At 41.3% G+C, this 72,089-nt stretch overlaps 1 pseudogene; it reads right to left on the bottom strand.

The window, feature by feature from the left end:
* Nucleotides 1-30,234: 30,234 nt before the first annotated feature.
* On the bottom strand, nt 30,235-57,528 carry LOC147433988 (uncharacterized; annotated as a pseudogene).
* Nucleotides 57,529-72,089: the final 14,561 nt, after the last annotated feature.

The raw sequence follows: 72,089 nt of genomic DNA, 5'->3' as shown, positions 1-72,089 counted from the left end.
ACTTTGATTGTTTAAATCAAAATAAATTCAGTAAAAGAATTTGATTGAATAATTACAGCACATAAAGAGAACAATTTAAACAAGAGTCAAAACTTAAGACACCATATTGGGCACCAACAATCCCCCTCAATCAAGATGATTGAGTATTTGCTTTTTGCCTCTTTATTCATCTCATGGAGCAAGAGTTACAATAGTATAAATATATGCAAGATATGAGAGAAAGAGCTACGCAATCGAGAGAGTGTATGCCATGATTAAGAGAGAAAATTAGCATAAAATAGGGCAAAAGTGTATCTCTTATAACTTTGCTCTAACGGGGATTTTGATGGCTCCTTTGGCTTTGAAAGGGGGCAAAACCCAATCACCTCCTCAGAATGCTCTCGGAGGGCTTGTCTTCTTTGTGAAGAGTCAAGAAGCTCCCTGCTGGAAAAAGTGTGGTGTGTGCAAAAACGTGATTTTGGGATTCTCTTTCTCTCTTCATACATGCACCCAAAAATAGAAGTGGTTGCTTTTCACTTAAACTCTAAGAATAGTAGGTAAAGGAGAGTTCTATTTACATTGATTCTTTTGAATGTCTTTTGAGAATAAAACATAAGAAAAATTGATAAATGTCAAAAAGTAGTAATAGTGATAACACTCCTCTCCGATAGGGAAGGAACTGCCATCAGATATGGAGAATAGAAAAAACTAGGGATCCACAAAATTATGTGGAGACGAGACAGATCTCCACACGATATATGTTTAATCAAGTAAAGTACTTAGAGGGACTTCCCACTGCTCATCATAATATCCTAAAAAGAGGAAACCAAAGAGGTAAGTGCAATCCACATATCCAAATATCTACGAAACTAAAAGAGATCGTTGTTTTGTTTTGTTTTGACTTGAGCATCCAAAGTATGCTTAATCACTTTGATAAGTTGTTTGCCTTTGTTTTCATCTTATGATTGCGCTTGTAGGACTCTACTTTTGTAACTTCTCAAGCTTTTGTTGAAGGAGAGTACATGCAACATGTTCCTTTTCAAACTCTTCAAAAACAACATCAATCTTTTTTATCCATAACAAGAGAATCTTGGGTGGTCATAATTGATTACATCAAGCAAAAGAAAAGTTAAAATATAGATGTAAATCCAAAATATATGCAAGATTTAAATATCAAAAATAAAAAAGAGCATAAGAAAATGAATAAGATGATATCTATGTATGTTGCCAAGCCAAAAAATTTCCAAAAAGACTTCCAATGAATATGCAAAGCCTTTGAACAATCCAAAACAGTGGATAGAAGTAGTTGAGAGAGTGTCTTCTTGTTTTCTTGATGATTGTAAGCACTTTGATTGACTTTAAAGTTGATTTTTCAACACTTTGTGATTGTTCCTCAAGAGTGTAAGCGAAGCATGGATTGTCTTTGTTGATTTTCTTCAATTGCTTGCATCATTTTTCTTGGTTGCTCAAAGAATAAAGCATAGGAAAAATTGATAAATTTCCAAAATTAGTAATAGTGATAACAAGAATCTTGCTCCCAAGAAACGCTTCACACCATGATCTCACACCTTTCTTCAAGAAATAAGTACATCACATACTAAATTGATGAGTGTGATGAGCCAGGTCACCCAAGTAATGACTCCACAATAAAAGTGGAATTGGAGACACTATTGGATGGCTCTTTACATGACTTTGGAATGTCCTTCCTTGGTGATTGAATGATAAACTGGCAACCCCATAGGCATGTCTACCTTTTATGTGTTGGGGTGAAGGCGACATACCTTATCTCAGGCCGAAAGTCTGATGTCCAAGATCCCACTAACTCTCTAACCACTCACCCCTTATTCTTTATATACAATAGAATAAGGAGATAGAGCTTGTTGATCTATTCTCCACCCACATTAGTGCTCCAGCTTCTCCTCCTTCCCTGCATGCACACATGCATTGTGCACTCACAATTGGTATCACAATCGACGACTTTCCCGCTCCATTTTGCGTGCTCATGGGCTTCATGGAAAAACTAAGGTTTGAAAGGATAAAGGTCTATCTAGAGCATATTGATAGTCGATAATAGAGCTTGGAGTATGGTAGCTTTTTGTAGAGAGTTTTTTAGCACAAATAGAGAGAAACCTCAGAACATGTGTGTGTGTGTGTGTGTGTGTGTGTGTGTGAGCTTCAAAGCATGTTGCTCGACTTTTTGCCCGCTTCACCTTTGCCTGATGGTGATCGCATGTTTGATTGGGCCCTTCGGGAAACGCCTTTTCGAGATATTTCTGTAGGTCAAATTTATGCTCTTCTTCTACCGCAACCATGGCTTGATGGTCCTTGTAATGCCCTTTGGCACATGCACAAATCTGATCTCTGGTGGAGGAGGCTTATCTCTGCCTTGTGGAAAAGCCATTTTCCTTTGAAGGATCGCCTATTTCTTTGGTGCTGTTTACTTGGAGTGCTTCCCGTCGGCACTTTTCTTCGGGTGCATCATATTTTTCCTTCTTCTTGCGTTCGTTGCTTGCCTACAAAAGAGGATATTTGTCACTTGTTGTGGGATTTTTGCGTTACTAGAGAATTCCTTTGTCGTGTATCGGCCTGTATGCGGCTCCGCTTTCCTAGGGTTGTCTTTCACAAAAGGTTCTGGGCATTTGGCATTTTCTCACCGACATTACAACGTTTTGTGGTCTTCTTCATGTGGGTTAGATACTGGGCTTTCTGGACCGTGTGGAGTCAGTGTAATGCTTACATGTTCCATCATACTCATGAGGATCCATTCCCTCTCTTCAGGATTTCTCTTAGGCAATCATTATGGTTTTCTTTGGAAGTTGGTGATATCACCTTAGAAATGCATCAGCTTTCATATGAATGTTTTTAGCTACTCTCTACAGCTGAGTAGCTCTGAGCTCTTCCCCTTGTATATGATCCTTTTAGTGGGTTTTCCTCGCTTTGAGGTTTCCCACTAGTAAATTAATCAATTGATTTACAAAAAAAATGTGTGTGTGTGTGTGTGTGTGTGTGTGTGAGAGAGAGAGAGAGAGAGAGAGAGAGAGAGAGAGGGAGAGAGAGGGGTTATACAAAGTGACGAGCGAGTATTTTCGAGCAACAAAATAATCGAGCAAGTCCCTATGGATTTCTCTCTCAAGCACATATATCCAAGCAAAGAGCAACCATCATGGGATTGCTATATGGCAGAGCCGTCGGTGAAAGAGAGAGAGCACCCACAAACTGTGCAACTCCCTAGCATAGAAAGAGAGCAGCTTGTAGGCAAGTTGGAGAGAGAGAGAGAGAGAGAGAGAGAGAGAGAGAGAGAGAGAGAGAGAGAGAGAGAGAGAGAGAGAGAGAGAGAGAGAGAGACTCTACTACGTCAATAAGTCAACGCACAAAGGCTCCATTTTCATTACAGCCATTCTTCGCGCGTCTCCCGACACATTCTTAATCTGGAGGGGGTAGAGTCTCACGGTGGACATATAGCTCACCAACAATGACGTTGTCCACTCCATCGGAATGGAGAAGGGCAGTCTAGGCTCTAGCACTCTATCTCAACAGCCAGCTCGGCTCGCAAGTACGTACCTATTGGGTCTTGCCTCCTTCGATCAAATGTTGACCCCATCATCACTTCACAGCCTATTGTCTCATACAATGAACCCTGTATGAACAGTAGATATTCAATTGATGGGACACTAATATAACCTTCCATATGGACCCAGCGTCACCCAGGTTTTGCGCAAAGGATGGAACGAAGAAACATGGGCATTCTCCACAATCCCACCACACGATGTTGATATCCATCACTCCAACAACATACTGATCAAAGTTATCGCCATTCAATATGAAAGCAGCCATCCAGCTTTGAACAACTTTCCCTTTTGAAGGCTCGAGCATTCTAGACTCGTCGGATAGGCCCCTTGGGACTGTTCCTACAACATTAAATGATGCAATAAAATTTTAAACGGGAGTGTACATCACTCAAAATACTGAAACACTTTCAATCCTTTCTTGATACATCCGGTCTTCATCGAAGAAGAGGAAGGAAACAAAGTCAGTGAAGCAACAATGGAGATTGTCGTGAATCAACAAGACCCCATGTTCTGTAAGCGGTGAAATCAACAATCTGAGCATTGTAAAATGGGAAATAAAGCACCACGTAGTTGGATACGACAATGGAGATTGGGGGAGATACTTTCTCAATATAAAGGCTCTGCAGTGTGGACGACATGATCGGATGGGCGGACTGGTTAGCAAAAATCGGTAGACGTCTTCGTGCAGGAGAGAGATACGATTGGGCCTACCAGCTAGAGCCCAACACTACCAGCCCACGATACCATGTTCCTAGATCTCTCTCCTCTCTCCTGATGATAGTACCCGTGCACAGTGAGTGGGCACAACTCCTCCAAGGGCACGTTAGAGTGGTTGTACCAACATGGGGCTGAGAGAGGCTCTTCTTGCATCGATCAGCTCCTGTCGTTCTGGAAGAAGAGGCAGCGACACCCCTCAGGCCCCCTGTCATAGCCGATGAGCAGTGCTCCATCATCTGGCCGGGAGAGTAGCGCAACAACGCTTTTTGAAAATATTGGCACCCCACATTTTTTTACATAAAAAATTAGCCCTCCTTGGTCTGTTGTTGCAACCAGTCCGCAGAAGAAGAGGCAGCGACACCCCTAAGGCCCCCTGTCATCACCGACGAGCAGTGCTCCATCATCTGGTCAGGAGAGTCACACAACAACGCTTTTTGAAAATATTGGCCGGCGCGGACTGGTTGCAGCAGCCTACCAGGGAGGGGTAGGTTCATGCAATAGTGTCACTAATTTTATAAAAAAAAACCTCAAGCAAACCAGGGAGTTGTTGTAGCAGGCGGCACCACAGGAAAATAAAGTTGCGCAAGGGTTGGTTAGCGGAAAAAGATCATTCAATTGAGTGCCTCTTAGGCAAACAATGGCAAGGCAGCATGAAGTTGCGATGTTGAGGGTGGGCGACAGTACATCGACTGCAATTAACGACTAATGAGATGGATTTTTTTCCATGATTAAAAGGACTGGGGCATTGGATTGCAACCAGAGACGTTGGCGTGTAGAAGAAACAACTTTGCTTCTACGATGGTTGCTCTTGTTTACGTGTTGCTACAAAGGATTTAGCAGGCTTTTGAAGCTTAAATTTCCATTATGTGTGTTAGGAATAAAATATTCTTTCAATCTTGGCCGGCTATCCTAGGACCTTGGGTGTTAATACTCACATCATAGGAGCTTTTAAGAAATTGATTCTTCATGACTTTACCTCTCCATCCAATAGGCAAATGCACTTGATACTTGGGCCTCCCCTATGCAAAAGAACTTGCATTTGGCTCTAGGTTGGATCGCGTCTATTTAATGATCACGATAGACTCATTAGGCAAAACAATCTCCTCACGAAAAGTGGTTTCAAAAGAAAAATTACCAAATCAAGCTGCCTTTTGGAGGTCCCTACAATGCACCTCTTCAAGCTTTATTTTATCCTTGAATGTGCAATTAGCAAGTCTTAGAGAATTAAGAGGTAGCTTAGAAGCCAATGCTACATAAGCTGCCAGGGAACTTAAGCAAGATGAGAACTTTTGGTAGTTAGTAAACTGGAGCTTGCCACAACCCTTTTACTACCTCTTCTCAAAATATCTAGAAGACAACAATTAGTTCCCACAAGGGTAGTCAGATCTATGATATATAGATATGTTAACCTCTCAATCAACTAACTTGCTTGTATAAGCATCTCCTAAATTCTCATAATGGTTCTAAAATCTCATTTTTGTCAATTAAGTGTCAGATTTGTGTTAGTGAAAGTCATGTGCATGGCATCAATTTTTTATTTCACCATTGTTGCTCTTGTATCAATTTGCTCGGATTTGATTTTGCTCGGTTTTTTTTGCTCGGGGATTAGAAACCCCCACAGAGAGAGAGAGAGAGAGAGAGAGAGAGAGAGAGAGAGAGATGAAATTTGAATTCATGTGTGCACAATTACAAATTTAGGTTTTGGTTGCTGTAGCTTCTTCATCATGTCAAGAGTATTTCCAGAAAGTGTTTTGAGGTTTTACCTCCCTATTGAAGCCATTTATGCTATCACCATCTCCATTGAGCAACACCACATAAGGTGGTGTTCAATCAACGTTATTAGCATCAGATTTTTGGCTTCTTGGTGCTTCTTCCCGGCTTTGACATAGCAGGAGATGGATCAAGAGAGAACGACATTATCTCTCCTCTAGTGCACATCTAGAGAGGCTTAGTTTTGACATAGTCTCCTCGACGACCTCGGGGGGTTCACCTCTCAGACATGTAAGTTACCACATGAGTTCAAATGAATGGGTTTTTTAATTGCCAAAATTTTAAAATTTTAACAGAATTATATTATCAGAAGGAATTTTTAAATTGATTTTAAAGTAAAACCCGTAAGTTTGGAAGAAAAGGGGTAGTTTTATTACCTTAAGCATGTATGTAAAGGTGTTTTTTTAATACCCTTTGAACTCACGTTATATGAATAGTTTCTTAAAGGTACACCCTCAAGTATGCGACCCTTTTGACATCATTTTATTCTCCAACGACACAAATCAATGACACATACGGCTTTGACATATTTTCTAGAGAGATCTTCCCAATGAGCAGCTTATTTATGACCACAAGTACATCTTGGACATCAAAGAAATTTGTGCACCATATTTTACTTTCCTCGGACACAAAGCTTGAAGGATACATATGCCTTTTGTGGCTAAATGTGGTTGGTTGCTCTATGTATTTGGTGAGGTAGTGTGCCAAGTTCCAAGTATTTTTCTTATAGGTTGTGTTTTTCCAGCATGGATAATGTGGCATAGTCATTGTACTCATGTATGAAAATGTAGGTTATTTCAAAGAGCTTTTCAGTAAGTTTTTGTGCAATTTTTGCTATGTATGCATATACGGATGCCAAGTGAGCTAGTTATACCTCACAACAAATTCACAAGTTTATAGCAATTTTGGACAGGTGCAATTGTCCATATAGCCGCTTGTTTAGGAGTCAGCTAGATTGCCAGACTTTTGGCAGTTATACCATATGTGGATTTGCTACTAAGACACTAAGTGTCTTTTTATGGTCTTTTTTTGTGAGATTTCTTGAGAATTTTTCTCCAAAGAAAACTCTATTTGATTTTTCCCAAGTTCTTGCCATAGTATCTACGTATTTGTAGTGTATTCTTTGATGCTTTAGTGGTTGAGTGTGACTCCTACTTTGATAGTGATTAAGTATGACTCTCACTTTTGTTCTTGTATCCACTCTCACAAGATTGAGACTTATGTATACTCGTAGTGGCTACATGTTACATGTTATGCACTGTTTTTGCTCAATGGATTAACAAGTTGCATATGTGTTGATCATAGTTATGATTTTTTAGTGGTCGAGGTGATTTTCCACCCTGGAATCTTTAATGTGGTTGATGGTGGATATTTTTCTTGAGATTTTGCTCAATTTACAAGGGAGACTCTAGTGGATTTCTCCCAAGATTTCTTGCCATACACCCTTTGATGAATATATGAATTTTGGTTTCTTGACATCCATTTTGCATATATGGGTGATGTTGTAGAGTCTGTAGAGATGACTCGTAAGAGATGGAGGTTTCATTCATGGTGATACTTGCATTTTTGGCATTGTCACACAAGGCATATTAGGCATCATTGATTTCAATGTATGAGGCAACAAGATCGATGTATGCAAGATACTAAGATGGTTTTGACACATGCTAGAGAGGTGGCTGAATATGATAGTGACGATGACGTCATGTTTACCTTTGGTGTTCCTCATGATTACATGTCTAGCACATGTGAAATTTCTTCCCATTGGTTTCAAGATGAGGATGCAGTCTTTCACATCACACCATGTTGTGAGTGGTTGTAGTACCTTCTCTAGCAGGAGGGTTGGCCATGTGCACTTGGCAAATGATTTGGTGTTTAGCATTGTAGGAGCAGGAGATGTAAGCTTGTTGTTACTTAGTGGTTCATCTTATCCTATGGCATGTGAATTATGTTCCTAAGATTGCATAGAGTTTGATCTCGACGAAATAGTTAGGAGATTGAGGTTGTCATGTACTTCTTCAAGAGAAGTCTTTCCAGATGCGTTGTGGATTGCTTGTGATTATGAGAGGAGCTAGATATGGCTTCTCTACTCCATTATATGCATCTAAGATTCAAGATGGTTTTGTCTTGATTGCATCATTGACTTGTGATATGCAAGATACAAGACATGTCTCATTCGTGAGTGAGCTCTAGTATGCTTAAGAAATAGAGCATGCATCTATGTAGGACATGTCAGTGGATTTCACAAAGGTATAGGTATAGCAAGACTGCTCTCGTGAGACAAAGCGGGTGCTGTCAAAGTCTATGCAAATAGAAAGAGATACATGCAGAGGTGAAAAGCATGAGGTTATTTGATATGATCATGATATAGGTTGATGAGGTAATTCAAGGACACATGGCTCCACCTATAGATGAGAGGGACATAGCCATCCCAATAGTGTCAGCAATGACACTTCCATATGTGATGACTAGTCTTGATGATGCAATGTATGAAAATAGCACTAAAGAGGCTAGTACAATCATGAATGCATAGATTTTGTGAGTCTTCAGGCATTTCATGTATGGCCTAGGAGTTGCAGTAGGAGCATTTGCAATAGGGATTACCGGTTGTACAATGACTGAAACTATTTTGATGCATTGTGGAGCCATGCAGATCACATAGAGATGTTTGTATGCAAGCTCTAGCATGGATTTGCACGCTCATTTATCACTAGAGCTGATACACTGAATGAAAATTGAGTGAATGAGCTAGTGGGTGTAGACTAAGAGTGTCTCTCACCTCAATTTCTTTTATATATACTAGTAGGTAGCTAGTAGGCCCCACTTATTAGCACATTTGCCTTTAAGTGGGAGCTTGTTGGGGTATATGCGACGTGCCTTATCCCAGGCTGGACGTCCAATGTCTGAACACACACTGACTCACTAACCACTCACCCCTTATTATTTATATTCAATACAATGAAGAGTTAGATCTTGTTGTAATAATCTCCATCCACACAGAGTGTTCTTGTTTCTCCCCCTTACCCGCATGCACGCATGCATTGTGCACTCGCATTATGTTCTACATGTTCTCAACTAGCTCATTTGAAGTGTCCCCTTGGGTGGCTTATTCAATCATTGTTACTTGCCCCTCCATGATTGTATGTCGGCTAGGTAGATCGAGTATGTCACTCTTCTCCCCATCACTAGAGCCCATTCAAGTCTCCTTCATGTACTTGATAGTCATGAAGCAATGGTGAAAACAAATGAAAGCCCAAAATGACATGTGAAAAATGTTTCAAAATGTCAAGCAAAATAATATGACCAATTATTTTCTCTTAACTCTATCTCCTACTTTGGAATGATGCTTACAAGATAACCTAGACATTAAGACACGTCTTTGCCTCCCACCCTTCCACTCACTAATCTCTCAAAGATGGAGAATACATGGTATTCTTGCCACACTCATCAACCATTCCCTTGTGACATCAGGATCTACATCAAGCTTTGATTGTTCTGTACATTGAAATAACCACCTACGAGTAAGATCAATAGAAACCACCAATTCATTGAAAGAGAAACATGGTTCACTACTCGTTTAAATGCACACAAACACATCTATCAAAAATTCAACGCACTCTCCTTTGCACTACTGATGTTAGGGGTGTGCATGAAACCCTAACTTTATGATTCTTTACTTATCTTCTTCAATCAAATACTTACCTTTTCTCTATGCATAAAAAACACACCCACTATAACATTTAATGCACTAGTAACTTGTGTGTAGCGGAAATTGATAACATAGTGAGCATTTCATTAAGAACAAGTTCCTAATGAGAATAGAGAGAGAGAGTACTTAATTGAGAAAGCAACATAGCAATTTACACCTAGCTAATTTGGCATTGAAAATACTTGAAAAGAGAGAGAAATAGAACAATTGACAACAGTTGAGGACCGTATTTACATGGATCCGGTCCCCCTCCATAAAGGTTATAGCTTCATCCATCAAAGGAGACTTTTGTACAATACAATCTTTGTGTTCCTTTATAAAACTAGTTGGTGTAATGAACATGGAAGCTTCATACACCAAATTATGCTTTAAAAACACACCTAGTGTCCCTAGCCTCAGTCCCAAGACCTCACACACCTTCAAAAATGGTGAGAGCTAGCAGGGAATGAGGATAGATTGAGAGGAAGAAGAGGTATCTTACAAGAAATAAGTATTCTCCTCACATAATCACTCTAATAGCATAGCTTAGATTAGTAATTAGCACGGTAGAGGAGATGAGCATGCCATTGAAGCTTGGCTCTTGGTTGGATTTGCATTCCAAAGCCAAGAGTTGTTGGTGTAGGCCTCTACTTCTCAATTCTTGGAGAAGGAGATGGAGTTCTTCTTGCACACATGAGTTGTGTGTGTGTGTGTGTGTGTGTGTGTGTGTGTGTGTGTGTGTGTGTGTGTGTGTGTGTGTGTGTGTGTGTGTAGCATTGTGTATGAGTAATATGCAGCCCCTTCTCTCATCTTGGTCGAGACCCCTCTTGCTAAATGCTCATTATGGCCTTCCATTGGCTCATGTAAGCTTAGCCAATCACAAATTAGAAGCATAGTTGATAGCCTTTTGACAATTGTCCCCCTTTCCCCTTTTGTGAGAGCTTTAGGCATTTAAATAATTCATCTAAACTCCATTGGACCTTTTTGTCTTCTGGTCAATAGGAAACACGCAAGCCATTGGGCTGCTGGATGCTCATTGAACCCCTTGGTAGACTGTCCAATAGTCTTCTAGGGAGCTTAATTTCTATTCGTTCTTTTATCAAGCATTTTTAAACTGATTAGACTAAATTTACTCTAGCCTAATTCTCATTGGTCCACCTCTATGGCCAAGGGGAGGTTGGGGGCATTTGGCCTAGGAGCTTGACATGTGTCCAGTATTCCCTTTGTGTATAGGAGAAGCCTTGGAGTGTGTGTGTGTGTGTGTGTGTGTGTGTGTGTGTGTGTGTTTATCTCTCATCCCCTACAAAATGGGCTCGCCCCCTTCTTCCTAGGGATGTGGGAAGACATTTTAGTCTTCCCATGACCATCCAATTCCCCTATGCTTTGGCCATTGGATAAAAGATTTAATTTTTTGGAACCTTAGCCTATGGAAGTCTTATAATGGAGCTGAAGCTTAGGTCTTTTAAGCCCCATTGAAGCACATTGCTCTTTTACAGGCTATCCTTCTTTGGATCCCTATTTTCCCTCCTTTGGATCCCTGACAGATATCGCTTTGCAGCCTTACCAATATTCTAGCTTTTACTCTCCTGGTACTTCCCCATATTAGATGATCAATTTAACATGAGAAAATCATTTGGGAGTATTAGATATTAGTTTTAATGACATTACCTCTCTCTTGAAATCATAGTCGTCCTTGATTATGAGGTAGAGAAGATAAAGCCTAGTCATTAGTCCATTTGCTAGCGGGTAGATGACTCCTATTTGACATTACAACATCATCCCAGAATGGATGACTAGTCCATTTGGTGCTTGAGAGCGCTAGCTGCCACAAGCATGTCTGCACATTAGTCCGTATCAATCTTCCATAGTAGAGTGACAAGCTCTACTTGGTGTTCAGGAGACGTTGACTCCACTAACATGATCCTAAGCATGCATAATTATTAAAAATTTTGCACAATAAAGAAAAAGAGAGTCTTATAAGACAAAAAATTTGTTCATTTATACATATTTACATTTGCTTACTCTAGGGAATCATTGTAAGCATTGACAAGGTTTAGTTATCCTTTAATTGTATGCCTTGCATTCATCTAGCATCTTCAAAAGGATAATTTTTAAACTTGATAAGATATCGTTGGATAGTCTTACCGCCTTATAATACCTTGTCTTCTTGTCGGAGAATGGACTCGGACTGCAGCACCTCTTCTTGGTCCTTGATCTCCGTTGGGTCTTCAATAATTGCTTCTTGAGGTGGCTCTCCTTTGTAAGGCTTTAGTAGGCTCACATGGAAATCATTCTGTATGAGCCAATGGCACGGCAACTTGAGTTGATAGGCCATCTCATTGATTGGTCTAAGAATTTGGAAGGGAACATAGTACCTTTTTGCTAACTAAGCATAGTACTTTTGGTGTCCCGTAGGATTCTTGCTCGTTGTGTGCCTTAATCAAGCCTTGGGAAACTTCAGCAAGACCCAATCATTTTGTTTAAAGGCTAGGGCTCTTCTGTGCTTATCAATAATAGCCTTTTGCCTTTATTGAGAGATGGATATAGAATCCTTAAATCTTTTGGAAAGATTCTTGCAGGTCTCGGCTATATTCATCTGCAGCGAAGATCTTCCCATGTACCTTGAGTAGCAAGGGACTTTTTGATCTTCCCTCTATCACCTCAAAAGGTGCTTTTTCCGTGGATTCTCCCATTGGTAATTCTGGCCTACTTCTATGACATAAACTTTTAGTAGATCAAGAATGGTTAGGTTAGCTATTTCACTTTGGCAATCCGTTTGGGGATGATAGGTCGAAGAGAAGTTTAGCCTTGTACCTAAATTCTCAAAGAGACCCTTCTAGAAATTACTGGTCATTCTAGGATCTCTATTTGACACTATGGACATTGGCAAGCCATGGTACTTGAAGATTTGTGATATAAAGAGGGTTGCCATTTGATGAGCTTTGATAGTCTTTTTGACAGGTATGAAATGTGCTTGTTTACTAAATCTGTCTACTATCTATTCCTGTATTCCCATGGATAGACTTGGGCAATCTAAAGATAAAATCCATGGATATGCTCTCCCACGGTGAATTAGGGATTGGCAAAGGTTGGAGCAATCCAGGTTTCTTCCCTCTATCAAACTTTGTATTTTGGCATACCACACATTTGGAAACATACTCTTGTATGTTTGCTTTCATGGTCCTTTAGCATAGACTGAATCCCTCTATGCCCCGCATAAGGAGGAGCATCAGATTCATACATTAATTTCTCACTAGTGAGTTAGTAATGCATAGTCTATTGCCATAGAGAAGATAACCATCTTGTAGGGTAAATGGTTCTTCTTTCTTCCCTAGTGCAAGAGCTCAAATCACATCTCTAAAATCGGGATCAATAGCATACTTATCTATCATAGAATGTAGATCATTGTGAGTTGATATGGAAACCACATTCACTCTTGGTCGTCTTGAGAGTACATCGGCTACTTGATTATGCTTGCTAGCAATGTGAGAAATATGAAATGAGATTGCAAAAGGAAATCTGCACACCTCATTTGTTTGTCGGAGAGCTTGGTCTACGTCATAAAGTACTTAAGGCTTTGGTGATCCGTCCGTAGAATAAGAGGAGTCCCCAATAAATAGTGCTTCCACGAGTCTAGAGCATGTAGAACTGCTAAGAGCTAAGATACTTTCTCATATATGCCTAGAGCTTGTTCAACAGGGTCAAGCCTTTGACTTTCATAGGCTATGGCATGCCCTTCTTGGAGCAAAACATATCCAAGGCAATCACCACAGGCGTCACATTGGACCTCAAATGGCTTTGATATATCCGAGTGTAAGCACAATTGAGAGATAAGCTTTTCAAAAGCATTTTTCTCCTCGGTGGACCATATATACCTAATGTTTTCCTTTGTTAGGTCATGTAATGGTCTCGCAATTTGTGAGAACTTTTCTATGAAGCGTCTATAGTATGCACACATACCTATAAAGCTTCTTAGTTCATGTAGATTCCTTGGATTAGGCCATCCTTTTATTACCTCTAGCTTTGATGGATCCATTTGGATGCCATCTTGAGAGATAATGTGACCTAAAATATCAATTCTCTTGTAAGAAAAACTCACTTTTTTTCGATTAATAAAAAGTTTATTCTCTTGTAAAACTTGAAATATTACCTGGAGGTGTTGCTTGTGTTCGTCTAGTGAATTAGAGTTGACGCTTATATTGTCAAAGAACACTCCAGTAAAGGTTCGGTGAGGCCTGAATAGCTTCTCCATCAAGTGGTTAAATGTGGCCGGTGCATTGGTGAAGCCAAAAGGCATGACAATGTACTCGTAAAGACCAAACATAGTGCGAAATGCAGTCTTTACAATGTCTTGATCAACTATCCTTATTTGATGGTAGCCACTTTTTAGGTCAATCCTATTGAAGTAGGCTGACCCTTGTAGCACTGAGGCTTCTTGCCCCTTGAAATCATCATTGGCAGGTAGGACATCTCCCATCTCACAGGCTTGAATGCCTAGCTTGGTGGCCAACTCCATGGATATGAAATTATGAGTAGAACCAAGGTCAAAGAGAATAAAAGCATCATGTTCTCTTACCTTTCCCCAAGCATGGCATAGAGGAGATTCTTTGTGATGAGCATCCTCTTTTTGAATTTTGACCAAGGTAGCTCTAGGAGACTCATTATGTGTATTCTTGTGGGGGCAAGCACGATAGGCATGCCCTTGCTCCCCACACTTAAAAAAATGGTTATCTTTCCGATAACGCTCTAGCTCTTCAGGAGAGAGTTTATTTTTGCCTTTAGAAACTCCCTTCTCTTTGTATTTGTTGTTGTTGGCGTTGCCTTTGGGAGACTTTTGGACATTGTCCTTCCCCTTAGGCTCGTTACAGACCTTGTTTTTTGTGGGCGTAATATTTTTTTTAGCCCCTTGTTGAAAATTGATTTGTGAAGCCACCATGGTATGGTGTATGACCGCAAATAAGGTGCGTGTCCTTTGGGAGTTAGCATACACTGCCATATCCTCAGTTAAACCCGCACAAAATTGTTGTTTTTGCTCTCCAAAATCCATCTTTTTGAAGACAATGGCTTTGAGATGTAAATCCCAAAACTTGTCTACAGATTTGTGAATAGATTCGTAGGGAGAGAGCTTCAAGCTTTGCCATTCGGTGAGTACTTTGTCTTTGGCATCGGTAGCCAAAAATTGCTTCATGATGGAAGCTCTTAAAGATTTCCACGTTCATGGAGCTTCACCATTTGCTCGTAGGCTAGACCACCATTGCCTGGCGGACTTTTGAAAACTCCATGAAGCCCTCATCTCCAAACGCCGCATAAAATTGTTGGATGAAGGCCAAGACTTTGTCCGTAGCACCAAAGGTGCCATCGTAGGTAAGGAAAGAGATGCTCTTTCGTCCCTCTTGAACTTTTTGAGCTTGGACGAACTCTTCCATGCGGCATATGATTTGCTATGGCCACTTCTTTTAGGTGGTTCAAGAGCTGCATCATCACTTTCTTCAGAAGAGGAAGAGTATGAGGAGGAGTGAGAGGAGGGTGACCTCTTTCTCACATTTTTCTTCCCTTGTTTCTCCTTGTTTGCACCATCACTTTCTTTAGAAGAGGAAGAGGATGAAGAAGATGGAGAAGAGGGTGACCTCTTTCTTGCCTTTTTCTTCTCTTGTTTTCTCTCGTCCCTCTTTGAGTTATGGTGTAGAGAAGTGTGCGATGGTCTTCTCCATTTAGGGGGTGTTGGAGAGCTTTTTTCCCTCCATCTTCATGGAACCATCTTCCCCGAGGTGGCATGAGACTCACTTCTTTCTCGTTCTTTTGGTGGGGTCTCTACCGTTGAAACTTGAGTTCTCTTTTGGAAAGGAGAAGCATCATCGAGTAGTAGATTTTTGAGTCCTTCGTATGGATCCTCTTCTTCTTGCCTTATCGGAGAGAGTCCTCTTTTGGAAGTCTCACTAGGAGGATTCCTAGGTACTCTCTCTTCTTGGTTGGGAGTTTGGAGAATACCATGGGTGCGCAATTGTTGTATCACTTCACCTTGGAGGGATGGTTTGCCCAGGGCTTGTTGTAGCCTAGAACCAAGATATTTTACAAGCATAGGGGCATCATTAGTTGCTCTTTCATTAGAAAAATCAAAGCTATCAACATTCATTTCAATCTCGTTTCCTTTGTCAGCCATACTAGCAAATTTTAGGTGTAAACTTTTACTTGTACTTTGGCACTTCAAGCCCTAGTTGCTACTCCTCTTTACCTTCAAAGATAAGCACTCAAGCATTTATACCCGTGGCTCGAATATTTATTGCAAGGAATAGAAGAGAGGGTTCAATAGAGCCAAGAGAGCACCGGTTCCTGTCAAGTTTTTAATAGCTCAATAATGGTTAAGCCATAAGCAAGCCCCTTAGGACTCCATTATTAAGACCATAGCTCTCAACAATGTCCCCGTTAACTGCATAAAGCAGGCGTGCTTCAAGGATGAAAAATCCTGCTTCTACTTACTCTTTTGCAATTAATAACACCAACCATTTGTAGCAAGCTTCAGGACCTCTTTTCTTGAGCAAGAAAAGAAAAACCAATACCTCTGATACCAATGTAACATTTAATGCACTAGTAACTTGTGTGTAGCAGAAATTGATAACATAATGAGCATTTCATTAAGAACAAGTTCCTAATGAGCATAAAGAGAGTACTTAATTTAGAAAGCAACATAGCAATTTACACCTAGCTAATTTGGCATTGACAATACTTGAAAAGAGAGAGAAATAGAACAATTGACAACATTTGAGGACCGGATTTACATGGAGCCGGTCCCCCCTCCATAAAGGCTTTGTATTATAGCTTCTCCCATCAAAGGAGACTTTTGTACAATACAATCTTTGTGTTCCTTGATAAAACTAGTTGGTGTAATGAAGATGGAAGCTTCATACACCAAATTATTCTTGAAAAACACACCTAGTGTCCCTAGCCTCAGTCCCAAGACCTCACGCACCTTTAAAAATGGTGAGAGCTAGCAGGGAATGAGGATAGATTGAGAGAAAGAAGAGGTATCTACGAGAAAGAAGTATTCTTCTCACATAATCACTCTAATAGCATAGCTTAGCTTAGTAATTAGCATGGTAGAGGAGATGAGCATGCGATTGAAGCTTGGCTCTTGGTTGGATTTGCAATCCAAAGCCAAGAGTTGTTGGTGTAGGCCTCTACTTCTCAATGCTTGGAGAAGGAGATGGAGTTCTTCTTGCACACATGAGTTTTGTGTGTGTGTGTGTGTGTGTGTGTGTAGCACTGTGTATGAGTAAAATGCAGTCCCTTCTCTCATCTTGGTCGACCCCTCTTGCTAAATGCTCATGATGGCCTCCCATTGGCTCCTGTAAAGCTTAGCCAATCACAAATTAGAAGTATATTTTGATAGCCTTTTGACAAGTGTCCCCCTTTCCCCTTTTGTGAGAGATTTAGGTATTTAAATAATTCATATAAACTCTCATTGGACCTTTTTGTCTTCTGGCCAATAGGAAACATGCAAGCCATTGGGCTACTGGATGCTCATTGGACCCCTTCGTAGAATGTCCAATAGTCTTCAAAAGAGCTTAATTTCTATTGGTTCTTTTATCAATCATTTTAAGATTGATTACACTAACTTTACTGTAGCCTAATTCTCATTGGTCCACCTCTATGGCCATCCAATTATAGGATTTGAAGGGAGGTTGGGGGCAACTGGCCTAGGAGCTTGACATGTGTCTAGTATTACCTTTGTGTAAAGGGGAAGCCTTGGAGTGTGTGTGTGTGTGTGTGTGTTTCTCTCTCATCCCCTACAAAATGGGCTCGCCTCCTCCTTCCTAGGGATGTGGGAAGACTTTTTAGTCTTCCAATGACCATCCAATTCGCTTATGCTTTGGCCATTGGATAAAAGATTTAATTTTTTGGAACCTTAGCCTATGGAAATCTTAATGGAGCTGAACCTTAGGTCTTTTAAGACCCATTGAAGCACATTGCTCTTTTGCAGGCTATCTATAAGAACTAGGGAACTAGGCCTTGAGATCCTCCTCCCAACCTCCCTTTATATAGGCAGGCTCCTAGCCCCTTGCCCTAGACGGATCCCCTGTCCACACTGCCTAGCCCGGCCCTTGGCCGTAGTTCGTGACTAACCTAGTTCTTAGGATACAGGACCCTTGTCCTGACATTACTTCCCCCTTAAGGAAGAGTTTTCATCCTCGAAAACACAAGTAGTAAGATCTTCTAATGTTCTCTTTATTGACGTCCCAGAAGTGAGCCAGTTGTCTATATGACCGATAATTGGTGCAGTGAGGAGGTTCAATGAAACCAAGAGAAATATCTTAATTTTCAACATTGTTGTCCATTTGCAACCACTTGGGTCGAAATGGTAACTCCATTTATAACTCACTTGAGTGCTGTAAAGGACTAACCACAACTAAGAGTCACTTGGGTTTAAATGGTAACTCTATTTATAACTCAGTTGAGTACTGTAAAGGAGTAACCACAACTAAGAGTTGTCCAAAGGCATAACCAGTTTTCAGATCTTCTGAAGGTACTGGAATAATGCAAGGAAACCTTGGCGTAACTGTCCATGCAGCTGTAGTCAGATTTCCTACTCGCCTGAGTATCTTGAAAAGCCTGTTACATGTTCATCCCTAATGAAGGTTACTTGCCAACATGCTCTGTAAGGACACCTGGTAAGTCCTTGACGTATGAAAGTATTGAAACAATCTCCAACCCCACCACAAGAGGTGTTCAAAGTAAAAAATCGTACTTAAGCAAATTCTAGAATAGGGAGAAAAATAATCTATTCAGAAATGTGTTGTGCTAACGTATGCTCTTAGCAGTTCCTTTAGCACAAGATTACTCTTTGTAATATGCCTATCCCCTTGGATAACTGACAGTACTGTGTTTTCCTCACGGTCTACAGACAGTCGTCCCAGATGACTGGTAAACGGGGAATCACAATAGTGTTTAACATTGGTGAAGAATCAACAATGTCTGAAATAACTGTCGTGGTTAACTTGAAAAAATCCACAAATGCCCAAACCAAGCCATGACCTCTATTGGTGATTAGTGGATCCAAAAGTAATCTCAGAGAGATAGTGCACATAGAATGAAAAATGCTTCATAAGCAACAACCTGTGGAATATGCATGCCGTTCCAAATCAGCCTTTGCTAAACACTAGGGCCCATAACACCTAGTGTGCATGCATTTAGCAAAAAGTAAATCGAACCTGTATATCCACAATGATCCTTGCAATACTTATGGCAAATGTGATGCGCCTAGTACGCATTAAAAGGAATGTAAATAGTTCTGAAAAGAAACTAAATACTTTTAGTTGCAATCTTTTACAAGCCTTGCTGAAACGTCTGAATCACAATAGAAGGTGAATCATTGATCACTTCTAGGTACAGACAATGAAACTTTTTCATTAACAACTTATAGCCTTGCTATATGTATAAACAACCATCTGTAATGTTGTTTAGCACTACTTGTACCTTAACAAGTCATTCTAAGTATCCGACAATTTCTGGCCACGAAATTGCTCCTGATACGTCGTGCTGAAAATGGTCTAGAAAACAGATGTGACCAGCACCTAGGGACTTTGTCGTGACACATAGTTGAAATAATGGTGCCAGTGTTAGTCCAGAGACTCATATTCTCCACATGTGGAATATGTCTCATATAAGGATGTGTGAAAAGGAACATCCTTCAAGTACAAGACGTACTTGTGTGTGGAGGTAACTGCAAACACTCTACGATGGGAGTGAGAGGGACCCTCATTAGTCTTGCTCCACTGGCTAAACCAAACTCCTTGAGTTCCTAGACCATGTTGTATCCCATGTGACATGTGCCAAATTGAACCCTACAAGTAGGTTCGTAATTGCATAAGGTAGAAAGACAGCTTGGACACTTGGCCCAAAATACTTTGTGCCGACATGCCCTTGGCATGGGTCGGTAATATTCAAGCGTACTTAGACGTCTTGAAACACCAAGCAAAGCATACTAAACATGCAATTGAGACCAAGTCAGTACACTTACCTGTATGCAAATGCAATAACATATTGTCCACTGACATGTATGCAAAATGCAGTAACATAATGTACACTTACATGGATGCAAATGGAAAGGAGCACGTCCCCTACCTGAAAAAAATAGTATTGCACTGGGAACCCTGGTTGTTTCCTTTACAACCCAAGCCCTTGAATTAGAATCTACATAGTCAAATCCCTTGATAAGACTTCTTTGTAGAAACTGCTCAACTAGGAGATAACGGTAACTAACATAGTTAACCGTGTATAGATTGAGTGGAATCAACTTAAAAAGTGTGTTCGTCTGCTACCGCGTGGTAGATTGCGGAATAATTTCGTTGAAAGTAGAACTGGGAGAGATCAACAGTGATCCTCAATGCAGATCAAACTATGATCCTTAATGCCTATGGGGTGATGTACCAATCATTCGCTGGGTTTTACCCCAGAACCGTATGTCCATAGACACTTCTTAGTGCTATAGAGAGAGCAGGAGACCCACACGAGTGAACTACCGATTCCTACAACCATGTTGTCACCCTTGATTGGCTGCGTCTATACTCCGTGGTAGAGATCAGCTGGTGTGAGGTTAAGATTGTCAAAAAAACGCACATGAACGTTTGTACTGAAAACATGTAGTGCAAAGATGACACCCTATACATCCATAATGACATCTGTAATGACAAGACGCTTGCTTGTAAATTAACATCAATGTGTACTCCACTGGGTAGAACTGCTCGATGTTGAGAACAATCATCCAAGGAATACCAACCAGTGGATCTTATCCGAGATGTAGCAGTGGCCCGTAGCCAGCGTGTGTGGCTCCTAGCCCATATGGCAATGAGTGTTCAATCGATAAACCGATGAAAATAAATGTGAATGGAACCTTGCCCAATTGGTAGCTGAGAATTGTATGGCACCTTGGCTCCGGAGAACTCAGTAGTCAAACATGAAAGAAACTTCATAGAAAATTTTCATTTTGTTCGTTTAGAGAAAGAGATCAAGAACGAAGAGAAGAGCATGCTGGGCTGAGGAGCTTTCCTTTCATTGTTAGTGTGTGTGTGCCCAGAATGTGTGCTCTTAGACATCTTATGCCTGACTACCAGCTTATCGTATAAGCATGCAACCATCTGACTGTATGGTGTTCGCATCACGAGAGGGAACACAAGTCACAGCGTGACCATCTACCATGTATGGGTTGTGAATCCATTAGAAGTTTTGAGGTTGTTTTGTGTGCCTTGATAGCTACCAAAAAATTATGGGAAACAATGCATAACTAATAGTGTCCTTGATAGAGTGATTTGGGAGAGCGTACTTTATACCATCTGGGTAGCATGCCTTGCATACAAAAACGAAATCCCGTGGCTACTATGACAACCGTTGAAGTCAACACCCTAAGTGCCTTGCACTGGTTAGACTGGTAGGAATTCGATGAGATGATATCCTGAATAATGTAGGTGCCCCAAACTTGGTTGCCAACTGCTCTTGTCACCGAGGTAATCGGAGTACGAATTAGAAGCCTTATGTCATGTGAAATGGGCCAAGCATTTGGCTTTTCATAAGACTGTCCAAAGTAAATGCAAAACGTAAGTTGTAGAACACGTGTATCATATACACCCTAATTCAGTGATCTTGCATGCATCTCAGAATGTTTTCGACAGATCGTATAAGCCAAGATGATGTGACTGGTCGTACCAAAAATGACTATGGTAGAAAAAACAATGGGGCAAAACAGTACCCAATTCAAAAAAAACGTACAAGACGCTGAAAATCCATATTGAAGTATGAGAATATGGCTAAGATAACATGTTCAAAAGCCATATAACTACTGTGCCGTGCACCAAAACTGGAGTTTATGTCAAATCACGAACTCATGCATCATGCTTAAGTTGTCCAACATGCGGGCACTGCTTTTTTTGATGTGTTCCTAAGCAAATAAAGCATAATTTTTGTCTTTTTGTGCGTTGAAATTCGGATGGTGATAGACGCTTCTTGACCACGTTGGTCGTGCCCTGATTTGTGCCGACACTCGAATTATTTTGGACATGTTGGACCTCTTTGATCGTAACTGGTAAATTGGCAACCCCTTGGGTTGCTGGTAAGTAGAGAGCTGATTCTAGTAGTAGTCTGTCAATTAGTTGTGTAAGATTTTCTACTTGTGTAACCTAGATTTGAACCCTGACAGTGAGCTTGCGAAATCGGGCATCAAAAGTTTTCCAGTCCTGCCGAGTGACAAACTCCTTGGCATCTGGCAATTGACTGTCATCCTCGAGAATCTCCAGCACACTCTAAGGAGGAGGGGTTGATAAATGAGGGGACAGAGGTAGATCACCTGGGCTTGCACCGTCCATCTCTGTGGCCACGATGGTACTCTCCGTGAGAGTATGTGGCCCCATGACATCCACAGGTGGAGCCAATTCGAGGTATTCAAAGTCAAACATGTGTTGATCATCAATTTCCGCACTCATGGCGAATCTGTGTTGTGCGAACAAAGAGAAAATAGTACCTTGGAGTGCAACAAAAACTAATAACCGTATTGAACACAAAGGTAGTTAGCCGTGCTAACCACGCCGGTCGTAAAGAAGGTGAATTTCCAGTCCCGGTAGAATTGGCGAAGGGGTGAAATCATCGAGGAACTTCAGCACTAGCTCGTAGTAGGTTGCAATAATTAACTGGGTAATTTTGTCTTCAACTGAACTAAACGTCCAAGTTGAAATCGGATTGTAAATCCCAAGCCACCGCGCAATCAACAATTGATTTGGAGCCGAGGACGCATTTGAAAACACAAATCAATTCATAGTAGCGGATGACGGGATTTACATCTTATGCAAACGGAAACTCGGTCGGAGTTTGCAGCCTACTCGGAATACTGAATTATTCTTGCAGCACAACGAACCGGTGGTCGTTTATCTTCCCAAGGAGCACGAGAACAGAGGAAGGCTTGCCGGCCATTATGTATGCCGCCCGGTTGGTGGGAAGGGACTTCCACTATGGCCAAAGCTCAAAGCCAATGGCCATAGGCCTTTTAGTGTGAATACAAAGGGTTTTTTTGAAGCCCAAACAGTGCAGGCAGCGGGCCGACGCCTGCGGGCTTGATGAGGACGATGGCGGGGCTCGCCCCTGCTGGCTATGGCCGAAAAATGGTAGCGCCCCCTTCTACTGCTCCATGGCGCACCCTTCAAGCGCGGAAACTCTGAGTTTCATGCACCATAGCCTTCATTCCCAAACAGGAAAGGCATCCCGTTTTGGAGAAAGAACTACCTAATTTTGGAAAAGCCCCCAAAAGAGCCACGGTTCTCACCAAAAATAGCTTGCTTTTAGGGAGCACGCATAGAGAGAGATTGTAAGAGATACCCAAGCTCTGATACCAGTGTAAGAACTAGGGAACTAGGCGTTGAGATCCTCCTCTCAACCTCCCTTTATATAGGTGGGCTCCTAGCCCCTTGCCGTAGACGGATCCCCTGTCCACACTGCCTAGCCCGGCCCTTGGCCGTAGTCCGTGACTAACCTAGTTCTTAGGGTACAGGACCCTTGTCCTGACACTATCCTTCTTTGGATCCTTGACAGATAATGGTCTACAGCCTTACCAATATTCTAGCTCTTACTCTCCTCGTACTTCCCCATATTAGACGATCAGTTTAACATGAGAAAATCATTTGGGAATTAGTTTTTATGACACTCATTCATAGAATATCACCTCAACATTGTATACTATAGACATCTTCATCATTAAACAATCACAAACTACCAAATTGGTAAAGCGTGGGACAATTCCTCACCAAAAAGGCTGGCCTACAAAGAAAGAACAAAGAATTACACAAAAAAGTATGTAAGAGTGCAAGATAATTGCCATTAAGCATTCCTAATGTTTACAGATCCCAAGAAATATCAAAATCTACCCCTTAGATTTCATGAGGACTTTCCCTATCACAAACTTTTAGGATTCAAAATGTATTTAAACGAGTAAGTAAACTCTCTGGTTTCCTCAGGACTAAGTAACACCCATGTTTAAGAGCGAGAAGCAATGGGATCAAAGGCGGAGAAGCTCACGCATGAAAGCAGAGGAGATCGCAGCCGCAATATTCAAATCAAAAACTAAACCTGGACAGCCTGAGAAATGTATATCACCTGTCATTAAATCTAATATCTAACCAACCCAAATGATTTTCTCATATTAAACTAATCATTTAATGTGGGATAATAAACGGGAACAAGGGTTAGAATATAGACATGTGCTTACGGATCTATCTCAACACGCGGTCAATGGTAAAGGGGCCCAAATGAGAGATGGTCTGTCAAAGAGCAAGGTTAACTAATGGAGCTTAAAATACCTTAGGGTTAGCTTCATTAAAGACCTCCAATGGTTAGTGTTAAAAGTCCTTTGACCTTAGGCAACAAGGTAGGGCTGAGCTTGAGGTGGGAACGCGACGTAAACTTACCTTTGACCGTTTTGACCGTAGGCAAGGTAGGAGCTTGAGGTGGGAACCCGACCTAAACTTGCCTTTGAGCTTAGGCAAGCTAGGGCTGAGCTTGAGGTGGGAACTCCACCTAAGGTGCTTGTTGTGCTTGATGACTAAGGTACTTGAGGTACTTGTCATACTTACTGCGGAAGGTGCTTGAGAAGCTTCCCATGCATGGGGGGTAAGGTGCTTGAGTCAAAAAGAGACCCTACAAACTTAATGAGGAAGGTGCTTGAGAAGCTTCCTATGCATGAAAGTCCCAAAGTTAGGGGAATCTTTGACCTAACCTTTCACTCACCCAAAGGGCGCCCCTTTTCTCAAAGGGCACATGGGACACATGTCAGACTCTCCCTATGCTTAACCACATGGTGTGCTTGAATGCTATTGGTTGGGCTAAAGAGGGGTCCAATGAGCTTCTATTTCCATCCAAAAAATATCTAGATATTTTCAAGCTCTCTCTCTCTCTCTCTCTCTCTCTCTAAGGGGTAAGGGGACACTTGTCAAAAGACTACCCATGTACTTGACTGCATGTTGCATGTGGCTGGCTATGGGGAGAGGGGTCCAATGAGCTTGAAGAATGTAGAAAAGCAACAAATCACCCCAAGCAAGCAACGGGGGTGCTGGGGCGATATACACCACATACACACTCATTTTGTGGAACCATTCTCACTTGGAAAAAGTTGAGGAACTCCATCTCCTTCTCCAAACTTGTGAGAAGTGAGAGCCTACACCAACACTCTTGGCTATGGAATGCAAATCTAACCAAGAGCCATGCTTCAATGCTTAAGCTTGCCATCTTCTCTATATTCATTAATATGCTATTATGTATGCTAGCAAGAAGAGTAATGATAAGTGAGAAAATATTTCTTTCTCCTATGGAAGGTTTCTTCTTCCTCTTCCCTATTCTCATTCCCCGCTAGCTCTCTCCACCTTCGAAGGTGTTTGAGGCCTTGGGACCGAGAATTGGGATAGTTAATGCTTTCTAAAACGTTTATGTTATGCTTGTGATGCAGGAAGCTTTCCATCTTCATTGCATCACCTAGGTCACAAGGAACACAAAGATTGTATTGTACCAAGTCTCTATTGATGGGAGAAACTATAATACAAATGCCTATTGGAGGGGGGACCGCCTACGTATGAATCCGGTCCTCAACTATTGTCATGTTCTCTAAACTCTCTCTCTCTCTTGTAAGTATTGTTCATGCCAAGTTAACTAAGTACCATGTTTATGTTGCTACCATCAATTAAGTTCACCCGCTATGCTCACAAAGTAATCCCACAAAAGTACTTCATCTAATTTCCTAATTCCGCTACTCTCAAAATTCATAGGCCAATTCCATTACATTGGAACAAATGCCCTGGTGGTCCTAGTGTGTTCACACACATCACTACCACATGTATATAGTAACAAATCCCCCCTGGGAGTGATGTGGTGAATGAGGGCTGGCACAAAGAGTAAAGGGAAGGGCCATTCCCTGAGGACAAGATCAATCCACAAAGGGGAGCAATCCCAAAGATTTCCAAAAACTTTGAACTTCTCACAAGACAATGCCTTTGTGAAAACATTTGCAAGGTTGTCTTGTGTTGGCACATAAGACAAGTTGATCTCTCCTGTTGAGAGCCTCTCCCTGACATAGTGGTAATGCACCTCAATGTGCTTTGTGCGAGCATGAAGGCAATGTCTTGTCCAACACCCAAATCAGCCATAAGGTGTTTGAGCCATACACACTCAGCAGTAGCTGTGAAGACTGCCTTGTAGTCAGCCTCACAATGAAAGTGGCTACAGTAGGTTTCTTCTTGCTCAACCATGAAATAATGAACTGCCAAGCATGAAACAAAAACCACTTGTGGACACTCGCGTGTCATAACAACCAGCCCAATCTGAGTCCAAAAAAGCATGTAAATCTGGCGGCAATGATGCCCCCTTGGGATAAAACAAGCCAATATGCAAAGTGCCACTCAGGTAGCAAAAAATCTTTTCACTACCTGCCAATGCTTAGACCCTAGGCTATGCATAAATTTGCTGACCTGTGAGACTACAAACTCAATATTTGTCCTTGTGTTGCATACATAAATGAGGCAGCCAACAACAATTTGGTAAAGAGTGACATCAGCAGGATCACCAGCATCATGTAGACTCAACTTCAAACCTATTTCCATGGGAGTGGCAATAGATTTGCAATTTCTCAAGTCCAAACTTACATAGAAATGTCTCTATGTAACTTTTCTGACACAAGGCAATACCACCATCACACTACTTAAACTGTATAACCAAGTAATGATGCAACAACCCAAAATCTTTCATCTTGAAAGTAGCATTCAAATCAGCCTTAAATTCAGCAATATGTGCCTCATTGGGACCAATGATCAACAAATCATCCACATAAAGAACAACAATGAGAAGTACATGTACTGGGTATTTTAATAGGACATCCTACCTTTTGATACTTCAAAAAACACTAATGATGCATTTTTTGTCTGAATTTTGAACTTTGTATCTGACACAAGGATAAATTTACATACTAGTGTGTGGTATAATGGGTTTTTTCCTTGTGCCATTTTGGGATTATTGCATATAGCAAAAAGAGCACTTATTGTCTCATATAGCGTAACAGCTGGAATATATGCTAACAATACTGGGTATTTTTTTGGACAAGCTGTAAATAAGTTTTTTTTAACTTTGGCTCGTTTCTGACATAGAAAGAGGTGGTATTGAGATGGTTTATTTTGGAAGGATTGACACCTCGTTCAATAGGTTGATACAATATACTGGATGAAAAGATTGGTATAAGTTTTTAAAGAAAAACTTTGGACATACAAAACTTGAGAAGAATGATTTAGTTAGCCCAAGGGGACTTATATATTTTTGAGGTAGATAGACATGGCCAAGTCGGTTAACTTTTTCTATCGATTAAGAGTTTGGGTTGATAAGAGGCGTTTTAAAGATCTTTTTTGGTTACTTCATAGCTTCATAATACTAAAAAAACTAAAGGAATTAGTGCCTGACAAATTTCGCAAAATCTGATATTAAAATGAATTGCTTGGATTGGAAAGGTTGGTGACCTTCCGGTAATATGTTTTGTTTAAGGAACAACTAAAAGATAGGAACCAAAATTATAAATAAAAATTTTCTTACAAACTAATCTCGAACACCCAAAAAAACTCTGGACATTGGTTTTAAGTTAAATAAGTTGGACATGGATAACAACTGATATAGTCCATTGACACCTGTTAAATACTTCCAAGGCTAACATATGTGTTGTCTTTTTTGGATGGATGCAGGTGCGAACTCTATTCTTTCTTGGATTTTTTTTGGCTTAAAGCAAATGTATGTCCATGATTACACTTGCTCATATTGCTTGGGAAGTACTTTTGATATCAGTTTATAGTGGAATGAGGCTTCATTCTCATAAGCTTTGTACAAAGATAATTCTAAGGTTAAGTTTTTTTTGTACTTATCATTCCCTTTTCTCTAAACCCATGTGTCTTTTGAATGTTAAAGTTCAATTATGTCTTATTATTTATGTAAAAACAGCTACACACATAGACACACACACATAGTGCTATAGGTTGGTAGTGAATGGACATGTTGTAAATCAATGGTAGGATGGATATCTAAGTATACTACCATCAATTGATAGTCTCATCTTGGTAGTGATAGCTAGCAAAGGAAGCCTCTAGGATGATAAACTTGTATTGTGGTAGCTACAACCATAAGTGGTACTTGAGCTACTAGTAGTTGCAATAGCCCCTATGTTGCTTGTGTCTCCAACCACTCTAGATAGTAGTCCATTGAGATTCTTAGCTATCATCCACAGATTCCTTATAACTATCACCACCAACACACAAACTACGAGATATGACCTTCCTCTCTGCCACTGTAAGCTATCATTATCTACTTAATATCGCATAGCTTGATAGCTAACAAAACCATATATCTCCTACCTTGATAGAAAACTTATGGCTCTTTTCTAGACTCCTCCCAGTTTGATAGCTACCTTTAAGCTTCCTCCAGTCCAAGAGCTACCCACAACTATCTCCCAATTTAATAACAAGCTTTTAGGTCTTTTCTAGCCTCCTCCTAGCCTGATAGATGCCTCCTAGCTCCCTCCAGCCTAAGAGCTATCCACCAGCTCCCTCCCATAGTGATAGCTACCATGATGCTATCTAGTAGTCACCACTTTGGACATGCTAGCTACAGCTCCCACCTTGGTAGGTACCATAATCAGCTTGGTAGCTTCCACACGCACCCTAGAAGCTACCAATATAAACTTGGTAGTTACCCATGTAAACCTAGAAGCTACCAATATGAACTTGATAGCTATGACTAGATAGTGAAGTGGCAATCAACAAGAAACCTGATGGAAGCTTCCAATTCCAACTTGGGGGATCTCTAAAAATGGTATGGTCAAGACCACTAGTTACCAAATATTGAAGAATCAAAATACATAAGTCAATCTTCTTCTAAAAATGGTATGGTCCTTGTTGCTTTCTATTGAAATATTCTGTACTACTAGCATGACATTAAGTTCACTTTTTGAGAATAATTTCACTAATTTTCTTGATTTGATGCAGGTTCAATTCTTTCTTGCCTTCAAGTAGAGTCACTCAGAGGTACAAATCCACCAAAGATCGTTTAAGAAGCTTTTGTGTGGAAGCTTCGAGATTGGTAACACCCATTTTTGCATCATACATGTTCAAATTTTATTCTTATGGGATGCTTTAAACCATTCAAGGCATTTTATTAAACAAAAGCATGAAAAAGGGTGTTCTTTGCAGATGTAACATATGTGGTGCAAATGGAAAATGTACAACTCCACATAAACTTACATAGGCCTTACAACTCTCTAAGATCTAGTTTAATGTTTGAATGGTATATGTTCATAACCTTTTACATTGAAGTGTTGTTTGGGGTTGCAGTTCATGTAGACCCACAAGGAAGCTACTCATGTGTCCAATACAGGGCTTAAATAGTATACAAGTAAAAGTGGATATTTTTGAAGACATTATACTTGGTCTAACAAAAATTTGCAAATAAAATCAAATGAAAGTCTTTTCTCATAAAGGAGATGTCAAGAAAAAAACTTCTTAATTTTTTTAGGGGTCATTTGAACAAGTTCATAAAAAATAACTAGGTCTATAGATGACACAATGAGCACTTCAAGGACTATCTATGTATCTTTCCCAATGGTGTGGTTGTGTCAATTATGATCTTTGTTGAGAACTATGTACAATCAAAGAACAAAAAAAAAAACAATCAATGCATTGGTTTTCTAGTTAGATTACAATAATTGTCCACATTGCATATGTTTAAATTGGAGGGAGTGTCCACAATCATTACCAATTCTATATTTTTTATGACAAAACACATGATACGCTTTTTGTTTAGCATTGCTTCATGCTCCATCATGGGCGGTTAAAGGAGACCAATGTATTGTTCAAGAATGATGGGGAAGTGGACGAGTTCTCTAATAGACGTAGCTAAGAGGGAGAGAGAGAGAGAGAGAGAGAGAAAACAAGAGAGGATAGGAGAAGAAGATAAGACTCATATGTTGTACAAATGAAAAGAGAGTTCTCAATTCGATTTTAGTGAGCCTTATAAAAGCTTTACATAGAGGTTTTCACATAGGCAATTTCTTAAGTTGTGCTAACCCCAACAATCGACCCCTTCAGCCAAAGTTGGTATAATCTTTGTCAGTACGCCCCCTAGAACTAGACTCTCACTCTCATGATACATAGATTTTTGGGTGTACTCCTAACCATGAGCCTTTGGTATACTCGTAAACCATGATTTTTAGGATTTTTCACAACCAAGGGTTTCAGGTGTGCCCATAACCTGGTGCTACTAAGAGAGCCTCCCCTTTATCATAGGTGGAGGTAGGTGTAGCCACCAAAACATGAAGTTTTTGGTTTACTCCTAAACCCTAGAGTTTTTGGCGTACTCTAGCTAACCTTGGGTTTAGGTAAATACCCAATAACCTCATGAGTAGTGATTTACAACTTACCGTCAACCCCATTCATGCGTCGGGGTAGTGACTAAGTAGTTGCATATCTATGTGAGTTTTAAAAAAATAAAAATTCTCAAAAAGTTTGTACTTTCTAATAGAATTGGCATTTTGTGAACTAGTCAAAGTATGGCCGCTAACCATTCCATGTGAACCCATACAAACAATCTTTATAACTGAAGAGAAGATCATCAACCTATAGACCATTCACAAATTGTGGGATGTTGATGAACACTTCATCCAAAGGAGAGAGGGGAGCCGATAGTTAGCTTCAAATTTGACAGCCGTGCAAGTGACAAATGAGTTTATCTCTCCAATGGGACGATCAACAATGGCCACAATTTCCCCGTATGATGCTTGATGACCAAGGCTTGCTAATGAATCTGAAATCTCACTTTGGAAATCTGACTTGGTAGGTGACACAAGCTCACTGTTGAAAGGACGCCCTTTCAACAACGTTTCCGTAAAGATTCCTCAAAGATTATGTAAAGATTCCACATGAAGATGGTCATGAAGTAATGAAGGTGAAGATGGATGCTGCAACATGAAGATATAGTTCATGGACGTCATCGAATATCCCGTTATTATTATTTTGAGCCATTACGGCCACTTTGGTAATGTTTACGGGAACCTCATATTTTAAATCGGCACTTGTATTTTGGCCACAGATGCTTGTATAATGAGTAAAGCCAACTCAGTTTCTTGTAATTAAGCTCTGTAGAAGCCTAGGGACAATTCAGGTCATTTGGCCGGACATTAGGTTTGAAGGCTTGGTATAGAAGCTAAAAACTAAGGCTTTGTAAAGGACACATTACGTTATCTCAATTAATATACAGTCGTGGGTTCTGCAGCACACAATAGTGAGCTTCACGCACACACATCGTCGCGCACACTAATCACATTGCAGATATGAGAGTAGGAGCGTGTTAGCATCGAGGAGCTCTCCGCATCGACGCAAGCAATGCAAGCCGATGACCACATCGCGAGCCCGCCTGCTACGAGCTATATTTGGTCGTAAGTACCTCAAACGACATCCGTTCTAAATGATCGAGTAGTCGTTAGAATCATGGAGAGAAGCTCTTCGTGTTGATCTCTTTGTAAACCAGTTTCGGACACTTTGGAAATTGCTGTTTTGAGTCTATCGTGACAGCGATTAGAGATCTTACAGTTATGATTTTCAGGGTTTAGGTGTTTGGCCATATAGGATATATCTTTGTGAGTCTTACCCTCTGATTTCGAGTCATTCTGATATGATTTGAGACTGTTTCGAGCTTGTAGTATTTCGTAGGATGCGTTGTCTGTTTCTTTGCTTTATGGTAGTGTTGTGGTAGGATTAGTGACTGTAGAGTGTTGTTCGTGTCTAGCTCAGGGTTGACAACCCAGAGATTGCCTCCATGCCCTAGTCGGGTCAGCTACGTCCTCGAATTGACAGTTTGTTGGTCTGTGCTCTCGTTGTGCTCCATCGTCCGTCGCGGCGTACCCGCTAACATTGGAGCCCCTACCGGGGAACGAACCCGGGTCACCCGCGTGACAGGCGGGAATACTTACCACTATAAATGTTAGTGGGTACGCCGCGACGGACGATGGAGCACAAAGAGAACACAGACCAACAAACTGTCAATCCGAGGACGTAGCTGACCCGACTAGGGCATGGAGGCAATCTCTAGGTTGTCAACCCTAAGCTAGACACGAATAACACTCTACAGTCACTAATCCTACCACAACACTACCATAAAGCAAAGAAACAGACAACGCATCCTACGAAACACTACAAGCTCGAAACAGTTTCAAATCATATCGGAATGACTCGAAATCGGAGGGTAAGACTCACAAGGACATATCCTATGTGGCCAAACACCTAAACCCTAAAAACCATAAATGTAAGACCTCTAATCGCTGTCGCGATAGACTCAAAACATCAATTTCCAAAGTGTCCGAAACTGATCTACAAATACATCAACACGAAGATCTTCTCGCCCTATTTCTAACGACTACTCGATCATTCAAAACGGATGTCGTTTGAGGTACTTACGACCAAATATAGCTCGTAGTAGGCGGGCTCGCGATGTGGTCATCGGCTTGCATTGCTTGCGTCGACGCGGAGAGCTCCTCGATGCTAACACGCTCCTACTCTCATATCTGCAATGTGATTTGTGTGCGCGACGCTGTGTGTGCGTGAAGCTCATTACTGTGTGCTGTAGAACCCACGACTGTATATTATTTGAGATAACGTAATGTGTTTTTTACAAAGCCTTAGGTTTTAGCTTATATACCAAGCCTTCAAACCTAATGTCCAACCAAATGATCTGAATTGTCCCTAGGCTTCTACAGAGCTTAATTACAAGAAACTGAGTTGGCTTTACTCATGATACAAGCATCTGCGGCCAAAATACAAGTGCCAATTTAAAATATGAGGTTCCCTTGAACATTACAAAAGTGGTCGTAATGGCTCAAAATAATAATAATGGGATATTCGATGACGTCCATGAACTCGTATCTTCATGTTGCAGCATTGATCTTCATCTTCATTATTTCATCACCATCTTCATGTGGAATCTTTATAGAATCTTTGAGGAATCTTTAATGGAATCTTTATGGAAACATTGTTGAAAGGGCGTCCTTTCAACACTCTCCCCCTCCAAATTCTTGTCGTCCCCGACAAGACCCTATGTCTTTGCTGGCCTTGAGGAGTTCTTGATGTCTTGGTGTTGGTTGAAGTTGTTGTGGTAGCCTCTTCTGCAGTTGGTTCCTTTGCGTGATATTAAAGGTGCCTTGAAGTTGTACCTGTAGTGTATCTGAAGCTTGGAACTCTCCCCCTCTGATTGGTTTTTGTATCTTGAATTGCATGAGGTTGTATCGACTTGTTGGTGCAGCAGCTCGTTGTCATTGTAGCTCTAGTATTTGCTTTGCTTGTGGTTGTTATCTCGCAGTTGTACGTGTAAGTTGACTTAAAGCTTTGTCAAGCAGTTTTTTGGCCTCTCCCTTTTGACTTGTCAGTAGATTTGCAATTAGTAGTGTGGGGATATCGTGGTTCTTCTTGTTTTTGTTGTGATAAAAAATAAAAGAGTAAAAGTAAAATATAGCGTATATACAAAATGAAGGTCTTGGATACCTGGATAAGACTAAAGGGAAAAACCCAGTGGAAAAAACTGTCTTTGGTCATAATTAAATGCGAGGCTATATGTACTTAGGTTCTGATGTTATAGAGTTATGCTGAGCTAAAGTACATATGGCCATATGGCTACTAGTATGGGCTTGATATACATGGATAAGTGTTAGTAGCTTGAAGTCCGAGTCATTGTTGTTGAGCAAAGGCTCATAAAACCTGTTTCCGCTTGGTCATTGTCATTTGTTTGTGTAAGTGCATGGGTGGAATAAAAAAGAGTACCTAATGCATATGTCCAATGATGGGACATCTATATGCTTGCACAAAGTTATGCATGTTAAACAAAATGCGGTGCGAGAGAAGAGTATTGATGGGTTCTTCATGGAGTTAGTGTAGCAAGCAAAACATATAGCATGAGTGTTTCAAAAGCTTTCACTACTCACCGGAAGGGTTTTTGCTGTCGAGGTTTCTCCACTCTTCCTCACTGTGTCAAGTGCGTGAGTGTTTTTGTTTTGGACTACTCCGCCTTCTCCACCTTATATATTATATGGACTTTGACTCTTATGCTCACCTCTTCCAGCATGAGCGACATGACTTTATGTATGCTCAACTCTCCAGCTTGAGCTTATACCTGTTAGCTAGACTCATAGACCACATAAAAATATTAACTTGAAGCTTAGGTCTGACACTTCACTCATTTAGTGGCTTAGCTGTCCGACTCTAGACTCTTATGCCATGTAAGTTTAATGGCGACTTGGACTTACCTGATCACGACCTAAAATCCAATTCCATATGCTTTTGCTGTTTAGGCCTTTCTCGTTAGTTTCTGTTTGAGATGCCATGTTGTCCAATACATTGGCATATATCTGCTCTTCATTCCTTGGTAGCAAATTGTGGTTGCTTGATGAGACAGGTATTGATGTTGAAGCAATGGTTGATGAAGTCTTCTTCTTCCAGATAGTGTTCTTCAAAACTGTGACCTCCGCATTTACCGTTGCTTTCTTTTTGCTGTTAAGAGTCTGTAAAGGAGTTGTGTATCTTTCTTGTTGTTGAGCCTCAATCGCGGATTTTGGAACCCACATTGTTCTTGGGCCTGGTGTGATCTCCTTTGCCACTTTCCTTGTTTCTTCTTTGACTTGATGGTACCTTGTCTTTAATTTCCAAATATGGCTATTACTTTTGTAAAAGCCTTGCTCTTGTAGTAATTGATGAGGGATCCATCTATAGGTTGTAGTACTCTTGGGTGTAGCGGGTGGCTGCTCTTCATTTCTTTATGTTTCTTGCTTTTCCTTGGTGATTCCTTGATAAGCTGCTACCTTAGGTAACCAGATTTGAAAGTTACCCTCAGAATCCTTGTGCTTCGAGTAACTCGACTAGAATGAATCTTTGGACTTGCTTGGAGGTGATCTTCACTTGACTTTGTTGGGTAGTGTCATAATAATCAATATCTAATTCTCCTAAATGATTTTCTCATATTAAACTGATCATTTAATGTGGGGAAGTGCCAAGGGAGAAAAAGCTAGAATATTGGTTAAGTTAGCAGACCGGCCACAGTAGGGATCCAAAGGAGGGAAAATAGGGATCCAAAGGGGGGGCCATCTGCAAAAGAGCCATGTGAAACAACGGGCTAAAAAGACCCTAAGGTTCAGCCCATTAAGACTTCCAAAATGCTAAGGTTCCAAAATTCAAAGGTTGTGTCCAAAGGTCAACATTAGGGAAAATTGGATGCTTAGTGTGTGTGCCCAAAAAGTCTTTCTGCATCCCTACATGGGAGGGGGCGAGCCCCAAAGCTAGGGGATGAGAGAGAAAACCACACACACACACACAGGCTCCCTTTACACAAAGGGAATGAGGGACACATGTCAGCTCCCTAGGCCAGATGCCCACAAGGTGTGCCCAATTCCTATTGGAAGACCCTTGAAGTGGACCAATGAGAATTAGGCTAGAGTAAATCTAGTTTAATTAATTTAAAAACATTTAATAAAAGAAACTAATAAGAATTAAGTGTCCTAGAAGACTATTGGGCAGTCTCCCAAGGGGTCCAATGAGCATTCAGAAGCCCCATGGCTTGCCTGATTCCTATTGGCCAGGAGGCAAAGGGGTCCAATGAGGGTTTAGTTTAATTATTTAATTATCTAAAGCTCTCACAAAAGGGGAAAGGGGGACACATGTCAGAAGGCTATCACTTATGCTGCTTAATCCCTATTGGCTTGACCTGGGGAGGTCCAATGAGGCAAAAGCCAGCCTAACTTAGCAGCTAGGGCTCGCCCAAGAGAGAGAGGGGGCTGATTTTTGCTTGGCATTCACTCTCACATTCTCACACTTGACCATGTGTGAAGGGAAAATACTCTATCTCCTCCCAAGCTTTAATGGAGAGCTCATCACCTACTCCAAGCTTGTGAGATAGAAGCCTACATCAACACTCTCTTGGCATGTGGATGCAAATCCAACCAAGAGCCAAGCTTCAATGCATGCTCATCTTCTCTACCAAGCTAATTACTAAGCTAAGCTATGCTAATATGAGTGATTATGTGAGGAGATGTACTTCTTTCTCGTAAGATACTTCTTTTTCCTCTCAATCTACTCTCATACCCTGCTAGCTCTCACCATCTTCGAAGGTGTGTGAGGTCTTGGGTCTGAGAACGGGGATAATTCAAGTTGTGTTTGATTAAGTGTTTTGCTTGGTGTATGAAGCTTCCATCTTCATTGCACTAGCTAGTCTTGAAGGAACACAAAGAATTGTATTGTACAATGTCTCTCTTGATGGGAGAAACCATAATACAAAGCCTTTTGGAGGGGGGACCGGCTCCATGCAAATCCGGTCCTCAACTGTTGTCAATAGCTTAATTGCTCTCTCTTTTGAAAGTATTGTCGATGCTATCTAACTAGGTGTTATGCTTTTTGTTGCTCTCTCCACCCAAGCACTCTTGTAATTCTCATTAGGAATCTATTCTAATGAAATGCCCACTATGTTCATGCTAATTTCCGCTACAAATAAGATTTTAGGCCATTAAATGTTACATTGGTATCAGAGCTCAAGGTTTCTCTTTTCTTGCTCAAGAAGGGAGGTCCTCAAGCTAGCTACAAATGGTTGGTATTATTAATTGCCTGTGAGTAAGTAGAATAGGGATTTTTCAGCCTTTCAGTGCGCCTGCCTTTGTGCAGTTAACGGGGCATCACCGTCGAGAGCTATGGTCTTAATAGTGGAGTCCTACGGGGCTTGCCTACGGCTTAACCACTATTGAGCTATTAGAAGCTTGACAGGAGCCGGTGCTGTTTTGGTGTCGAAAGACCCTCTCTTCTATTCCTTGCAATTAATGGCATTCGAGCCGCGGGTACAGTAGCTTGAGTGCTTTTTCTAAAGGGGTAAAGAGGAGTAGCAACTAGGGCTTGAAGTGCCAAAGTACACCTAAAAAGTTTACACCTAAAAGTTGTTAGAATGGCTGACAATATTAAAGAGAGTGAAATTAATGTTGATAACTTTGATTTTGCTCATGAGCAAGCTACTAATGATGCTTCAATGCTTGTTAATTATCTTGTTTCTAGGCTTCAACAAGCCATGGGCAATCCATCTCTCCAAAGTGAAGTGCAACGGCAGCTCCGTGCTCACGGGATTCTCCAAGTTCATCACCATGACGAGAGAACACCTAGGAAGCCTCCTTGTGAGACTACCAAAAGAGGTCTCTCTCCGATTCGGGAAGAAGAAGAGAATCCATATGAAGGGCTCAAGAACTTACTTCTTGACGATGCATCTCCTTCTCAAAGGAGAACTCAAGAGCCTCCACCGAAGGAACGAGAAAGAAGCGAGTCTCCCGCCACCTCGGCGGAGATAGCTCCACGAAGACGGCGGGCTAAACGCTCTCCATCACCACCAAAGCGGAGAAGACCATCACACTCTTCTCCACGCCATAATTCAAAGAGGGATGATAAAAAGCAAGAGAAGAAAAAGGCGAGAAAGAGGACACCCTCTTCTCCATCTTCTTTATCCTCTTCCTCTTATGAAAGCTATGGTGAAGACGACAAAGATCAAGACAAGAAAAAGGCGAGAAAGAGGTCACCCTCTTCTCCACCTTCTTCAAATTCTTCATCTTCTGAAGAAAGTGATGGTGGAACTTTTGAACCATCAAAAAGAAGAGGCCATAGGAAATCCTATGCCGCATGGAAGAGGTCGTCCAAGCTGAAGAAATTCAAAGAGGGAGGGAAGAGCATCTCTTTCCTTACCTATGATGGCACCTTCGGTGCTACAGACAAAGTTTTGGCCTTTATCCAGCAATTCGATGCGGCGTTTGGAGATGAGGGCTTCACGGAGTCCTCTAAGCTACGCCATGTAGCTATGCACTTTCAAAAGTCCGCCAGACAATGGTGGTCTAGCCTACGAGCCAACGGTGAAGCTCCACGAACATGGAAGGCTTTAAGAGCTTCCATTATGAAGCAGTTTTTGGCCACCGATGCCAAAGACAAAGTACTCACCGAATGGCGAAGCTTAAAGCTCTCTCCCAATGAATCCATCCACAAATATGTAGACAAGTTTTGGGACCTACAACTCAAAGCCACTGTCTTCAAAAAGTTGGATTTTGGAGAGCAAAAGCAACAATTTTGTGCGGGCTTAACCGAAGAAATGGCGGAGTATGTCAACTCCCAAAGGCCACGTACCATATCGGCGGTAATACATCATACTATGGTGGCCTCGCGAATCAATTTCCAAACGGGGGGTAAAAGAAATAATAAGCCCCCGGAAAACAAAGGTTCCAATGAGCCTAAGGGGAAGGACAATGTCCAAAAGTCTCCTAAGGGCAATTCCAACAAAGCTAAAGAGAAGGGAGTTTACAAAGGAAAGAATAAACTCTCTCCTGAAGAGCTTGAGCGCTATCGTAAAGATAACCGGTGTTTCAAGTGCGGCGAACAAGGGCATGCGTACCGCGCTTGTCCCCAAAAGAACAACCGCCAAGATCCTCCTAGAGCTTCTTTGGTTGAAATCCAAGAGGAGGAGATTCACCAAACTCACCACAAAGGATCTCCTCTATGCCATGCTTGGGGAAAGGTAAGAGAACATGATGCTTTTATTCTCTTTGACCCTGGTTCTACTCACAATTTCATATCTATGGAGTTAGCCACCAAGCTAGGCATACAATCCTACGAGATGGGAGATATCCTACCCGCAGACAGTGCCTTCAAGGGGCAAGAAGCTTCAGTCACTCCCTTAATCGGGAAATTGAGGCTTCATGTCCAAGGCTATGTGGACAAAGAGGATTTCTTTATCTCTCCTCTCAAGCATGAGGATGTAATCCTAGGGGCACCATGGTTTGACCGTTTGGCTGCCCATGTTAAATTTCCTGAAAGGAGAATCTCCTTTAAGTTCAGGGAAAAGGACATGTATATAGATGCTAGGGAGATGGGTAACACCATCCCCATTGTACATACACCAGCTTTCAACAAGTCAATAAAGAGCTCTATTTCCGTGTACATGATTTTTGTTAAAGATTCTCAAAATGAACCTAATGCTTTAGCAAAAGAAAATAAAAGCAACCAAAAGGAATTAGAGTTATCCAATTTTCTCAAGGGGTTTCAAGATGTCTTTATTGACGACATCCCTTGTGAGCTACCTCCTAAACGAGGTAATGACGACCATGCAATTGAACTTCTTCCAGGAAGTTCACCGCCTAACAAACCTCCTTATAGAGTTTCTCAAGCTCAACAAGAGGAGATTATGCGGCAAGTGCATGAGTTAATTGAGAAGGGCATGGTTAGGCCTAGCTCATCTCCATTTTGCTCACCTGTGCTATTAGTGCAAAAGAAAGACGGCACATATCGTATGTGTGTCGACTATAGAGCACTAAATAGGATCACTATCAAGAATAGGTTTCCCGTTCCACGGGTAGAAGACCTATTTGATAAGCTACAAGGATCGACCTACTTCAGTAGGATTGACCTAAAAAGTGGCTATCATCAAATAAGGATAGTTGATCAAGACATTGTAAAGACCGCATTTCGTACTACATTTGGTCTTTACGAATACATTGTCATGCCTTTTGGCTTGACTAATGCACCAGCCACATTTAACCGCTTGATGGAGAAGCTGTTCAGACCTCATCGAACCTTCACTGGAGTGTTCTTTGATGATATTATCATCTACTCTAATTCATTAGACGAACACAAGCAACACCTCCAGGTAATATTTCAAGTTTTAAGAGAGAATAAACTTTATGTTAATCGAAAGAAAAGTGAATTTTTCTTGCAAGAGATTCAATATTTAGGTCACATTATCTCTCAAGATGGAATCCAAATGGATCCATCCAAGTTAGAGGTAATAAAAGGATGGCCTAAACCAAGGAATCTTCATGAACTAAGAAGCTTTATAGGTATGTGTGCATACTATAGACGCTTCATAGAAAAGTTCTCACAAATTGCGGGACCATTACATGACCTAACAAAGAAAAATGTTAGGTATACGTGGTCTGCTAAGGAGAACAATGCTTTCGAAAAGCTTAAAGAAAAGCTTATCTCTCAACCTGTGCTTACACTACCGGATCTCTCAAAACCATTTGAGGTCCAATGTGATGCTTGTGGTGATTGCCTTGGGGCTGTTTTGCTCCAAGAAGGGCACGCCATAGGCTATGAGAGTCGAAGGCTCGACCCTGTTGAGCAAGCTCTAGGCATATACGAAAAAGAACTCCTTGCAGTTTTACATGCCTTAGACTCATGGAAGCACTATTTATTGGGGACTCCTTTCATTCTGCGAACGGATCACCAAAGTCTTAAGTACTTCATGACGCAGACCAAGCTCTCCGACAAACAAATGAGGTGGGCAAATTTCCTTTCGCAATTTCATTTTCATATTGCTCACATTGCTGGCAAGCATAATCAAGTAGCCGATGCACTCTCAAGACGACCGAGAGTGAATGCGGTTTCCATAGCAACTCACAATGATCTATCTTCAATGATAGATGAGTATGCTATTGATCCCGATTTTAGAGATGTGATTTCAGCCCTTGCATTAGGGAAGAAAGAAGAACCATTTACTTTACAAGATGGTTATCTTCTCTATGGCAATAGACTATGCGTTACTAACTCACTACGTGAGAAAGTAATGTATGAATCTCATGCTCCCCCATATGCGGGGCATAGAGGGATTCAGTCTACCCTAAAGGGAATTGAAACATATTTCTATTGGCCTACCATGAAAGTGAACATACATGAGTATGTTTCCAAATGTGTGGTATGTCAAAAGACAAAATTTGATAGAGGGAAGCAACTTGGATTGCTTCAACCCTTGCCAATCCCTAATTCACCATGGGAGAGCATATCCATGGATTTTATCTTTGGATTGCCTAAGTCTATCCATGGGAATACGGGAATATGGACGATAGTAGACAGGTTCAGTAAACAAGCTCATTTTATACCTGTCAAAAAGACTATCAAAGCCCATCAAATGGCAACCCTCTTCATTTCACAAATTTTCAAGTACCATGGCTTGCCAATGTCCATAGTGTCGGATAGAGATCCTAGAATGACCAGTAATTTCTGGAAGGGTCTCTTTGAGAATTTAGGAACAAGGCTAAACTTCTCTTCGGCCTATCATCCACAAACTGATGGCCAAAGTGAAATAGCTAACCTAACTATTCTCGATCTACTAAAAGCCTATGTAACGGAAGTAGATCAAAGATCCCAATGGGAGAAGTACTTACCCTTAGTAGAGTATGCTTACAATAACACTGTACATACTTCTACAGGAAAAGCACCTTTCGAGGTAATTGAGGGAAGATCAAAAAGTCCCTTGCTACTTAAGGTACATGGGAAGATCTTCGCTGCAGATGAGTATAGCCGAGACGGACAAGAATCTTTCCAAAAGATTAAGGATGCTATCTCTATCTCACAGCAAAGGCAAAAGGCTGCTGCTGACAAGCACAGAAGAGCCCAAGCCTTTAAAGAAAACGATTGGGTCTTGTTAAAGTTTCCCAAGGCTCGATTAAGGCACACGACGGGCAAGAATCCTACGGGCCACCAAAAGTACTATGCTAAACTAGCAAAAAGGTACTATGGTCCCTTCCAGATTCTTAGGCCAATCAATGAGATGGCCTATCAACTTAAGTTGCCCAATCATTGGCTCATACACAATGCTTTTCATGTGAGCCTCTTAAAGCCTTACAAAGGAGAGCCACCTCAAGAACCAACTATTGAAGACCCACCGGAGATTGAGGACCACGAGGAGGTGCTGCAGCCCGAGTCCATTCTCCGACATGAAGACAAGGTATTAAGAGGCGGTAAGATTATCCGACGATATCTTATTAAGTATAAGAATTATCCTTTTGAAGATGCTAGATGGATGCAAGGCATACAATTAAAGGATAACCTAAACCTTGTCAATGCTTACAATGCTTCCCAAGAGTAAGCAAATGTACAAAATGTTAAAAATGAACAAAAATTTTTGTCTTATAAGACTCTCTTTTTCTTGATTTGTGCACAAAAATGAAGTAGTATGCATGCTTAGATCAAGTTTGTGGAGACGACGTCTCCCAAACACCAAGTAGAGCTTGTCACTCTACTATGGAAGACTGATAGGACTAATGTGCAGACATGCTTGCGGCAGCTTCAGGCTCTCAAGCGCCAAATGGACTAGTCATCCATTATGGAATGATGTCGTAGGGTAACATAGGGATCCTCTACCCGCTAAGAAAAGGACTCATGCATATGCTTTATCTTCTCTACACCATAGTCGAGGACGACTATGATTTCAAGAGAGAGGTAGTGTCATAATAATCAATATCTAATTCTCCTAAATGATTTTCTCATATTAAACTGATCATTTAATGTGGGGAAGTGCCAAGGGAGAAAAAGCTAGAATATTGGTTAAGTTAGCAGACCGGCCACAGTAGGGATCCAAAGGAGGGAAAATAGGGATCCAAAGGGGGGGCCATCTGCAAAAGAGCCATGTGAAACAACGGGCTAAAAAGACCCTAAGGTTCAGCCCATTAAGACTTCCAAAATGCTAAGGTTCCAAAATTCAAAGGTTGTGTCCAAAGGTCAACATTAGGGAAAATTGGATGCTTAGTGTGTGTGCCCAAAAAGTCTTTCTGCATCCCTACATGGGAGGGGGCGAGCCCCAAAGCTAGGGGATGAGAGAGAAAACCACACACACACACACAGGCTCCCTTTACACAAAGGGAATGAGGGACACATGTCAGCTCCCTAGGCCAGATGCCCACAAGGTGTGCCCAATTCCTATTGGAAGACCCTTGAAGTGGACCAATGAGAATTAGGCTAGAGTAAATCTAGTTTAATTAATTTAAAAACATTTAATAAAAGAAACTAATAAGAATTAAGTGTCCTAGAAGACTATTGGGCAGTCTCCCAAGGGGTCCAATGAGCATTCAGAAGCCCCATGGCTTGCCTGATTCCTATTGGCCAGGAGGCAAAGGGGTCCAATGAGGGTTTAGTTTAATTATTTAATTATCTAAAGCTCTCACAAAAGGGGAAAGGGGGACACATGTCAGAAGGCTATCACTTATGCTGCTTAATCCCTATTGGCTTGACCTGGGGAGGTCCAATGAGGCAAAAGCCAGCCTAACTTAGCAGCTAGGGCTCGCCCAAGAGAGAGAGGGGGCTGATTTTTGCTTGGCATTCACTCTCACATTCTCACACTTGACCATGTGTGAAGGGAAAATACTCTATCTCCTCCCAAGCTTTAATGGAGAGCTCATCACCTACTCCAAGCTTGTGAGATAGAAGCCTACATCAACACTCTCTTGGCATGTGGATGCAAATCCAACCAAGAGCCAAGCTTCAATGCATGCTCATCTTCTCTACCAAGCTAATTACTAAGCTAAGCTATGCTAATATGAGTGATTATGTGAGGAGATGTACTTCTTTCTCGTAAGATACTTCTTTTTCCTCTCAATCTACTCTCATACCCTGCTAGCTCTCACCATCTTCGAAGGTGTGTGAGGTCTTGGGTCTGAGAACGGGGATAATTCAAGTTGTGTTTGATTAAGTGTTTTGCTTGGTGTATGAAGCTTCCATCTTCATTGCACTAGCTAGTCTTGAAGGAACACAAAGAATTGTATTGTACAATGTCTCTCTTGATGGGAGAAACCATAATACAAAGCCTTTTGGAGGGGGGACCGGCTCCATGCAAATCCGGTCCTCAACTGTTGTCAATAGCTTAATTGCTCTCTCTTTTGAAAGTATTGTCGATGCTATCTAACTAGGTGTTATGCTTTTTGTTGCTCTCTCCACCCAAGCACTCTTGTAATTCTCATTAGGAATCTATTCTAATGAAATGCCCACTATGTTCATGCTAATTTCCGCTACAAATAAGATTTTAGGCCATTAAATGTTACAGGTAGTCTGGTAGAACTCTGATTTCATTACCCAGACTTGTCGTATGGTTTGTCCAGTGGAAGACCTTCTCTTTTGCTTTTTGTACCTGTCCTTTCTCTTGGTTGAGTTATGTGATTGACGTTGACGGCTTTGTTGATTCCTGACTGAGTGGTTGTCATGGGATGGATATCGCCAGGCTGTCATCTTGGGCTTGTTGACCCAAACATCTGAAATTCCTTTCTTGTAGCCTTGTGCAATAATTGACTCGCTTGATGTGATCCATCCTGTTACCTTTTCTTGTTGAGGTTGTTCCTGTGATTGTATCCAAATTGGATCATTAACTTTAATCTGTGCCTTGGATACTAGCACTTGGTTGACGTGTTTTGACTTCCTTTGGAGACGTTCGGGCGATGGAAACTTTGGTTGATAGACTTTTTTCTTGGGTTTCCATTGTTTTGTTGATGGTTTGGCTTTTGATGTAGAGGCTTTGTCTTGCACTTGCATTGGCTGGGCTAGAGACTGTGGGCTTACTTTAGCTTTGCCTTTTTCAATAGCCAAGAATCTTTGAACTGTTGTAGGCTTGACCTCTGTTGCCACTTGATAGCTTGTCGTGATGACCATTGTTGAAGATTCAGGCTCGTCTTCAAAGACTTGTGCCCATGGCTTGGACAAATTCAAGTGTGTTCCCATTTGTCGAGAATCTACCACCAAGAATTTTTCTTTGACATTCTGTGAGTGTAGTTGGAGAGTAGCTTCTGCAATCCCCATGCTTATAACATCTACTTCAGGTGAGAGATTTACCTTTATCTGAATATCATAAAGCTTTGGCTTACCTAGAAGTAACCACATGCCATATGACATGACATTAGTCGTGGAATTTGTATCAATTTCTGCCATAAATTTCATCTTGACTCCGTCTTGTGCACTTAGCAAAAAGTTGATCTTCTTTGGTACTAGATTGCCTGTGTTCTCTTGAGTGACTTGAGCAATCTTTGGCCTGGACTCCTTGTCGTCTTCTTCTTCATTGTTCACACTTGTGAGTTCATCTGTGTGTTCTAGCTCTTGCTTGACCACCATTTCCTCTGATATGTCTTTTGGAGAGACAAAATCAGCATTTGGTTCCTGTAGAGTCATAGGCTCTTCTTCCTCGATTTCAACTATTGAAATGTCACCAATAGTGTCTGAACTTCCTGTCAATTGCTGCACCTCTTTTTTGATTGATTCCAAGTCTTCATATTGCTCGTTTGTAGGCGCTGGACCTGAAGCATCTTCTTTGGATCTTAGCCCTTCTTCCTGCAACTTTTCTTTGTTGACTTGCGGCTCCTCCTTTGTACTATGCATTCCATTTGGATAGTTTGTAATCAAGTGTGTTATTGCACACTGATCGCAAAGAGCACCTATTTCTATATGACCAGTATTTGGGCTAGGTATCTGGTTTTGTGTTATCCCCATAGCTGATAACCCTGTTTCGAACTCATACTCAAATTCGTCATCTATCTCACCCATAACCCTTAGCATGTAGTAGGGGACTATGTCATACCCATTCTCATCGCAAAATTTTGTTGGTGTGGTCTCATTAACACAGACATCCAAAGTAGCCAATATCTGCGTCCACTCTAGCGGTTCTAACGCCTCTTCCGGAAAAGGTTCTCTTATGTAAGCATCATCCTCTAAGACCCTCTCTAAGGAATTCTCATTTCTCCCAAAGTCACTACATTCCGATGCTCCGGACATCCAGATTTCTTTCTTTTTGCCCATCCACGGATGGTCTGTTGATCCACTTTGTGTTGCAGAATCAAAATCTTCCACGGGCATTCTAGTTACATCTTGGTAGCTATGATTTCTCATATTTACACGTGTTGTGGTTTTAGCATGTCTCAAGTATAGATAATCATAACCCCAATCTTGTACCATCTTGAGTTGCCTCATGAATGGTCTTCCAAGGATGATTTCATAGTTGCCTTCTGAACCCAAATATGAAGTCAGATTTGAATTTTGAATTTTCTACAGTGAATTCCTAAGTCTATCACGATAGACTCACCAGAGTGTTACTGGGATATAGTTTTTCAACTTTTTTTACAGATTTGAGTTCCCCCTTCTCTTGAGATACTACTCATCAAGTTTCAACCAATTGGGAATACTTTTCCTTTGTAACTTGCATCAAACAACAGTTTCTTTTCTGGTCTTATGAAGTAATCCTCTTAGATGCACTTACAATACTCCAAATTTACTCAAATTTTAACCATAGGCTCACAACGACATGTAGAACAAGGCCCTAAGGTCAAGTTTTCAAAATTTCATTTTTTGTGAAAAAACCCTAGTCTATCGCGATAGACTCAGCATATTCTTCAGTTTTTAAAATTTCCCAGATTTCTCTTAACCACTGTGTTCCCTATGCTCTGTACACCTTGCTCACCAATTTTCACTTGTTTTGGACTTTTTCTTAGGTCTCTAACTCCAACTCTAGAATTCTGAGTCTATCTGATCACTAGAAAATAGACATAGGATGACTTCCCAATGTCCAAAATCCACCAAATTTTGTGTGTAACCTCCTGAGAGGCTAAACAAGCTATGCTCCAGAGGGTTTTGAAAATTTCAATTTCTTTGGCCCTTCTTTGAGTCTATCACGATAGACTCAACAAGTACCCCTTTTATAGGTCAAACTTGAACTTTGACTATACCACTGTGTCCCAATACCTCTCCTTAGTCCTCCTGCCAATTTTCAAGTGGTTTGGACTTTTACTTTGTCAGTTAGACCAGATCTGGTGTTTTCTACAAGCTGAATCCTCTCAAATGGTCTTAGACCCACTTTCTGATGTCCAAATGACTTCAAAATTTTTATGTGTCGTTGATAGCACCTTTCCAAGCTATGCCACAGAGGTTTTTGAAAAATTCAGTTTCTATCACTGGGTTCTTAGTCTATCGCGATAGACTCACCAAGTATGCCAAAATGACATTTTTTTCAAATTTTCTCTTCACAGATGTGTTCCCTACCCTCTGTAGATCATGTATACCAAGTTTCACAAGGTTTGGAAATTTGGTCAAGTCCCTTTACCCAATTTGTCTCTGAAGTCTGACTCTAAACACTAGACTTGAGGTTCAGTGGTCTTCTTGATGTGCAATTTCAAATTTGAAATGATGGTTAAGGTCTAGGTGAGGAGTGGATTCAAGCTATCTAGTCACAATTTCCAAAAACTGTCCCACTCAAAATGTCATGAGTCTATCGTGATAGACACAGCAGATTGTGCAAGAAAAGTCAACTCAAAATTGTGACTTCACTTTTAGATTCCTCTTACTCTCTTGTGTCTATCCCTCAAATTTCATGCAATTTGGACACTTGGTTTGTGTTTTGGGTCATTTTTAGTGTTTTTGTCAGAACCTGAATCTTTATCTGGGCTTTAGATTCACTTCTAGTGATCCAAACACCTTGAAATTTGGTGTGTATGCTATGTAGGCTTTGCTTAAGCTATCCCTAGGAGGGATTTGCAAAATAAGGTCCACAGCTAAATATCCCCAACCTATCGCGATAGGCTCATAAAGTTTCCCAGTTTTGGTCTTTTTACAAAGTTCTCTTCACAACTAGTTTCCTTATCCTCTGTATAGTGAATACACAAAGTTGTGCAATGTTTGGACTATTGGTCAAGGTCTTTTTACCACTGTGTCTCTGAACTTAGACTCTAAATACCAGACTTGAGGTTTGGTGGTCAAGCAGGTGTCCAAGTACACTCAATTTTTGGGAGCAGCCTTGTATTGATGTGTTTTACCTATGGTATGAGGGGTTTTTCCTGATTGTGAGTCTATCTCCAATTCACCAGTCTATCGTGATAGACTAGGTAGAGAGCCACTGGAAAGTATTTTTTTCTCTGTTTTTGGACAGTTTGGTTCCCAATTCCCTTAGAAGCCTATCCCCAAAGTTTCATTCAATTTGGACTTCTTTTCCTTTGGATTCAAGTATTTCACAGTTCACTTCCTTACACTCGGAAAAAGCAAATTCCCACTTAGATACACAAGCATTCATGCAAATGCTTTGAAATTTCACATACAAGCTCTAGAGCATATGCAAAACAAGGTCTTGAGGTCAAACTTTTTGTTTTTTGAAAATTGCAGATTTGGTTTCAAATTTTTGTTTTTTGGGTTTTTTAGAGTTTTTTTTTTTTGGATTACACCAAATCTGTGTTTTCCCCCTACCTTAAGGTCTCCAATGCAAAAACAAGCACTCAAATCGGCTTTCAAACGACCATTTTAGAGCACTTTTACCATAATCAGCACAATTCCGCCTTTTGTGTTTTCAAGCACATTTTCATGTCAAAATTGCTCTAGATCAACATCAGATGTCCTACACTACCTAAAGTCCTACTTTGGATGGTTGAATGGTTGTTTTTGCTTTCTGGCAAGCAAACAGCCTCCTGCTTACCTTTTGCATTTTTCTTTGAGTTTTTTCTCTTTCAAGTTTTTCACAACCATAAGTCACAACCAAACACACAAGCCATAAAACCTAATCTAAACACACAACAAAATAATATAACCATACCTCAACCTCATGGTGGACCACCTCGGCAAGACGCAGGCTCCCTGGCTATCCCTCAGTCAAGAGATCCGCTCTCTGACTTCCCACTAAGAAGGCAAATGGTGACAACACTCTAGAAAACTCTAGAGAAACGCTATACTATCAAACACGAGTGATGCGGTCTACGCTAGTTTAGGCGCTTCGTCCCGGGTAGCGGCGCCAATGTTAGCAGGTACGCCGCGACGGACGACGGAGCACAGCAAGAACACAGACCAACAAACTGTCAATCCGAGGACGTAGCTGACCCGACTAGGGCATGGAGGCAATCTCTGGGTTGTCAACCCTGAGCTAGACACGAACAACACTCTACAGTCACTAATCCTACCACAACACTACGAAACACTACAAGCTCGAAACAGTCTCGAATCATATCTGAATGACTCGAAATCGAAGGGTAAGACTCACAAGGACATATCCTATGTGGCCAAACACCTAAACCCTGAAAACCATAACTGTAAGATCTCTAATCACTGTCGCGATAGACTCAAAACAGCAATTTCCAAAGTGTCCGGAACTGATCTACAAAGACATCAACACGAAGAGCTTCTCGCCCTGATTCTAACGACTACTCGATAATTCAGAACGGATGTTGTTTGAGGTACTTACGACCAAATATAGCTCGTAGCAGGCACGCTCGCGATGTGGTCCTCGGCTTGCATTGCTTGCGTCGACGCAGAGAGCTCCTCGATGCTAACACGCTCCTACTCTCATATCTGCAATGTGATTAGTGTGCATGACGGTGTGTGTGCGTGAAGCTCACTACTGTGTGCTGCAGAACCCACGACTGTATATTAATTGAGATAACGTAATGTGTTTTTTACAAAGCCTTAGGTTTTAGCTTATATACCAAGCCTTCAAACCTAATGTCCGGCCAAATGACCTGAATTGTCCCTAGGCTTCTACAGAGCTTAATTACAAGAAACTGAGTTGGCTTTACTCATGATACAAGCATCTGCGGCCAAAATACAAGTGCCGATTTAAAATATGAGGTTCCCGTGAACATTACAAAAGTGGCCGTAATGGCTCAAAATAATAATAATGGGATATTCGATGACGTCCATGAACTCGTATCTTCATGTTGCAGCATCCATCTTCATCTTCATTACTTCATCACCATCTTCATGTGGAATCTTTATAGAATCTTTGAGGAATCTTTAATGGAATCTTTATGGAAACATTGTTGAAAGGGCGTCCTTTCAACACTCACACTTGCTACTTAATTGCTCTCCTTCTTGCAAGGCACTTTCTGAGTCCGAGTTAGAGTCCATGTCTGGTGATACTCCTCTTGCATTGTTAGTGCTAGGAGCCTTATTACTCCCCAACATGCTTGTCAAGCATGCAACCTCCACCTATAGCCTCTTGTTTTCCTCATCCATAACTTCATTTCTCTTTGACATAGCCTCATTTTCTTGGACGATAGCATCATATGATGCTTTCTAGTTGTTTATTTTTCCAGCATGCACACCAATTTTGAAACCAAATGGCCACCTGGCAAGGGCATAACCCTAATTGCTTTACAATCAAGGATTTTCTTTCAAGCTCTAGTTTGAGATTCATGTTGCAGCTCATCTCTAAGTACTGCACTTGGTCAACATTTGGGTAATGCTTTTTCTCATTTTCATTATTCATCAGCTCATTGCACAAATCATCATCCTTAAGAGGATTGCACATCTCGCTAACCATAATATGGTGGCATTGTTAATTCTTAGCTAACGGTATGCGATCTTGAGAGGCCAAGGATAACCCCATCAGAGCAATGAGTCTGACAACAAGTTGATCGATTTGCTCACCCTTGCACAATTTCATCTTCTGATTTGATCATCCCTAATTGCTCTTTATTTCCAAGCTTTATGAACAACAAACTTGGCTATTTTTTGCTCCCAAAATCGCTACCATATAGCTTTGATACCACTTGATGAGGAAGCGGATGAATCTTTAACAGACATAGCTAGGAGGGACAAAGAGAAGACAAGAGAGGAGAGGGGAATAAGATAAGGCTCGCATGCTATATAAATGAAAAAAGAGTTTTAAATTAGGTTTTAGTGAGCCTTATAAAGGCTTTACATTTAGACGTTTACACATAGGCAGCCGCCCAAGTTGGGCTAACTCAATGAAGGAGCATTGGGTGTGGTCAAACGATATTGCCTCTCAATTCAAAGCAAAAATGACTTTGTACTTTTTTGCTTGGCACAAGACTCTCACATGTATGAAAACGACTTACAATCTCTTGGGTTTAGGTCATGGTAAGGGTGCACAGGATGGCACAGGTGCAATTATCAAGAGACATTTGACTCCAAGTAGTTGAAGCTAGAATATATAAAATTGTAATGGGGCAGATGTGGTTTCATTTTTTCGAGAGATTATGTCTGATGAGGGTATTGCCACATATGTTTCCAAAGTATGACAATGACTAGGGTCTTTTGGGAGTTGAAGGAAGGTGATGTGGATAGGAGCAACCGTTGGGATTTCAAAGGTGATGTGGATAGGAGAAACCGTTGGGATTGCAAAGCCATCGATGGTGCTCATGGGCTACATTGTGTCTCTAGCTACTCCTTAATAAATGGAGAATCTCTTAGGTCTAGGGAACTCTCATGCTTGTGTAGTGCTTGTCTACAAGGTCTTTGGAGGCGGTGTTACAACAATGAACATGTTCCAAAGTGGGAGTGTGTTACCCTTGAACCTTTAGAAGATTTTGAACTTGATGTGATGAAATTAAAGAGGTTGCATATGAAGGGAACCATGATCTTTTGAGTGGTGCACTGAGGAGCATGCATATTTATTTGTCTCAAAGTGCAGGGTTGAGAAGCAAAGGTCTAAAACCTTGATAAGAGATGTATAATGGGGAAATTTTTGCCATGCCAGTTCAGTTATTATCAACAGACTTTGTTATGAAAAAGAAAATGGAAATCCTTACAAGTCCAAGCTATTATTAAGTAAGCATGAAACTAACTTTCCATAGTAAACACCACCTTGTAAGAGCCGTGCTCCACCTAGGAGAACATTCATGATGTCACCAAAAGCATTTGAGGATATTTATAAAATCACTCCTTATGATGTATAGCTTTCATAAATCTAATGTAAGTTTCCTTTTTATCTCAGTATGCATTTTTCCTTGACTTCATAAAGTGGTTCAATGCTTTGTTGTTTATAGACCCAATGGTGATCTCTCTTGAAGTTTCTCAATGAAAAATATCCAACACAAAGTGTCTATGTCTATATTGGCACAAGTGTCTCTATCTGTGCTGTCTATGCAAGGTGCATACCACTTGATGCAATAGAAGCAAGAATTAGGTATACATTGTAACTCTAGTTCTATAGGGGACCTACCCATCTACCAATCAAGAACCAAGGCATAGGATTGACAACCACTTCTATATTGGCCGTCCTCTATGAATTAAGAGGAGCTACATAACCAAGGATATGACACAAACTTGCACTGACAAAATCCACACTACATTATCTAAACATGGGTGGGGCACCAAATGAAATGGTAGCTCCATCTCACAACTCTATCAAACTATTACTAGCCTTGTTGCTAGAACTACACAAAAATATAGAGTAGTTACTTGATGGTATGGAGGTAATCTAGTGGTAGCCCTATATTCACCTCTCAGCCACTAGAACACTACCTCATGCACACCCCAAGAAAAAAACTTAATAGAAGCACTTTTGTACAAGACTCATACATATATGAGGGTATACAAGGGATGTTCCATCACAAAAAAAGTTATAGTATTGATCACAACTACTCTCAAGGTGTGCACCTTTAAGAAACTATTCATATAATGTGCATTCAAAGGGTATTTAACAAACCCCTTTACTTACATGTTTAAGGTAATAAAATGACCCCCTTTTCCTTAAAAAATTCTCCAAAATCAATTAAACCCCATTTTTGTTAAATATAATCCTGTTAAAATTTTGAAATTTTTGGTAATTAAAAAGTGCATTTGTATGCACTCACATGGTAACTTACATGTCTAAGAGGTGAACCCTTTGAGAAGCTACTTAAGTGTTTACAATGTTACTTGCTTTTACATGTTCTTGTCCACATTAGTCTACCTTCATAAATAATCAGATCCTTTAGGCAATAGCTATGCTACAACACGTTTGGGTCGATCTCAAGAGGATTCTGCTCTTCCATTTACTTTAGGATACACGACGTCCCAAGAGGATTTACCATCACTTTGTATTCTGAGTCATCCGCTGTGTGTGTGTGTGTGTGTGCACGCGCGCGTGTGCACGCGCGCATTGGCACGCGTGCACGCGCGCATTGGCACGCGTGCATGTGCACGCATGCCAGTGCAACATGTGTGTGTTTCTTTTGATAGGATTCCATGAGACGTCAAAGATTTATGTGAGAAATGAGCAGTGAGGACTTAGAACTCAGGAGTCTTTAGTTTGCTACAATACATCACAATTCAAAAATCTGCTTCCACATTGCTCCATGTGGTAGCTTGCTTTGTGCAGTGTCTTCCTCTGTTTAACTCACACCCAGCTTTTTTTACCGACCGCACGTGCATCAGATTTATATAGTAGCAAATCTCTCTCTCTCTCTCTCTCTCTCTCTCTCTCTCTCTCCCCCCCCCCCTCCATCTCTCCATTTTCACTTCAAATGTCTCTCATGCGAAATCTACTTCAACATCCATTAGCATCTCTATCATCTCCATCTTGCTGGCAATAGTCGCTAGCAGCATGAAGAACAATGGAGCATCCACTATGATCATTGTAGCCATCGTTAGTGATTGTAGAAAATTCACGATTACAAGTTCTCTCTTGTTCTATGTGTGTGTGTGTGTGTGTGTGTGTGTGTGTGTGTGTGTGTGTGTGTGTGTGTGTGTGTGTGTGTGTGTGTGTGTGTGTGTGTGTGTGTGTGTGTGTGTGTGTATCTCTCTCCCATTGTAACCCCCTATCTTCGATATGCCAGCAAAGGTTATTGCATATGTTAACTTTAATGCTTTCACAGTGAAATCAATGCCTTTGTTAGGCTTGTCTTAGACAATCAATCCACTGCAATTGACCACAACACTGACAAGAAGCTTTGTATGCATGTCTTGCAATCAATTTGTAATTACCTCCGTTCTCATCTTCTTAAAACGAACCATAGTTTCTCATGCATTGAAAACAGACCAAAGCTATCTTGTCTTGCCTAACAACTTGCTTTTTGGCCATAATCAATGGACTTTAATTGAAGACATCACGGACAAAAACCTTTGTGATGTCCTCGCTTTTTACCCTCTGAAAACAACCCAAAACTTCTTAACCTTGCCTTGAATATGCCTTCAAGTTGCAATCGTAGATGATTGCATCTACAACCCATAGCTTCTTCACTATGCCTTGGAAGAAGTTGTTCCTTTGATATGCAAGTGTGGGTCATTGCAGGATGTGTGTGTGTGTGTGTGTGTGTGTGTGTGTGTGTGTGTGTGTGTGTGAGAGAGAGAGAGAGAGAGAGAGAGAGAGAGTACACACACATGCATAAACAAAGAACACATACACACACACACACATTGAGAGAGGAAAAGAGAGAGAGAGAGAGAGAGAGAGAGAGAGAGAAAGCAAAGAGAGAGAGAGAGAATATGAAATGAAATGTTACATTAAACGTCTTCAAAATGTCAAAATGATTTATGAGACCAATCCCATAAACTCCTTGTGGATCTAGTCTAATGTTTGCATTGTCCAAGAAAGTAGAGCATCGGTTGGTGAAAAGCTTTGTCAATGTCCGTCTTAAAATAGACGTACTATGACATATATATATATATATATATATATATATATATATATATATAGAGAGAGAGAGAGAGAGAGAGAGAGAGAGAGAGAGTCATAGGTTTAGGATTTAGTTTTTATATTTAAGTTAGAGTTTAGGTTTAAATTTAATATTAGAGCTTTGGGGTTGGGTTTAGAATTTAACTCTATATTTAAAGTTTAGAGCATAGTTAGGGATATTTAATGATAGTTAGTTATGAGAGCTTATGTTTAGATTTAAGATTAGATTTTGGATTTAGTTGTTATATTAAAGTTTAGCTTCGGTCTATATCAAGGATTAAATTTAGAGTTAGGTTTATGATTATGTTCGCAGTAGGTTTATGATTATATTTGTCTTTCTCCCTCTCTTTCTCTCTACAGATACGGCATTAGGTTGGAAAGCTTTCAATGACATTGTACCTCACAATGGAGTCAGACATGCAATGTACACAGTAAAATGGTGCGTACACCACAAAACGGTGTCTTCGCTTACAACCATAGCTCTTTGAGGTAGTTTGCATTAGGGAATGGCTACAGCTGAGCAAGAGACAAAGGCGTTTTGTCCACTACATGCATTGTCATGTAGACGTGGGTGTATAGATTTCTCGTAGACACAAATATAGGCATTGACAATAAAGACGAGATTATAACTCGATGGTTCTAATCTCCATGCACCTCTAGACCAAGGTGTGCGGGGATCAAACATGGCTAGAGAATTTGAGGTAGTTTATAGTGTGATCTATGGTTTCTTGACTGTGAGGGAGATTAAGAGAGAGAGAGAGAGAGAGAGAGAGAGAGAGAGATAAGAGACAGAGGATGCCAATAGAATATTAAATTTACGTTCAAGGTATAAGGTTTTTACATTCATTATTAGTAGTGACGACGATGTGGGACCATCCAACCGAAACGCCTATCTCTCAACAAGGATCTTATGTCCTTGTAATCAATACAAACATGTTGTGCAATAGACAAGACAGGTTTCTTTGCAGCACGTTTGCGAATTTGGCGAATTTGACCCATCTATTATAGATTGAGTTTTTGTCAATTACAACTCTAATGCTAGCGAACAGGTAGCAATCTTGCAATTCTATAGACGTGCTCGTAGGCACTTTACTCAAGCAACATACGTGAGTCCACAAGATGCATCCTCTGACATCTTGGAGGGTGATCATGCAGAGCGCATTCCCAACGAGGCTATGTGAGCCCAAGATCAACAAAATGATCAAGATGATCATGGATTCAAAAGGCTTATCTATTTTTAATGAAAAGTAAAGGCGATACGCCATTGTATGGTGGAGCATGTGTGTCTAAATTGAAGGTGCTCCTGGTTCTTCTCAACATGCAGGCAAAGTTTGGATGGAGTCACACTAGCGTCACAAAACTTTTCAGGTGATCTAATACAATGTGTCTACTTCAATAAAAAACTCTAAATGTATAATGTACCAAATTACTTACACAAGTGTTTTGAATTCTTTCGCTATGTAGATTGCTCAAAGAGCACAATACTGCCAGCTGATAACGTGATGCCAGATTCCAGAGAGGAAGCAAAAAAGATCTTGCAAAACTTGGGGATTGGAATTGGAGTTGATCTCTTTAGATAGCTAATTCTAGTGTTAGAAGTTTACAGCTACTGGTGATGTGTTAGTTCAAGCAGTAGACTGGATAAGGAAATAAAAGATGAACTGCAATACATTTACTGGAATGAGAAATAGACTGAAGTATTGAGGATGATGTTCAGATTCAGATTCAGATTCAGATTCAGATTCAGATTCAGATTCAGATTCAGATTCAGATTCAGAGAGAATGAGTACAAAGTATGTATGATTGAAGTACACTGGACTACTGTATTTAGGATTACAGATGAAAGATTACAGATAAAGATGATGTACCTCAAGAACAGCTCGAGAACTAAGGATTATGAATCAAAAGCTAAGCAGAAGTACAGCCGACAAATGCCAACCCTATTACAATGTAATGGGTCCTATTTATATGCCTTGGGAATTACTGTGGTAATTGTCGTGGTAATTACTGATTGATCTGCTATTCGTCTCACAAGAGCCGGTTCCCACCTAGTGAGACTGTCTGAGCCATCTACATCCTTCCCTTCTTTCTTAGCAAGATTCCAAAATTTCTGAGAAAAAATCCACCGTCTGATTCTTCTGGAATTTTGCTCGTTGAGTGCTTGACACCCCTATAGTTGTAGTTCCATGGGCATCCAGCCAAGTCGAACTAAAAAAAAATCCATCGTCTAATTCTTCTAGTGCTAGGTTGTTAAGTGCTTAACACCCTTATAACTGTAATTGCAAGGGTCGTCCAGCCAACTGACACCAACCCCTGAGTGGTAAAATCCAGCGTCTGTTGCGGAGACTGTTGGAAAAATCCACCGTCTGATTCGAAGACCGGCAGAAAAATCCTTGACCAAATTCTGAGATGGAACTACCTAGTATCCTTCCACTGAACCCGCTTCCGTTTACCCTTTGGCCTAGATGGCATCTGAGAAGTCCCAGTGCCAGCATTCTCCTTCTGAATGAGGCGATAAATGGCCTCCTGCTCAAGCTGATCCCGCCTTTCTGTGGTCATCTCGATTTCATAAGGCGTGAGAGGATGATAAGTTTTGGTATCGGGATCATAGAGCGTGCGTCTGCCTTTGGTGAGCCAAGTTCTGGCCAGTTTGTGACAATGCAAGGCTCTATGGATCCATCCTTCTGGAAGAGGTTGATTGGTTTTGATATGAGCTTCAAAAAGAATCTCAGTCATCTCTCTGTACTATGGTCTTAGGCCTGGTTTAGCCGTAATGTCCTTTTCAAGCAGTTTAGAGGACTCAATAGTGAGTTGCAACAGTTGGTTGGTGATCTTAGTGAGGCCTCTGATATGAATTTTCCACTTGCCCATACACAGTTTGATCCTCTGCACCTCATCTCTCAGCTCCTGGAGATCATTCAGTTGGAGAGCATCGTTGAACTGTGTTTGCCAGGTTTTCCATTCCACAGTTGATCGCTCATACCAATCCTGAAGATCATCAATAATCTTGAAATATGTGAGCCGATCGACAGGTTCTAGATGTTGAGGGTAAAGTGCTAGAAAAAATCTTGGTAATTCTGCCTCTCTTGCTGGTAAAACATACAAGAGAACTAGGGAATCAGACACAAATTCCAAGAAGTTAAGGAAAACCTGGTTCTCTTGCTGCATCATCTTTCTGGTTATTTTAACCAGCTGAAACAGTCGTCGGAGAGCAGTTGTCTGTTCTCCCACTGACATTCGAGTTTGAGGTCCCTTGTTGGTGGCAGTCTGGTCTTCAAGAATAGCTCGCATCCTTTGGTCCAGAACTCCCCTAGCCATCTGCATTTGGACTAAGACCTCTTTGAATTGATTCTGGACATCCTTCATGCATTTATATGTCAGCTTGTTCCCCAGCAAAAGCTCTAATTCCATGGCCAGAGAGCGACAATCTGCAGTAGACTGCCGTTGCCAATGTGGATTGGTTATTCTCTCTTCAGCAGTTAGTATCCATTCAGGCACCCTTTCTAACAGTTGTATTGTACTGGGATGCGTAGGCAATTGGCAGGCCTCTTGATCATGGAAAGCAGCTGATTTCCAATGCTCAACCATTTCCTTGGTGCCAACATATAGTCACTGAAAGCGCTCCAGATCATAGATAAGATCATCATCCTCCAGATACCGCCTGGTTATAGGAGCCTACTGATGTCTCAATCTCTTGTTCAGCGTGATGAGTTGTAATGAATGTTGCTCATCACATGCTGGTCCCTCAGTCACAGATTTTCCTTTCTCTTTAGCATCCATGTTGTGTTGTGATTGGTGTGCCTCTAACCCTGCAGCATGGGACAAATGCTGGATGCTGCAGGGTCAGAAGATGAACTAATTAAGATAAAGACTGAATTAAGGGAGGATGAGGAGCAGATTGAAAAGATGGAGCAAGGGAGAGCAGCCCAAAACCTGCACCACAGTATCCTTGAGGCTCACTCAGATAGGACTCATCTTGGTAGCCTCATCTTCCTTCAGAGATGCACTAATCTTCTCCGCAGTTGTCACAGATGGTTTGGGCCCGTTTGGCATGCGGAATGCAAAAACAATACTTTTTGGTGTGACAGACACCTTCATGCCATAAACCACAGCACTGCCATCTTCAACATTAAAAGAGTCCAAGACTTGCCTTATGATGGCTGTGTCAAACTCAATCCTCATGGCTTGCAAAACCACATGAAGTCCCACAGTTGGAGTAGAGCCTTAGCTTGCTCCGTAAACACATAGCGCTGAATTTTGATGTGCGGGATGAGTGAAAGAGTTGCCTTTGTAGCAGTAATAAGGGCTTGGGTTTTGTTGATAGTCTCCTGCATCTTTTCTGACAGTTTATTTCTACCCATGAACCGTGAAGATGATGAAGCAGGTGAAGAAGAAGATGACTTACTTGATTCTTTGAAACCGTATCCAGGTGTGGCTGGCAAAGACAGACGACAATCCATAGTCCCCTTAGAGGAAAATGTTTGCGACTGCAGTGAAGAAACTTCAGAGCTCGGCGATGGTGAGTGGACAACAGAAGATAAGCATCACGCAAGAGATTTGCGAGGAAAAATGCCTATTCGCCTTACTGTTATACGCGTTCGTGCCATAAAAGCTCCACCACTTACCGTTCCTAGACTTCTATGCACCACAAATGACGTGGCAGACATGCATTGGACAAGAATTTCGCGCGTCATTGAAATGATTACCACTGATATTCCATCTGACCATTGGTCCCCTAAAAACTGATAACTTTGTCCCCACTTTTCTGGTCCTCGTATAAGCCTGTCTTGGTCGTGCTGGTACTGGTCTGAAACTGGCTCTGGAATTGGTTTTGGAACTGGCTGCACAAGAAAAAGTCCCAAGATAGCTGATTCTGGAATTTCTTGGTCTTCAGCGCCCAGATCCTCAATACACTGTTCTCGGCAAGGCTCTCTGGCTTCTGAATAGTAGAGCTTGATTTTAGCTCCATTATACACCCCTGGCAGTAGTAATCCAGATAGGTCTTTCAATCTTACCGTGCCATTGGAGAAAACCCAGTCCACTTTGAATGGTCCTGCCCAGGCTATCTTTAGATGCGGCTTCTTAGGACCCAATTTGGATTGATATAGTACCGGATTCCCTTTTTGAAACTCCTAGACCTTAATCCTTTGGTCATGCCAGTGTTTCCTTCTTTGCTGAACAATCTCCTATTCCAGCATAGCCCGTTGTCTCAGTTCATCTAACTGGGTAAGCTCCTCCAGTCGCTTCTTAAGATTGTGATAAAAATCTAACCCATAATCTATAGCCATTCTGAGACTTGGAATAACAAACTCCATAGGGACAACATCTTCAGTGCCATATACCATTCTGAATGGTGTTAATCCCGTAGTGACCTTATAAGCTATCCTGTATGCCCATAAAGCAGTCTAAAGCTTTAATACCCACTGGTCTGGCTTTTTCTGCACAATCTTAGTGAGAATAGTCTTAATGGTCTTGTTACTGCTTTCTGCTTGTCCATTGCATCTAGGATAATAAGGTGTGGATTTTTAATGCTTAATTGAAAGCATATCCATAAGAATCTCCACAGTGTCATTGATAAAGTGTGTCCCTTGGTCCGACACAATCTCCACCAGGACAGCCATAACGGCAGACAATATTCTCAAATAAAAATCTTGCAGTGGAATTGGTTGTGTTATCACGAAGAGCCTTAGCTTCCACCCACTCGGTTACATAGCAGGTAGCCATCACTATATACATGTTCTTCCTAGGAGTAACCTTCTTGAAAGGTCCCATAAAATCCAAACCCCATTTCATGAAAACACCCAGTGTTGCTGAACTGGTGTTAAGGGAGTCATGTATAAAGTTGTGGGTCTACCCATTCTTTGACATATGTCACATGTTTTGCAAAAACCTCTGACATCGGATATCACTGTTTGGCACCATAAACCAGCCTGCAGAATCTTCTTGTAAGTGACATCAATAGAAAAGTGTCCCCCAGATTCTCCATTATGCGCCTCTGAGATAACTTGCATTCTCCCCCCCATACACATCGGCGAAGAATCCCATTGACACCTAATCTGTAGAGGGAGCCCCCAATGATGGTAAACTTTAAGCTTTTGATAAACAGAGCCTTCTTCTGGTTTTTCTTCCAGTCATCTGGGAAACCACCTTGAGAAAGAAACTGATATACTTTATATAATTCAGGAGCAACTGATTCTGCCGCTTCCAGCTAAAATAATTCAGCATCCACTGGTTTGTCTCTTAAAGACGCTTCAGAATAGCCCTCCGTACTCCTAGAGAGGAAATTAGCACCACAGTGGTTCTTGCCAGGTTTATGGAAAATGCGGAATTCAAATTCCATAAGGAACATCATCCACTGTATTAGCCTGCTTTGAATAATGACTTTATTAATCAAGAATAATAGGGCCTGATGATCCACATAGAAATGAAACAATTTGCCTAGCAAATAATGCCTGAATTTTGGAGCACTGAAAACCTTCCCTAGAGCTTCTCGTTCAGTGGTTATATAACCTTGTTCAGCCTGGCTCAATCTACCAACTGGCAAAGTAGACAGGATAGTCAGTCCTTCCATCTGGCTGGGCTAGTATCGCCCCCATCGACAGCCCCAAAGCATCCACATGTACATGGAAGATAACATCCCAATTTGGCTGTCAAAGGACTAGTTTACTGATAATGGCACCTTTTAAGTTCTGAAAACTTTCCTCACACTCAGCAGTTTAATTGAAGTTGCTAGTTTTCTTTGTGAACTCATACAGTGGTAAAGCTTGGGAGGCAAATTTATGCACAAATCTTTTGTAAAAGTTAATATATCCCAAGAAAGAACTTAACTCAGATGCAGGGGCGCCTTGGCCTGCTGAACGCACCGGATCTTGTCGTTGGCCATTTCTATTCCATTGCGGGATACCACATGTCCCAGTAGTTGTCCTCTCCAAACTAAGAAAACAGATTTGAATGGATTCAGACAAATCCGCATCTCCTGACAATCGCTTAAAAACTATTTCCAAGAATAGTAAATGTTGTTTTTCAGCTGAATATACAATGAAATCGTCCATGAATATGGCGAGGAACTGATGAAGAAACTCATTGAATATCTCCATCATGCACCGCTGGAAAGTGGCTGGTGCATTGCACAAGCCAAATGGCATTACCAGATACATAAATGCTCCCCACTCTGTAATGAAAGTGGTCTTCCCCCGATCCTCAGGAGCAATTTGTAACTGGTTGTAGCCACCTTATCCATCCATAAAACTGTACATCTCATACCCTGCAATCTCATCAAGCAACATATCTCTGAAGGGCAATGGAATTGGATCCTTGATGGTTTGAGCGTTGACTTTCCTATAATCCACACATACTCTCAACTTCCCATTCTTCTTGGGAACAACTACAATAGGAAACAACCAATCGCTACTGGCTACTTCAGTGATGAACCCAGCTTTGAGAAGGTTGTCAATCTCTTCCTTGACCTTCTTAGCATAATTGGGATTCATTCGGTACCGCTGCAGTCTCACTGGCCTGGCATTTGGCTTCATTGGTATCCTATGCTGGCAAACCTCTGGATCCACCCCTTTCAGATCAGTGTGTTCCCAGGCAAAAACATCTTTGTAATGCTGGAACATTCTGCATGCTTTCTCCTTCATTGTAGGGTTGTGATGTTTGTTAACTTTGATCATTCTAGGGTTGTCTTAGAGCCTAGATTCCATTCCTCGATCTCTTGGTCATCTGGGAGTAACCAGTTTACGTCCACCGCCTTTCCTCTTGGTTGACTCTTCGGCGTAATCCCAAGACGGCCCTTTGAGTTTCGAATCACTGTTCTGATTTACCGTGTCCTCCCCAGAATGTGTTGGCTCATATGGCGTGCTGGATTCAATTGATTCTTCCGGCCTTCCAGTTAACTGAACTGAATGTTCTCCTGAATTGAGTTCAGTAAACTGGTCTGGAAATTGCTTCTTCTGTTTGTCAGCCTGCTCCTTGTTCAATAGAACTTCATTAAGATCAATTTCTGCTAAGGAAAAAATATTTAGAGCTGCTAGCATCCTTTCAATCTTCTTGATCTTATACTTCTAGCATAGTTCTTTAGGTATCAGCTCCTTTCTCTAGCTTCTAGTGTTGTTTGTCTAAATCTGGATTTTGTCATTGGCCCCTTGTAGAGTCAGAGTTTGATTAGCATAGTCGTGAACAGCCTGTGCCGTTCGCAACCATGGGTGCCCTAGTAGCATTCCATATGCTCCTTGCACATCAAGAACTAGAAAATTGGCCTTGAACTTATCCTTGCCCACTCGTATCGGCATATTCTCGATCATACCAGTAGCTTGCACTACTTGATGATCTGCCATCCGCACTTTGAAAGGTGCTGGCTTTAGGTTTGTGATGCCCATCCTCTACTGAAGATGTACTCCCATGATATTTACTCCTACTCCTCCATCCAGAATGACACTCGAAAGTGGTTCCCATTGTTTCTGAACTTTGTAATCTACTTGAATTAGCGGCACTTCATCATCTCTGACAGTCATCAAGTCAACTGTCTTGGCCTCCGCCTCAGACTTCCTTCTCTGTCTGATGAATTTTGCTACTTCAGGCAAAGTTCTTCTAATGTCTTCCAACTCCACAGTGAGTTTCTAGATTCTGTCACAGATTTTGACATGAATTTCCTCTTTCTCATGGTCAAAGTTGTTGTCGGAGCTTGAAGAACTAGCAATATCTTCACAATGCCATTCCTTCATTTTAGTGATTTCATCTCCTCTATCAGCTCCCAACTCTTCAATCAACCCTTGTATTGCAGCCAACATGGTCTTAGGCATGCCGGGCTTTGACTGATCTGCCTTAGTAGATTGGGCTGGTATCTTTCGAATGACCCGTGCTTCAGAACTCTCTGGCTGCTGGCACATTCTTGGCTAAATCCTTTGTGATTTTCGCCGCTAGTTCTCTCTGCTCCTGCCATTCATCAACCACCTCTCTTTACCCTTGGCCTTCCATACCGTTGAGCCCATCTGCTGCTTTCAGTAGTGACTGGTTTTTCTGGAATCTCTGGGATTTCCTCAATCACTACTCCTTTGCTTCGTGTAACTGCTCGTACCGAAAGTGGCTCTGGAACCTTCACCTCAGTAGCCGCAGTCCCAAGTGTTTCTGGACATTGAGCCATGAAATGCCCATACTTTCCACAAGTATAGCAATTCAGACTTTGGCTCTAGAAATTACCACGTCCCCGGCCACGGCCAGTACCTTCTTGGTATCTGTCGTGCCCTGGACCAGTACCATTGGTACCTAGTTTCTCCTCCTGAGAAGTGTTGGTAGTTTCCACTCTTACTGGTTCGGCATTGGTAAATGCCACCACTGACAATTCTTTGCCCTTTTGAAATGATGAATCCTAATGCCACAGTTATTCCATAGATGGCCATAGGCTTTACAATAAGTACACTATGGACACTCATTGGAAACATGGTCCTTAGATTTACATTTTGAACACCAAGTCTCCATTCTTCTCACCGGTTGTCTGGTCTGGCTAATCTCAGCAATTTGTCAAGCCATATCTTCAATCTTCCTACCTTAAGACCCATTTTTAGGCTTATCCTTGGTCTTCTCATGTGAGCTACTCTCAGCACTACTGGAAACTCCGCTTGAATCAAAGTCATCAGTAGAAGAACTGCTACTACTAGGCCTCCTCTTCTTATGACCCTTTTCCTTCTTAGCTTGTTGTTCCAGCTTCAGGGCTCGCTGCACCAAATCATTGAATTTCTTCATCGGTGTTGGCACCTCTTTCTCCCTAAGCTTCTTGCTGCAAAATCCATTCAAGAACCATGCTCGCAGTCGCTTTTCCGATGGTGGTTCCTGCAGCTGCCTTGTCAGCTCCTTGATTTTCTCAACATAGCTTTGGATTGACAATTTCTTCTGCTTAATCTTATCCAGTTCACAAAGAATATCCTCATCACCTCTATTGTCGAAATATTCCAGTCTGAAAGCTTTAAGTAGTTTATTATAGGATCTGAGCTGGCAAGCCGAGTAATGGTAGTACCACTTCCTCGCTGCCTCCTTCATCGTTTGCGGAAAGTATTCACCCCAGTCATCCTCATCAATATTTTTCAGCTCGGCATACTGCTCAAAGTCTTGGATGTGAACATCCGGATCATCCTTCTTGCCCCCTTTGAACACAAGAAAAGATATTTTCAACGAGGATGTGTAATCATGCCGATCACCGTTGGTCCTTCCTCTTCTCATTGTGGAGTCTGGATACCTCTTTGGAGTTTTCTTACAATTGTTTGTATCTGCATCCCAATTAATATCTGCCTCCGTCTCAGTTTTTAAGTCCTCCCTAGCTTGTCTACTGGAAGTATGGCGACTTCCTTTACTGCCTTTGGCGCCCTCGTCCCCCTGCCTGGACTGAGAACTTTTAGCCTTGCGTGCTTCCCTTTCTGCCCTTCTGCATCTAGACTGACTAGAATGCTGTGAGTCCTGCGCCTCATCAGTGTGACTGTGCTCCTCCTGAGCCTCAATGTCAGTCACTAGCTCATGCTTGGGGTCAAAGTCTCTTTCTGACTCCTCAGGAATAGGGTCAACACAGTAGGATGCTTTTCGGCCACGACTGGTTTTGGGTGCCATTACTGCATCTGAAAAACTTCAAACTGGGAGATGAGTTTTCTAGTCAACGAGCAACAACTCTACCCACCGTGATTGCCAAAATGGAATTGGAGCTGATCTCTTTAGATAGTTGATTCCAGTGTTAGAAGTTTACAGCTACTGGTGATGTGTTAGTTCAAGCAGTAGACTGGAAAAGGAAATAGAAATCGAACTAGAATACATCTACTGGAATGAGAAACATACTGAAGTACTGAGGATGATGTCCAGATTCAGATTCAGATTCAGATTCAGAGAGAATAAGTACAAAGTATGTATGACTGAAGTACACTGGACTGCTGTATTTAGGATTACAGATAAAGATGATATAGCTCGGGAACTAAGGATTATGAATCAAAAGTTAAGCAGAAGTACAGCCGACAAATGCCAAGCCAAATGCCAACCCGATTATAATGTAATGGGTCCTATTTATATGCCTTGGGAATTACTGTGGTAATTGTCGTGGTAATTACTGGCTGATCCGCTGTTTGTCTCACAAGAGCCGGATCCCACCCAGTGAGACTGTCTCAGCCATCTACATGGATGGATTACAATTCTATTCACGCTTGTCCTAACGACTGCATTCTTTTCAGAGGGGAATACGTATACATGGAGAAGTGTCCAAAATGTGATTCCGAGAGATATTGAATAGTTCTCCACGGACAAAAAGTTTCAAAGAAGGTGTTGTGACACTTTCCTCTCCTGCCTTGCATCAAGCATTTCTTTGAATGTAAGTACATGGCTTCTCTAGCATCATGGCATGAGGAGAATAGATCTTCGGACGGTGTGCTATGGATCCCTGCAGATTGCTCGGCATGGAAGCATATAGATGACACATAGTCGTATTTTTCCAGGGAAGCTCAAAATTTGCACCTCGGCCTGGCTATGGAGGTCAACATCTTACAGTGTATGGCCAGTTATCATTGTCAACTACAACATTCCCCCGTGGTTGACTACCAAGAAGGGGCACCTATTTCTAAGCTTGATTGTGCCAAGGCGGTATAAAGTGAATAATATGGATGTGTATCTTCGTCCACTATTGGAAGAGCTACAACAATTGTGGATTCGCATAGAAGTGATGGATATGAGCCGACACATAGGTTGACGCAATGCGTTGATCAAAGGCATTCTGATCAAAGGCAAGAAAGATACTTTGGGAGCCAAAGTTGACCTTAGAAATGCGGATCGTATGGAGCAATACTGACTGTAGACAACACTCGATGGATCGATAAAACTCCCTAAAGCACCATGGATTTTGACAGGAGGCCAAGAACGCAAAGTAAAAGAGATCATGCAATGTGTGCAGACATCCACTGGCGTAATGCGCTAGCTACGAACATGTTTCACTACAGAAAGGAAGCTTACTAGTTTGAAGTCACACGGTTGGCATAAAATGTGTCAGGTATGTTTGAAGTGAAATTGATCATAGTGGAAATTGCGTAGCATATCCGTGTGTGGAGTTCAATACCATTTCTAGATGTGTTTTGTAGCTTATTTTACCAGTGGCCATTGAGGATTGTTTGCTCCCTAGCATATGTTTCTCAATCTACAAACTCGCGAAGTTGGTGCAATGGATCTCCCAAAAGTAAATCGATGTAGATTCCATACCATCCACCAAACTAAATGCTGTGGAGGTTGTTTGCATGTTCAAGAAACACTTTCCTACTACCATGCTAACCATTCAAGTGCATCTTCTTGTTCACATAGTTGATGAGGTGATATAGCAGGCACAGTGCATTCCAGATGGATGTTCTTTTTAGAACGCTTCATGAAAACGCTCAAGGGATATGTGTGTTAGAAGGCACATCCGGAGGGTAGCATGGCAGAGGGTTGGCTGGTATAAGAGTCCCTAGTTTACATTGGAGAGTGGCTAGATGGATTTGATCGTGCTGCCCAAGATACGCTTTGGTGCACCATAGATGATAAGCACATATATGGGATTGTGATGTGCAATCTTGGTGTTGAAAAAAAAATGACGGAAGATCTAGAGGCTAAGATCAACCAATTTTGCATGCTTCACAATCCAATGATGCAAAAATGGAGTTCACAGTATGAGAATGCAAAGAAAGAGCAACAAAGGGCACGAATCTAAGTGCAGACGTGGAAGAAAACCACCAACACATCATCCGACGGGTCTTGAGAGCCTACCAACATTCATGAGCTTGAAATGGTTGGACAACCAATTGAAAAGCGCACAATAATGCGGAGGAATAGGTGACTGAGAAGTAGTGGGAGTACTCGCGAGGTTGCAGTCCCAAGGTATGTTTGCAATGTACGACTCGTGGATTTCTAGATATTTGGATGACCACTCACAATCCTTGTTGGTTTTAGTATAATTCATACACGATAACATGTTGTAAAGGTTGACGTTTTAGGGTGGAACGGATTGACAAAAAGAATTTTACACAAAATTGTGGAATCATGGAAAAATTCAAACAATCTAGTCGACGACGGTCCTCTGATGCAGATCTTGTGGTGGCGGAACTCACTTACTTTGGCACGCTAGAAGAAATTTTGAGGATATATTATAGAGGATTGTTTTTTGATTTGTTCAAGTGCAATGGTTCAAGAAAAAGGGTCGCAACGCTATTGTGTGCAGAGGAGAGTCATTTTTCCTTTAGGTGGACTCAACCAAAAAGCGGACCGACCTTCAAGACACTTTTGTACTACCCGAGCATTGTGACCAAGTAAGTCTGTAAATATTTAACATCCAAATTTAGAGAACTGGTGGTCTGGAAGCACTCATGTAAGTTATGTGGCTCTTGTAGCCGGTATTCCATCCTACAAAGTTTGCACCAAACTGGTGGTATGTCATAGAGGTAACCCCTTGTAGTGCACGGACGTATGAGGGCTACATGGTGCCAATCACCTTGGCATCAATGAAGGAGATCGGAGAGGATGCTGATTTGGAAGCTGCTGAGGTTGTGCCAGACGAGCCTGGCGCTGCTACTCTCTATGGGATTCATGCAGAGGACCTACAAAATTAAACGGAGGACATCTGCAAAAACGGAGAGCTCTATATAAACATAGGAAGTTATGCTGAGTTATGAAAGGATGAGAGAGAGACCTCTTAAAGCCATAGACATTGTATCTGAGCAGTTTTGCTCCTTTTTATAATATATATTGTATTCACGTGGAGTTTTACCCATTCTTGTCTCTATGCTAAACTTGTGAAATTTAAATTATGAATCAAATTCAGATTTCTTCTCCATTCATCATTAAGATTTAATGTTCGTGTATTTAATGTAGGTATGGATGATGATCAATTTCTTTCTTCCTTGGACCTTGAGCAGAGGAGGTGGTACGAGGACCGTCATCGCTCCAGAGCACAGTCACGTTGTTCCACTCCTTCAGAGTCTCCATCTGCTTTGGAGCAATCAGCACGATCCAAGAGTTCGGTGTTGACTAGATGATCTACACACTCCTCTACGCACCGACGCTCTAGTGGTGGTGGAGGTTGCTGTAGAGGAGCCACCACTGATGCTTCCACACCGTGTTGTAGTCGTTGAGGCACCTTACCTTTCCCTTCTTTGCCCGTCCCCACATCAGCCCATGACGTCGTCCTCTACTCCATGTTTTGCACGGCTATCGATCGTTCCTAGCTACACACCACTCGCTACTCCTCTGGGAGTCACCCCACTTGACACTCCTCGCTTAGGGGCCCAGACTCCAGTGGAGACACCTATCGTTTATACCCCCATCAAGACGCCACTCGAGATGCCACTTGAGATCCCTACCAAGACACCAAGGTTCACGCATCACAGGCGAGAGGGCTTGGCGTACTCGATTGACATCAGTGACAGCATCATCTTGAAGGAAGATGGCAAGAAGGTGATCTCGCAAATGCGCGGCCTTTTCTCTCAGTTGTTTTAACACTTCATACTAAACACCTAGAGTAGAGTGCCAAATGAATTAAAAGACAGTCATCGGCAGGATGCATGACAAGTTTCCCGTGTCAAATCGGGATGAGCGCTTCAATGAAGACTTGATGAAGGTGCAGATACGCGAGTACAGCAAGCACGCACAAGCTCTCTAAAGTGCAGAAAGCAATAAAGCATGGGTGGAACATGCCAGATTGGCTATCCAAAGAAGAATGCAAAGCGATCGGCACACAAGAATCCTAACAAGTGGAAGCAACAAAAGGAGGCAACCAGAGCACGAGTACAGGCAGGGAGCTTGCACCACTTGGGGATCAGCAGATGGACATCATTGAGGCTGACATTGTAAGTGTTTTTGCATTGCCCTTTAGGTTTGGTAGTTATGGATATTTGTACTTTTATATTCTAACATAACATATTCTTTGTATGTTTTGAACAATGATCGATAACAGGACCCCACACCATACGAGCGCGAGTATGTGGGTAGAAAGGGCTTAAACGCCCTTATGGACATTTTGAGTTCTCGCTCCGGCTTAGTTAGTATTTAACTTTACTCTCTCACATTTGTTGTATTTTTATAATAAGCTAAAAATTAGATTATTTTGTAATTACATATTTATAGTTACAGAAAGTCTTGTTTTTTTTCTACAAAATCCGATAGATATGCCGCTTGGATGCAATGAGACGTCAAATTAGTCAACAGCAATCTAGTTGTAGCCAGATAGCACTAGTTTTCTTTTCTCATAGCATGTATAATGAGATGATGTGTGTCCGTCATTTTTATAAGGGTGAAAGCATGTTAACCTGTCATGCTTTTTCATGTCCCGGACAATGCTAACTAGCTGCACAATTTTTACATATGCTAACTAGTACAATAACTTGAGCTACATCTCTAAGATCTATGACATATGATATATCAATAGAAAGAACTTGAAACAAGGAATCCAAATGTACAACCTCCGACAAATTTTGATATTATTTGTAAAAAAATTACCAGACGCCCAACTTTTTGAAGATGTGCTAACTTGAAACTGCTAACTAGCACAAAAAGCGCGACAGGTTAACATGCTTTCACCCATAACTATTGGTCAACAATCAAGTGATTTTGCCTATGATGTGTATAATTTTGTCAGTGTATTAGTTTTGTCAATTCACTTTCGTCGAGATACTTTCGTCGAGATATTTTTGTCAATTTAGCATGTTTGTTCTAGACACTTATTGTTCAATATGGTTAATGGGGTGGCACGACAATGAATGCCCTTCCACCAAAAAAATTTATTTTCGGGTGTCGTTATATGCGTCTCTATTTTTTGTCATGCAGTGTCTCTATATGTGTCGCTAAATTGAAAATTGCAGTCGCTATAAGCATCACTATATACGTCGTTATATAGCGACATTCTCTTTGTGATGTTTTTAGCGACGCTGATAGTGACGCCGAAGGGAAAAATATCCCCGTATATTTTTGTCACTACATCCGTTACAAGTGTGAAGAACCTCTTGTAGTGAAACAAACCCATAGCTTTTTGGGCATGTCTCGGACGATCAATTCACTACAATTGACAAAAACACCAACAAGGAGCTCTTTGTTCCATATGTTTGATCATTATTAGCTAAGACATTGTTTATTTATCTCTCTTCAAATGACTTGTGCATAACAACTTCATAAGTGCTTCAATTTAAAGACTTCTTTTCTTCTTCCAAACTAGGTAAGGCGATTCCAGCTAATTTGATTGAGCAACCATATTCAGAAATTGAGATTGCAATGTATGAATTTCAATATTTCTTTCACCCAGAATTGCAAGAACGGGTGCCCATATGTGGGCCAGACGTGCAGAATTATTAACCATCTATCCAATTTAGCCCAATGTTTTTGCGTTATTAACATCAAACACTTTCACTAATAAACATTGTTTCAATTTCGTCTCTCTCTTCTCAAACCAAGTTATGTCCATCCTATAGTAAAACATGTGCATCCATTGCCTACCACATTTCAAGGTCTTAATTCAAAATTCTCTCTTGCCTCGTTCCATTCTATATTTATCAACATTCTTTTCTCAGGCTCTCTAACTCAAAGGTAGTCTTTACTTGGTGAACCCAGGGCTCTTTTCTCTCTCTTTGAGGCCACAAACCACCACGGCGTTGGCACAACACCTTTTTTTTAAAACCGACGCCTCCATGAAAAGCTCTATTGAAGCTATTTAAAAATAAAAGCACCATGCGTTGTTGTATAAAAAAATTGCTTTGGAGTCTACACTATGCGCAATCGGAAGCGAGAGGTAGAAGCAGTTCGAAATTCAATGTGTGCAATCGAAAGCCAGAGGCAGAAAGTTCACTGTGCACAATCGAAAGCCAAAGGCAAAAAGTTCACTATGCACAATCAAAAGCCAGAGGTAGAAACAATTCGAAATTCTCCAGGTTTGTCTTGTCTCTGGCTACTCTTAGAGAGAGAGAGAGAGAGAGAGAGAGAGAGAGAGAGAGAGAGAGAGAGAGATTCCATGCAGTAGGAAGAGGAAGCCTCAGGAAACCCGTGCATGGAATCTGTCAAAACAACCCACAAATGAAGTGAATCAACCAGCTGGCGTAATTAAAAACAACCCTAAAAGAAGTGAAGCAACCAGTGCCTAGCTATATCAACTTGTTATCCTGCCCACGGAAGCACCAATGTAGACACTCCACGAAGGGCAAACTGTACTTTGCATGTCTCCTTTCTCAGAAACAAAAACTTGTTTTTTGCCTCATGTAGCAAGTCCATAACCGTAATCTCCTTTAGCCTTTGTCAGGTCCTAATTCTCATTCATACCTTACCTTATCACCATGTTTAATGACTCAAGGGGCCATGCCCATGCATTAAGCCCCCTACCATCCACAAGCCGTCTCCTCAAAAGATTCCATTCCCATGCTATTGGCTCCCTGGGGTTAGGAGACCTTAAGGCCCTAAGAAATGATGTCAAATCGCAGCGGGTGGTAGTGAAGGGTCTCCCCCGAAAGAGCTTTCAAAGGAGCTCACCCTTCCCCCAAAAGAGCACATCAACGTTGTCCAAAGACTGAAGTATCTCAACCTCCAAAAGAGCTACGCCTTGACAACTACCAACCTCATACACATGCGTAGAACAGACCACAAACCCACTATAGCGCACGTCACAACAAGCATACCGCTCATGAGTTGCCTCTCGACAATCGTATATCCCACGGTTTCGTTTGCCACGAAAACGACTAAGTGTTGAGTACATCAGCAATTCCACCCGCCATTCGCTCGAGAGCCTAGCTCACAACTGGACATTGCAATTAGGTGTATGCAAAGAATCCCTCGGCAACAATCCAACGAGAAGAGCATTGCAATCAGGCCCACATCGTACCATCATACAAGGAGAAAGCGCACCGCAAACAGAAAGTTGGCTATAGCATAAGATAGGACAAGAATTTGATGGCCAAGAAGAGGGAGATGGTGCAATTTTAGCAAGCAAAAATCTATCGAGAAGCACTCGTTGTACCGGACCTTACATAAAACATAAAATTTGATATGTTTCTCTTTATGCTTAATCAATATGCTACATCTCCTGTATTTATCTTAATGTGTGTTTTGTGTCTAGCACGGAGAACATATATTCAAAACACTGAATGTTTCGATTGCACAAGCGCAACTCCAATTGCACTACACTG

This window comes from Adiantum capillus-veneris, chromosome 19 (genome assembly GCF_014529385.1).
Source record: "Adiantum capillus-veneris isolate H3 chromosome 19, ASM1452938v2, whole genome shotgun sequence".
In the NCBI taxonomy this organism is placed as follows: domain Eukaryota; kingdom Viridiplantae; phylum Streptophyta; class Polypodiopsida; order Polypodiales; family Pteridaceae; genus Adiantum; species Adiantum capillus-veneris.
This window is presented reverse-complemented; position numbering and strand designations above follow the sequence as displayed.